This window comes from Trachurus japonicus, chromosome 4 (genome assembly GCF_045865225.1).
Source record: "Trachurus japonicus isolate A0001 chromosome 4, Traja_1.0".
In the NCBI taxonomy this organism is placed as follows: Eukaryota; Metazoa; Chordata; class Actinopteri; order Carangiformes; family Carangidae; genus Trachurus; species Trachurus japonicus.
Genome location: NC_140910.1, coordinates 5,331,456 through 5,403,544, shown reverse-complemented (window position 1 = coordinate 5,403,544; position 72,089 = coordinate 5,331,456). Strand labels below are relative to the sequence as shown.

Genomic DNA, 72,089 nt, shown 5'->3' with positions numbered 1-72,089 from the left:
ATCTGTGGTCCAGACATTTTAGCTATCGTCAATTCTTCTCTCACTCGGGTATTATTCCATCAAATTTTAAACATCGTCCACCCTCTTTTAAAGAAGCCATCCCTTGATCCTTCTGTTTTGAGTAGACCCATCTTAAAGCTTTCTTTCTTATCCTGGATTTTAGAAAAAACAAATTATTCAGCTAATTTCTTTTCTGAACAACAATCTCTCTGAAAAATTCCAATCTGGCTCCTCTTTACACAGCACAGAGACTGCTTTGGTCAAGGTCTCTATTGACCTATTGCTCACAGCTGACTCAGGCCAGTACTTGATTTTAATTCTCTTTGACCTCAGCTCAGCTTTTGATAGTGTGGGTTATGGTATCCTGATCAGCTGTCTGAAGAACTTTGTTGGCATTAGTGATGTGGCTCTTGATTGGCTTATTTCGTTTGTCTAATAGGTACTTCTCTGTAATGATTGGCGATACCTCCTCTTCCGGTGTGCCTCTTGTTTGTGGGATCCCACAGGGGTCCATTCTGGGACCCCTTTTATTCACAGTCTACTGTATATGCTACCTCTTCGAAAAAACATCCACAAGCGTGACCGCATCACACCAATCCTTGCTGCCCTCCACTGGTTACCTGTGAGTTTTAGAATTGATTTTAAGATTTTACTGCTTGTTTTTTGGGGGGGTTTTTTGGTTTTTTTTTACATCTGCAGTATGCTTACTCCTTTTGAGCCTGACCATGATGCCTAAACCTCGCCCAGTCACTATGGTGACTAAAGGCCTGGCCAATAGTGACTTAATCACCTTTAGTTACCTTTAGTCATGACTTGGCAAGGACCTCAGTCACCACTTTTATCATCTGGCCTTTTTGAACTGATTCTGATTTCTTATCTTTGTGACTCATTTAGTATTTATATTTTATTTGTACCACCTGTTTTTATTGTTAAGCACCTTGTAACTTTGTTTTGAAAGGTGCTCTACAAATAAAATTATAATTATGATCCTATGATCATAATAAATTGTCTTCCTGTCAAGTGCACTCATTCCAGTGTGTCTCTCCCTTGGTTTTTCCACTTTCACACATGCAGTTTCTTTGGTTCTTTGGTATTCCCTGTTTTGTTTGATATTTTGGCTGGAGATGCAATTTGCTTTTTCCTTCTTGTGTCCTCTGGGATTTCTTCTTCTTGACCTTTTGTTGGATTTCTTCTCTCTGGACTGTGCCTTGTGTTTTTTGCCCTTTTTAAATTAATTATTTTACCCTGCTCACTGTGACACTGTCTGCATTTGGGTGCAGTTTTTCCAAAACCCTGACAGTAAACTTATTTTTCTGTTCTGTTTCTCTGTGGTGTTCGCACAGTGTGGAGGAGGTCGCCCTGGCTGCGGGAGAGAAGATTGGCCAGGGTTCAGTGAAATGAGCTGCTTGTATCAGTTATGGATATGGTGGAGCAGGTGGACAGGCTGGTATAGACAGGGATGACTGATGGCAGCATGTTAGAATTGGTGCTGCTGCCGCCACCAGACTTACTTTGTCTGATGTGCCCCCCCGTTCATTAGTGATGAATTTCAGACTCAAATTTCAGATGTCCAGACTCCAGTCTCCCACTCTAACGTCTCCTCTGCTGAAGCACAAAGTAATGCCTCACAGGGGGCAGAGCTACATGATCCTCAACATCTGCTCTGAGAAGTTTAATTACTACTTTCATGTGGAGGTGATATTGATGTTGCTCCACTAAGGCATCGTTTTAAGAAGAGGAATGAGGATGTAGGGCTAAGGCCAGCAGACAGACAGACAGACAGAAAGACAGGAGAGTTGAGACAGCAGTGATAGCAAACTAAAAGATGAAGGGTGTGAATGTGGATCATTACTTCCCTGACAAACAGCCGTTTTAGACCACTGCCAGACTTCAAGGGAGAAACAGGTCTGGGTTCACTGATTTAGAAGGGTTCAGGTTAAAGAAACTGGTCTTAAATGTAAAAAAAAAAAAAAAAACCTTCTCCATTAATAATGAAGGGAAAGGAACTGATTTACATTTTATAATTTCCGTGGTTTTTAGTGCTTTAATGCTCTCTTCCTCATGGACACTTTTAAAGTGGTTAGTCTTAATAAAAAGAGACCTTGAGAAGAAAGAAAGAAACAGCCAGACTCAAGCAACTGGATGTTTTATTCTTACAGCAGACACACAGGGACTGTGACAACGAGGCAGACTGATGCAGAGAGTGGGGAGGGGGGCATTTAAAGTCAGAGCACTCAGTGCAGGGGTAGGCATTCTATTCTCCAAGGTTTTCAAAGGCATTCTGGGATATCACCTCAAAAGACATGTTGGAGGTGTTAAATGAGGGCCTCATCGCTGGTTCATTGGCACTATCCAACCTCGGAACTGTCATCACTCTCCTGCATCTGTAATAGGAAAACTGCATCTGACATTAAAGGGATAGTTCACCCAAAATTCAAATTTCACTCATTATCTACTCACCCTCATGTCGACTAATCTCGCGCGATTTGCACTGACACCCAGTTCACGGCTCCACCGGTGATATTTGCACTGAACTTTGAATTTTGGGTGAACTATCCCTTTAAAAACAGTCACCCTGTGTTTTTCAAAGATCCACTTCAATCCTTTGGCCACCCATCTGATAGGACCAGACCTACTGTGTGTCCCGCAACCTTACTCAGGGCAGTTTGGATGTTTCCAGTTCATTCAGTGGATTGATCTCATAGATTGAGAGGCATACCTACTGTGGAAGTGGAAGAAATTGGGTTCAGCATGGTCTCACTGCCAAATTCCAGGTGTTGTAAAGTGACAGTCAATGTGTTTACATGCACAGCTAAGTTGAGCGCATGTATTATCCAGTTTCATTCAGATCAAGGTGTATACATGCAGAAGAAATCACACCCCACTCACATTATCTGGACATTTTAGCTGGATCTGGAGAAGTCCAGATTGCATTTATGCACTTTAGTTGTCCTGTCATAGACGGATTAAGGCCACAATAAGTTTTTTTCAAGTATGACGGATTGAGGTGAAGTTTAATGGTGGTTTGGGTGCTGCAGTGTCCAACAAGGCTGTGCACTGTGTGGGATGCTCTGCACTCTCCTTGGAACCACTTCTTCACAAAATAATGCTTGTGTGTTCGAGGTCTGTTTATACCTGCTTTTAACAGGATTAATCCGCCTGTGTTGATGAGAGCTATTTTTTTTCTCTTTTTTATAAAAAAAAGATTGCAGGATGTCAACACTGTAGTCAGTGTCAGAGAAAGGTTTTCTGCTGTGTTGGCTTTGAGGGCAAACTGTAGAAACAGTGACGCCCTTGCCATCAGTGGGTGGGTTGAAGACCATGCTGTTCTCCCTGAAAGCCTGGCCTGGCAAATAAGCCTTTGCACCTATGAAACACTGGTTAAATTGTGAGAATGTGCTGGAAAAAGCTTGTCTCGTTTGCTCGATCCACCATCAAGTGTTTTATTGTGAATCCAGCCAAGATGGTGAACTTACTCTGGGCTGAGTTACAATGGGTGCCACAGTCAGTTCTGTTTTTATCCCAGGCTGAGAGGGTCCAGGGCTTGGACCACCTGACCAGATTCAGGGGGGCAGCACCTTCTTCTGGCAATTTCATAAATACCAAACTTAACCTCGTGCCCCACTCTCTCTCTCGTAGTCTGCTTCAGAACTAAGGGTGCTATGTTGCTTTCAGCAAGTTGTTAAAGAACATAACATTTGACTAGTTAAGCAACCCACCTACTCACTCACTCAAACAGAATTTTCCTCAGCCCACACCGTCCTATCCAGCCACCAACATATCCATCTTCATGTCTGGGATGTCACTCTCTGTGGACCAAGTGCCAGTGGGAAGTGAACAACCCAATAGCTCCGCCTCATTAAAGCCAGACTGAGGTTGGAGTTCTGCTTCCACAAGGTCACTGGGATAGAGGGATTTATGGAGAGGTGTCTCTCTCTCTCTCAGGATGGTGAGTGTGTGTGAGTTTCTGTAAACCCCTTTCTGTCTCTTAATGCTGTGTTAAACTGCTGTGTATTCTATTTCTGTTAGCTTCTGTTGAGTCTGGGTATGTTTTGTTTGGACAGATTTCAGATGTGCTCCACTCTTTACGACCTCAGCACCTTGAGACTGACTTTTGCCCTCATCTCCCAGTAAAGAGGAACTGACCACCTACTGCAGTCCCTGTAAAAGCCAAACTTAAAGGCTGCTGGTCTGTTTTTTCATTTAGCCTCTCTGATGGCACATTTATGTAATGATGACTTAGCTTCAATCGGATGTCATCAGTGATTATGCTCAGTGCCTTTCTGCCCCTGATGCCCGATGGATGAGAGGGAAAGATGGTAGTAATAGAGGGTATGCGTTTACGTCACGTTGCCCTCGGCAACGCCCCGTTCGATCGGACTGAGTGGCAAAACAAGCGTTCCTCAACGTGCTGGCGGATAGCGATGGACTCATAAACTGGATAAAGTATCTTATATGAAAACAAATTGATGTCAAAAGGAATCGACAACCAGCTCCCCAAAACCGTCTGCTCCACGGACACTTCCTGTAACACACAGTGTGACCGCGGTACCTGCATAGTGACTGACAGGCTCAGTGTTACTGTGCAGAAGGACGAGATTACAGCTGTTACTGTCGTCCTGACAGTGACTCCCGACACTAAAACACGAGCTGCTTTTATTCTGAAAAACTCTGACCAGTCAAACTGTAGGATGTGTTAGAGGACTAATTTATCTGTCTAAACATCATAACTATGACACCTGAAACTGTAAACACAGCTGATCGATCGAAAAAAATGACCGCTCCAGTGAATTTACTTTCCGTCATTGAGAACAGGTTCTTGAATGTAACTCGGTCAAAGTGAGACGTATCCTCAAGATTTTTAGCAGCTCTGTTAGGTCATGCATGCTTTACATGCTGGCAAAGCTAGACATGTCAGACTTGTGTGGGCTCGGAGAAAATCGCTTCGTTACTTGCTCGTTTTTGAACTTTGGCGGCTCTGCCACTCGTCTTTTTGCCACTCAGTGGACGTTCCACAGCGAGTTCCGAGTACCGTGACGTCATGTGCATACCCTCTATAGCCTGTCCTACCATCTATGGTGATCTCCTGGCTTTACTTCCACCTTTGTACAGTCACACCTCAGAGACACTACACCTAGTTTGGTGTTTCATTCAGTGTTTCTGCTGCAAGGTCAGGAATGAAGCTAAGCATAAATTCAAACAGGAAGCAGGGCCGGTTCTAGCCTGCTATATTGGGCTGGTTGAGATAACAGGTGGGCAACTTATGTAGGCTACATGTACAAGCCCAATAGTGGCCTGAAGGCAGCCAAGGTTTATTTACTCTTTAAAATACAATCAAAATAGTTTTAAAAATCCTTAATGCATGGGCTTGGCCTATGTCTTTTCATTCTATGAGCTTAAAAAATATAAAATAAAACAAGAAAGACTTCTCACTGAGGCCATTATCAAGGCAGTCTCTTGGTTGTAATTATAGCCTATTTTCATTTTCATATTTCAAACCAAAGGAAATCTTATTCAAATTCAATCTGAAAAATGACACATGACGAAAAAACAACAACAGATCTTTTTTTAATCCATCTAAACCCCTGAATTTAAGACTCAAACTTCAGTAGAACTATGTACATCTAAAGCAACCATCACAAAATCAGAACATTCGAGGAAATCTTTCTTGTAATTTTTTTTGGGGATATCAGCAGACCACATTGCTCTTTCCTTATTTCGTTTATCTCACAACTATCTGCTCAGCCCTGAACCCCATTTTACATGTATGATGGCATCACAATGAGGTTATCAAAGATTTTCACTCATTCTCTTTTGTTTTCCCCATGCCAAAAGACAAAAAAACACCACTCCCAGTGGGTTTATTTAAGTCAAAAGAAATTAGTTTTGAGTAATTTAAAGTTTTAGGTTTCTACAAACTGGAAGGTAAATGGAGTAAAGGTAGAACAGAGGATTATTTTTCCTCCTCCTGACTGCTATAAACAGCCCACCTGAGTTCCATCATCTCATCAGCCCAGCAGTATTTCCACCTGGGTTTCACACTCACTCTTCAGCAGATTATTTAGGTCACTTGAGTGGTGGTTGGTTGTGTGTGTTTACTTCCCTGTGATTGATTTAGAATTTCAGACTACCCCCCGCTCTGCCTCCAGCACCACTGCCATCCTGTCTGTCCTCCAGTGACCCAGCTGAACCACTTGTCCCCAGCCTGTAGCTTAGCAGTCTCCACTCCTGAACCTCTGCTCCTCCATCCTTCACCTGCCAGCCCCACAGCCTCCTTCCACACCTATACCAAGCTAACAGTTTTGCAATAAATTCAATTTATCGTGGGTCCTAGAACTTTTCTTTCATTATCACGGTACAAGCAGGAAGTAAACAGAAAAGAAGAAGGTCAGAGGAGTGAATAAAGATGGAGGAAAATTGGTCAAAAGGTTTTCTTCTTGTCTGCAATATCTGATTGTCTCATCTTCTCTTTTTCTGTTGGTGGCTTTAAAATAGCTTCACTAAATGGAGCCGGAGACATCTTCTTTATATGAGTTGATGTAAATGAGAAATTGTCCAGGAAATACAGAGTGACAGGTCAGGTGCAAGAGACAGGACGGGGGAGTAATGATGGTAGAAGTGATATTGTTTAGAGACAGCTCTGAGGGTGTCATGTTCCAGATTTCATCTATTTTGCAGTAATTTCAGTGCAGGACTCACAATATAAATACACACCCATACACCATACACACAGATGTGGTGATGAGGACGGGTTCTGTACATGGATTTGATTTGGTAACTGAGAGTAACTGGAATGAAATGGAATCAATTCAAAGCTGAGAGCTCTGAGCAGTGGAGTCAGTGATTGTTGCTGCTGTTGAACCTTCAGGCTCCAGGATCAGAGTGTTTGTGCACAGAGGGGGGGCAGCACTGCTGTGGTCAGAGGGCTAAAGAGTCCACTTTAGAATAACCATGGGGTACATTTAAACATGCTGATGGTAATGTACCATCATCTATAATATAATTACTATCTTAAATCTTTAGTTGGAAAATTCAAAGACCACATGTGGAGAAGAAGCAGGAGACAGGACGCAGGGAAGGTCAAAGGTATTATGGGTACATTTAGAACTGGTGGGGGGTCTCCTGTTTTATATGAGTGCTTAAAGGATATTAGTGGTTCCCTATACATATTATACCAGAGTCTTAGTCTGTCTCTTTCATGGTCTATCTATGGCACGGTCTTTAGGGTGTGGAAAAGTAAGCTTTCTATTTACACGTAAACAAGGTAAATGCAAATGCAAGTGATGACTGAATTTGTCTGAAACTATAGAATTAGGGTCTGTTTGTGCCAAGAGGTCAGGGTAATGATCAGGGTATTACTGAGACATTGTGTCCGTGAGAATATCGGACTGATAGACGGATACCCTGAAAACCATTTTGCTCCACTGACTGCTGCCAGTACTATTGTATTTAATCAGCATGATAAGACACATCATAATAAGAGATGGAGTAAAGTTATCACTTTGTGGACTCTTTTACAGGTTCACATTATCACTGAGTCAAAGTATAGCATGAAGCTGCTAAATCCATGTTTATTAATTTAAAAGGGATGGATGTACAGAAAGGAAAAGACGTTTTCGCTACTCTTCCAACTGGATTCAGCATAAGTTTGATATACCAACTTGCTGATTGGATGAATGGGGTTGTCTGTCAACGCTACTACTCCCGCCCACCTCTCACCCACCACAAACCCTTACAGGGGGAATGAGGCCAGACTCTCCCTGTGAAATGAAATGAAATGCATTTCCGGGAGAGGCTGGTTTACGAGGCTATGTTTCCTTTGCCTTTATTCCTAAACTCATGCATATTTGTAGAATGCTCTTCATTTCAGTTTTATCACATTCTCGTGGGCATCATATCTCAGTAGTGCCTTGATGGAATTTCTTCAAACACAATTCATTTTCAAATAGAATATTGCCTGGGATGGGGGGCAACCCAATACACAGGGTTTGACTGAGCAGTTTGATTCTAGGTTGATTGTTGAAGTGTTGTAGGCTACAACTATTATTTTTTAGGGTTTGGCCTACATGTACAGGAGAATACACATCATATTGTCTGTAGGTTTTTGCTGGTTTTCCTTGGCTCTGACTGGCACCCCTAGATATTTTTGTTTTTTTTTGTCAGACAATCAGCTGCAAGAGTCACTGTTTTCCATTGGTTACCTCCTCATCCTTTGCACAGATGAGCAACATACATACTCACTCGACCTACTGACCCTCAACCCAACCCCTTGTTGTCTCACATATTAAAATGTCTAACTTTACAGCAGACACCAACACTTTTACAGCCTTTTACAAAAGACAGTTTTGGTTTCCACAGCTAATTCCCTCCTTCATGATGACTGTATGAGGTGAATTTCCTATGACTGTTTACACTTTTATTATGGCTTAAGGTTTTGCATAACTGAGGGCGTGGCTTCTTTGAGTGACAGGAGGGAGACGGTATCCTTATCACACACCAACATGCACCAGAGTCTCAGCTCCACTCATGCCCCTCCTCTTTTTTTTCACTCTGAGCTTCAAATCTGCTCTTCAGAAATCTGTGGGTAGAACGAGCAAACTGTTCTGTTCTGAGTCTGCCACTTGAATGACAGGAACAGACTTCATATAAACATATAAAAAGACTAACATGAAAAAAACAAACAAATTAACAACAAAGACTGAAGATAATGTAGGCCTACTAAAAACAAGATGGTCAATCCTGGTTTTCATGTTGAGCCTGAACTGTGCTGTTGAGTGACCATGGGTAACCAGGATAAAGTTGTAGCACTCCTGTTACATATTGAAGAGTGTTGAACAGATGCGTTAGACTAATATCTGTAGGCCTACTCTTGTTTTTCACTTGCACAACCATCTGTTTTCCATTAAGGGAGCAACCAGTAGCCAGTTGTGCTCCGAGTCCTTCCTATAAGCAGCACAACCCACAACACTGTGCAGCTCACAGAGAAGTGAACTGATGAGGCTGTTGCCGACCAATCACACGGAAACTTTATCATAAAGGCCACATGCATATTTTTAAAGTCACTGCCAAATATCAGATCTTATAATGTTGTTAAATCAAAAATAGTCAAGCTGTTTTATTTGAGACTACTGAGCACAGATAGTTTGAGACAGACAGACTAATAGGCCTGTTCCTGTAACATAAAACTCTGGGGACTGAAGGACACTGATTGTGATATAGAACATCTTTCATTTTTCTACTGAAAAGAATATAAAACTCTATGAAAATTTGCATTGTCAGTAGAATGCATCTTTCTCAATAATAACAGTGAATGGCGTGACTATTTGCTCTGACACAGCTGAACACTTTAAGAATATTTCCACAACTGTGCAGTTTTTCCGTGTCCACAAACAGAATGCATCAATTTTCCAGAGACTCATCGCTGTCCCAGATATTTGATTTGAAATAAAAAACAAGGATTAAAAGGGTTTATTTTAAATCCTTGAATGATGTTGAACATTTAGCATACTGTAGGCTACACTGTACTCACACTGACCACATGCGCGGAGGAAGAAAGATGATGATGAGGACGTCCAGGACGGGTCTTGCCCTCAGGGACTGGTGGGAGCAGGGCAGCAGGCTGCACCATCAGAGTTTTTTTTTTTTTTTTTTTTTTTTAAGTATATTTTTTGGCTTTTCATGCCTTTATTTGATAGGACAGTTGAGAGTGTGACAGGAAATGGGAGGCAGAGAGAGGGGGAATGACATGCAGGATAGGGCCGTCCGACACGGGACTCGAACCGGGGCCGCCCGCAGCGAGGACCATAGCCTCAACACATGGGGCGGGTGCTCCACCAACTGAGCCAAACACCACCCCACCATCAGAGTTGTAATTTACCCACAGAGACAGTTTAAGCCATTAAATAAATGAATGGAGTTGTGACTAGATGAGCAGACGGCAGACTAGTAGTGAACGTCAGTCAGGATGAAACATGGCTAACGCACAAAATTGAAATACACTAGAAAAGTGTTAATGGGGTAGTTATGAAGTATCTCCTGCAGTGGCACAGCATCACATTCATTACATGGCTCATATATTAATTAAAACTACAATATCACATCCTTGTTGTTTCCTAGTTACAGCCTTGAAGAATGGACAGAGTTGTTAATGCAGACAACGTGAACCCACAGGGAAACTGACCTTTGATCTTAAAGTCTGAAGTACAACAGCAGACTGCAGTGTGTGCATGCTAACACACAGGGACCAAACTCATCTGGCACAATTTAATCATTTTATTTAATGTGCAGAATACTGCTTTTTATTGCGTTTTTTCTATTTTCTCTGAGGGAAGCCACTGAAGTGATTCTGATCTTGATTATACAGACATTTAAAGGTCCAGTGTGTAAAAAAAGGGGGAAAACCATGATATCTAGTGTTCAGATTGCAGCGGTCAGTCGTTAGCTCACACTCACCCCTCCTGTCGGCAAAGTGACGGTGGCTTTTGAGGACAAAAAAAGACTTGTTTACCACGACTGGAGTGATGAGGTGAAGAGCTAAACCATATTCACTCTCTCTGCTGTTTCCTCCTCCTTCTTATTTCTTTCCTCCTACTTCTTTACAAGGGGGTCCTACACAGAAAACATCAAGACATAACACAACACAGCACAATACAATGAAAGGAAACAATACAATACAATACAATACAATACAATACAATACAATACAATACAATACAATACAATACAATACAATACACACAATAAAATAAAAAGCAGACAAGACAGACATATACAAAAAATCACTTAGACGGAATTGCAACCAGAGTTTGAACAAATATTAGATGAAGTATGGTGACAGAGTTAATGAAAGCATGAGCAAGATGTTTCAAAATGGGAGGATAGGACTTGATTAAAACAGATTAGTGATTGCGATGATCTAATACCCACAGGTAAATGGTTCCAGTCGTTTGGTCCTTTGAACATAAATGCTTTTGTACTTATATTGATTTCCTATTGTGCGGCAGTGCGGCACTGAAAAGTAGGGATAAGTAGATTGCCTGGTTTGATAGTTGGATGAAAGTTGCACAAAATACTGTTTTAGATAAGGCGGGTAATCAAGGTAAATACATTTAAATATGAATTGGAACCAGTGTATCTGTCGTCGAGTATGAAGAGAAGAGAAGTGAAGAGACTGGTACATTGAACAATGGTGAGTATGATAAGGACAATCAAGAATAAATCTGCAGATTCTATTATACACTTTGTTAAGAGGAGCTAAAACACGTTTAGAAGAAGAAATGTACACAACATCACAATAATCAAATATCGGTAGGATAAGTTGCACAACAAGTCTCTTTCTGACACACTTAGTAAAACATTTTCTGGACCTGTATAACATATTAATTTGACAATTCACTTTACGTACAATACTTTCAACATGTGTATTGAAAGACAAGGTGTGATCCAACCATACACCAAGATATTTAAATTTATTGACCTTCTGCAGTCATCATAGTTCATCAAACAATATGCATTTGAAAATGATTCAGTTCAGGAACCTGCAACACAGAATCACAAAGTGATCATCTATGGCTGACATTATTAGGCTGTCCTTTGTATTGTTTATTCAGTTCCCCACTCAATTTCTGTGCATCTGGATAATGTTTGATTAAACCAGACAGGTGTCCAGTATACCAGGTGGCTGTGGAGATAGAGTGGGTCGTCCACAGAGGTAGACAAAATACACAGTTTCATCACTTGAGTCAGTCAGAAGAGACTCCTGGTCAAATATCACTTCGCATAAAAATATTTTGCACATTTTTAAGTCAACATGTATTTGTTCTATTGTTCCACAGCACTAACTTGCTTGTAAAACTCATAGGATATAAAGGCTGAACCAGCTGTAGCACTATTCCTGGAGTTGTCATTTCAGTGGTGACTGAAACATGGGTTTACAGATGTTTGTTCACATGTGCTGCATTATTGTGTGTTCCTCACTTTGATCAGCGCTGATAGCGATGGTGATGTGACAGGCCAACCGAGGCTTAGGAACGCTGCTGCTGTCATTGTCATCATTGTGAAGACAACAGAAGACGATGGCAGGAGACACATTTACAAATGTATGAGTGTCTTTGTGGCAGTGATAGTGTGGCATAATGGGAATTGTGAGACTTGCACAACAATTTCTCACTGATAATAGCTGAAAACAATACGGTGTGTGTAGCCGACTCTGACTTCCATTGAGGCAACTGTTGTTTATATCCCATCACAGACCTGCAGTCAAGGTTGAATCTGTCCATTCTGTTGCCACTCATTAGGGAAACAGAGTAATAGATTCCATGAGAAAAAGGATCATTTTTCATAGCTTTCTATACAATATTCCTCTTCAGCCCTCCTGCTGATCGCTGGATAGAACGCAGGTTTAAAGCACCTCTACATTGGCTTCACTTCACAGTCCTGGAGACTACTGCCATTCTCATACACAGGCTGAAGCTCACACACATCCTGCCCTCCGGCCTGGATTGGTGTGCACAGACCATGTCAGCTTGTGTAAACGCCCCCTGCTGAGATCAGAGTTAACATGTGCAGATATTGAACAAACTGGGACACTGGACATGAAATTTCATGCTATTGCTTTCACCTGGGGCGGCACAGTGTTGCGGTGGTTATTCCTCTCGTATCCCAGCAAGAAAGTACTGGGTTTGATTCCTGGCCCCGGGGCCTTTCTGGGTGAAGTGTGCATGTTCTCACCATGACTGCGTGGGTTCTCTCCAGGTTCTCCGGCCTCCTCCCACTGTCCGAAAACATGCACATTAGGTCCACTGTTGGCTCTAAATTGCCTGCAGTGTGTGAATGATTGTGAGTGCGTGTGCATTGTTTGTCTCTGCTGGCCTTGTCATAGATTGGTGACCTGTCCTGAGTGTGTCCTCACCCCGTGGTTAGCTGGGATTGGCTCCATCCAGATCCAAATCTCACGCCACAGAAAATGTTTTTTCCCACTGCCACTGGCCTCATAAAAACAGCCAGAACCCCCCACTTACTCTGCCCCCCTCCAGTAACCCTGTTACTCAACTGGACAATTCCTTAGACTCCCTTATTTGAACATAGCTTGCACAGTTCTTCACACACTGCTCAGATCTATATGTACATACTGTGTATAGCCTTTTTTGCTATTTTTTTTTTAATCTATATTTTGTTGTTAGCCTATTGTAGTTTTGTTTTTGGATGTATTGATTATTGTGTTTTGCACTGTCACCAAGGCAAATTCCTGTAGGTGTTAAGACTATTGGCAATAAAAGTGATTCTGATTTTGATTCTATATCTGACACTGACATGAGAGGGCTGAAAGCAAAACAGTTCTGCATAACACTACTGCCACTCGGGCCTGTGGCCAAACAAATAGTGGAATGATGGAGCTCCATCTAGTGGAAAAGTAAAACAACAAGAATGAAGCCAGGACCTCAAAGAGCAGCAAAATAGGCCTGATTTACTAGGATCCAAAATAAAATACAGATAATAAAAGTAAATAATAATAATAATAATAATAATTGTTTATAAACATCAGTATTTTAAAGGGACAATGAGGAGTTTGCTTTTGGTTATAAAAAAGTCTCATATTACTGTAATGTGGATGAATCTACATTACCCACACGTGTTAATAGGTCCATTTTCGATAAATAGATCGTTTTGTCTTTATCGTTATTTTGTTATTATTATTAGTGGTCGACTCGCCAGGCATTTCCTACTTTCGGTTTCCCGGACGCTGCCCGGCGGGTCATGGGAATAGCACCGTTGTATCGCCGTTTATGGTTGGAACTACGACGGTATCTGATCGTCTTCGAACCTCTGACTTTCATTCTTGATGAATGAAAACATTCTTGGCAAATGTTTTCGCTTTCGTCCGTCTTGCGCCGGTCCAAGAATGTCACCGTGCGCACGGAGGCTCATGGGAAATGTAGTGTGAAAACACTTTGCTTTCCAAAACTCCTCGTTGTCCCTTTAATGTTTTAATGAATTTTGATCCAATGAAGATGAGTTATAGTGAAGGAGGTAAATCAGCATATTATGTAGCCACAGCAAAAAATTAAATGCTTCATGGGAAAGTGGTAATATTTGAAATATCACAGTGCAATGAAATACAGCAGACATAGACCAGATTACAAAATGCTATACTAGAAATACAATAAAATAGAGTATTTTGTAGTAATACAGTACCCCCAGTCTCTAGTCTTACCTTTGATCTTTTCTAAAGTTTCCCTATACCTTCCCTAAACCCACACTGATGGCTCGCCAGCTTCTCTGCCTTTTCAATCTAAAATGATAAGCTCCCGAGCTTTAGATGGATCTTAGGCAGGCCAGGTTTTCTTATTGGAATCTTGACTGCTTCTCTGCAGGTACTTGTCGGTCCTCCCTCCTCCCTAATTGTTATACCAACAGCTGAAGAAACTTCTACGTAGGATGCCTCTTCCCCTCAATGATTCAGCCTAACATGGTCTCTCCTCTGAGAGGTGAGTCTTGACATGTGGCTCTCTTCATCTCAGCCATGCACCGGTTGAATCGTCAATTTCTTCCCTCCTTTTTAACACACCTGGATACTGATGGTAGTTTCCCTTTTTCTTCTCCCTAATTCTGACAGGTTTTCTGCCCTTTGTTTCTGTATAAATGCTTTAGCTCTCTGCCTTGTCCCAATAGAGATTCTTACCATTCTCTTTATCTCTGCCTCTATACCTCTCTCTTAGGTGTTATTCTCCCTGCCTTCTTAAAATATCCTCCAGCTTTCCATAGCCTGACAAAGCGTCCTTGCCTGTGCTCTTTAAGACTAGATAAGATGCTGCATGTTATGAGATCTTTAGAGGTCTTTTTTCTGTGTTTAATTGCCTGGCCACACTCTTCTATTCATAATGGTTCCAGCTCTTATCTTGTTTTTGCTTCTGGGAATAGCTCAGTCTGCTTGTCCTAATTATTGCTGAGGTCACCTGGTTGTTTATTTCAACTGTATGCCCAGAGGTATGAATCATCAATCATTATCTCCTTGTGTAATCTCTGGATTTTATCCCAACTTCCCCTTTTTTAGAAAAAACAATCCACTTAGAAATCCTACCATCTAGCTTCACTTTCACTATTACAAGCCTCATGATCACTGCCCACTGGTGTTGTTCAGTCATCCCAGTCTGACTCTTGTTCTTCTACCAGCATTCAAACAAACCTTTCATCCATCAAATCTTCACCCCTAAATATGCGTCGATATAGACTCATGCAACAAAAAAATTCTGCGTTCTGGTTCTTCACCTGAACTTTTTGAACATGGTTTTCCCCAGTTCATTGAAGTGTAAGAGAAGAATTTCAAAGCTAAGAATTAGATGACCCTTTCTGAGATATACTGCTAGTTATCCGCCCCAAATTCTCTCCCAGGAACATCCCAAGGCCATGTTCCTTCCTTTTGCGTCTTAAATCTCACTCTTTGGTGGTTTCCAGACACAGCTAGGTGATAACGCTTTGTGTGTGAGAGAGAAACTATTGTTGCTCTCCCATCATCTTTATCTTACGTAAAGCAGAAGTAAGCGATCCGGTCGTTTCTCGTCAGCCGATGGAGTTAGCATCGTTAGTTAGTTCGCCCTCGTCATGGATCTATTGGTCCTCGTCCCTACGTCACCACATTCACGCGCATCCCTTGGCTGCACACACAGCCCTTCATGCCGTTCTCTCTCCTCATTGGATAAAGCTTGTAGGATACAAGGAAGTATACAAGAAGTTTTATCCTCGGCATAGGCTACAGCAGAGCAGAGTGACTGACAGACCCGTGTTTCGGACCAAACACTCTATGTAAGTGATTGCTGTCAGAAGATATAACTACTTAAGACTTATATTAACACAAATATTCCGCTTACTTCTGCTTTAAAAGGGATATTTCAAAATTTTGGCAAATTCGCCTATTGCCATAATCCCTATGGTTTTAGGAGTAGGTGTCGGTGCAAGCTGTTTTTAGATCTGCGGGGCAGAGACGCGAGCTGCTCAGCTAACGCAACGGAGGCGCACGGTATTCCCACGTTTCCCTCATCAAACTACAGTAAATACACAATCCAATATAACTCCAAAACGCTCTCGTGGACAAGTTGTGACCTACACATTCGCCTCGCTATGAAATAATAATGTATATCAGGGGGCGGGTCTAGAGTTTTTTCTGGTGGTAAAAAGTAAAAGTAACAAAAACTAAGGCTGCCATTGATTGCTCTCTTGAATATTCATATTGTACAGTTACACGGTGTTTACAGGATGTCCTCATCTTGCTTTTATTGGTCACATTGAATCTTTCACCTTATAAGGAAGATGCCTATGACCTTTTCATTTTCCACTTGTCAATATCAAAATTATAATCAACCAATAATCAACTCTATCTTGTAAATAAGAAGTCTTAGCAGAATTACCAACACAATAAACTCTCACAGTGAAGAGCACTATCTTATACTCTTACCCAGTAGTTAGGGAGCTCTTCTTCCTGCAATCACCTCAGAATTTCTCCCTAACACAGAGGGCAATGAAACAGAAAGTGAAATTCAGGTCACTTATAGGCTACGCTGCTCTAGTTCAGGCACACCATTATACCTGCCTACTTCAATTTTGAAAGTGTGACAGTGTGAGGCGCATCTCCTCATACAGACTACTGGGAGGTATAGGGTACAGTGTGAGAAAAAACTGACAAAAAACCTTGTAAACAACATGATCACCCCTAATGTAACCTCTCTCCACTTCAAGGGCGCTGCAGGGCATCGTCAGGCCTGTGCTATGTGTCGAGTTCAATGTTGCAAAATTAACTTTTGGTCAGCTGGTGTAACTCAACACTGTCTGTTGTGACTACTAGGAAGGCGGTTATCAGCTGGCTGGCTCAGTTTTATAGTGAGACATCTAATGAGGAATTCAGTAGGGAACTTTCCTCCAAAGCCATGCAGTTGGCTCTTCGCTTTATTATGTCAAGCTTTTCCTCCCAGTCTCTTATTGTGACTGAAATAAAGGCAAAGCGCATTTGATAAAATAAAATAATAGAATCGTAAAAATAATACCTAAACATCGCAGCGATGAGACAAGAAGGAAAATATTCACGGGATAGCAGCAGCAGGCGCCGTGGTGCTGCAATCCTCCTCCTCGCCACAGGCGTCGCTGTGGGGAAGTCACACACTTACTTTTCGTGGCGCTGTTTCTGTGGACTAGTTCTTCCGGTGTAAGCAACAGTGGCAATGCAAGTGTTTTGTGTCAATTTAATAAATCATTTGGTGGAATACATGACGATTCGGCTAATTTCTGGACTGCGTATTTAGTTTCAGCGGGGTCTCTGCGCCTCTAAACAAACATGGATATCCCCACTCCCCCTGAAGGTGAGCAGTGCGGTGCAGCGAGCCGCGGTTTTCATTGAGCGTTAGCTAGCACACATGCTACAGGGAGCTAACTGCTGTGCAACACAACCTGTATAATATGCTGCTGTATTTAGCATTTCGGCTAAGGCTAGTAACGTCAGTCGCTAAATGTTTATCTAACAGTTTTCTGTGTACACCTTTGCTCCAAACGGTCTGAGTGATAAACTGTGGACAGCACGGTAACAGCCGGCGGACTGGTGGCTGGTTTCTTTAAGTTATCAAACTTTAAAGTTAGTTAGCGACATTTTTCTGGTGCACTTTGCCTTAGCATGTGTTGGTAACATCAAATTCCCGAATGGAAACAGCATCAGTCGAGCTGTCAGTATCGAAGTCAGTCGTTTGTATTGATTGACACCGGTGACCATCACCGTGTACAGTCAGTATTGTCAAATAAGTTAACACATTGAGTGATGTAATGTATGTGTGTACCGGTATGTGTTAATGCGTACTATATGTATCCATGTGGTCACTGATACTATTACTACCTGAGTCTTTCGTTTGTTTCAGGCCTAGATTTGTTAATTCACTCACAGTTTTCAGATAATCTATTTCGCTTCTGACAATTATTGTCATTTTTAAATCGGGTTGGCAAAATAAGCTTTGGCTTTAGCCTACACATTTTTCAGTGCTGTTTTCTTGAAAATGCCTCAACTGCATGTTTACTCATGTTTTATTAACAAGGACTGAAATAAACCAACTATGACTACCAGTGCAGAAACGGTGGATGCTGCGTAACCATTATCTGTGTATGAAAAGAAACTCAGATCCCGTTAAAATAATGTTACACATGTGATTGAGTATCTTTAGAAACACCAATGTCTGTAAGATTAAAAGCATGGAATTAAATACAGAGATTTTTATTTTTTGTTGACAGCAGAGATCAGAATTAGCAATTGTCTGTGCAGGTCACTGTAACCCTCTGTCTTTCTTTTCTTCCCTGCTTCAGATCAAGAACTGAGGAATGTGATCGACAAACTGGCCCAGTTTGTTGCTCGAAATGGGCCGGAGTTTGAGAAGATGACGATGGAGAAGCAGAAGGACAACCCAAAGTTCTCCTTCCTCTTTGGGGGAGATTACTTCGGCTACTACAAGTGCAAGCTCGCTATGGAGCAACAGCAGCGTATGTAGTTAAAGGGGCAGTCCACCATAATATTATATTTGTATAATGGTGGAATGCTCATCTCTTTTAACATTTAAGACCAGTAGGACTGGGGGTGAGGTGCTGGTTTTTATTGGCTTAGTCTAAACAAATTAATGAAGCAGGCCAACACACACACATGGACAAGTTTGTCAGGAAGACAAACAACCACATAGGATACAAAGTTACACTGTTAAAGACCAGCAGCTCAATTGCTTTGACCAGTGTGCAAATATGCACCCCTGGTGCAAACATCTGGGCTACTGCTTAGTTGAATGGAGATTGGAAAAATCAGGAAAAATATCCAGGTGGGGCACTGTACTGTCCAAAAATCCAATTACTTTTTTTTCTTTACTGGTCCAGAGTGGTTTTTTACTGTCCCTCTTTTAGGTTGCATATTACAGCATTGTGTGATTTACTGACCAATCCCAACCTAGTCCTGGACATGGACCTCATTGTGCTTGAAACAAGTTGTGACAGATCATAGGACAGAGTGAGGAACCTTGATATGTTCTGATCAAAGCTTGAAAGCATTACCAGTACCTACAGTTACAACTCCAGTCGGTATCTATGAACTGATACATAGTATCTGTCTCATGCACTTGGTTAAAGTTCCATATTGCCGATATGTTTTGTTTTGGTGTCCTATGGTCTGTTGGCACATTGAAGAGTGTGGGTGGCAGGGCTACACTACGCAGCACACAGTGCTTATCTGAGCCACAGACACGGGATTCACCACGGTTGATTGGTGTAATGGTGACTGGAAACATTAATTCTGATCAACCAATCATGTACATTTAGGGCCCTATAAAGTCTGTTTTTATTTTTTCCCAAATTTTGTTTTATTTTTTGGAAATAAAAAGTTCAGCTGACACATAGAAGTCAACCAGGATTTGCTTCCCTCTGCAATTTTCCCCAGACATATGTTCCTTTCATCATAGGGCCCTAACATTTAGTGATGGCCAATATTTTTTACAATTTGCCCATTCTGTTTTTTATTAGAAAGAAGTACATTTATGTATCAATTTGATAAAGTACTTTGCCAGGTGTTAAAAGTGTGGACTGGATAGAAACAGACCTGGTGAGAGGGGCTAAGGCCCTTGAAAGTTGACTGGGTGGCTCCTCTTTGTTAGCTGTGGTGGAAAATATCTCAGTTTTAAGCTCTTCTGGTCTTTTTGTATTAGTGTACAGGGTGATAAGTATTCTATTTCCTATCATGCATTCTTGAGTGTTAAAGATTTACTGGAAGTGAGGACTGAACCTGTGCAGTTAAAAAGGAATTGCTTAAAGTTCAAAAGCAGAAATAGCAGTTGATGTTAAAAGGAGAAAGGAGTCTGTGCAACATCTGCATGCAGCACTGGGTTAGAGAGCTCATACCTGTGTTCAGCCAGTCAGTAATGCCAGAGAAACAATGTGTAGCGTAGACACTTGAGGACAGTCACGTGCAACATCTATTCATTGTTGTATTGTATCCATAATGTTATATAATTGCAAATCATATTGTGGATTGGAGGATATGGATTGTAGGCTTTTTGGATTTTCCTGTTGTTCTCTGGGTGCTGGTTGAGATGCTGGTGAAGGTTTGTGAGTTTGCTGTGTGATGTTATTAGTTAAATTAGTTTACACAGGGTATTTCAGCTCAATCCTGCTGGGCGTGGATCCAAACTCTAGGTTGCATGATTTCACTTGTTTCTTCAACACCAGCACCATGTCAACCTACTAGGTGACATATGTGTATGTACACCTATTCTCCACACCGGAAAATCTGTCCACTGCAGAATCCTCACTGTTGAAATACTGATCAGTCATCTTGATTATGTGGCATGGAGTGAAAAAGGATTGCTTTTCTAAAGTTTAATTAAATCAGAAACAAACAAACAGCACAAGTGTAATTAAGCAATTTGAGCAATTTGATGAATTGTGCAGCACTAGTTTCAGCTGGCATGTTGTCCCTGTGGCTGTGTGGGTTCTCCCCAGGTACTCCGGCTTGATTGTTGATTTTGGACACAGTTTGCATATTTAAAGCCCTAATTAACCATAAGTGCACTTCTTTTCATTGCTTTTCTAATCTCCACTGACACAAAACAATGAAAAAACCCTAAAACCCAACAGCACAGTGCTTGTGTGAGTGGTGTGGGCGTTGTTTTATTAATGATGTGGTTGGGCAGCACATCTGACAAAATAGTTCTGACTGACAGTCCTATATACTGGCCCAGTGTGTAAGAACTGACACCCTGTGAATGGTGGGTTGGATTGAGAGCCACTGGTCTCAGCTGGTTCCTACTTTAGGTACCAGGAGGAGACATGATGGACCCTCTGGGGTTGTAGGCTGAAGTTGAAACTCCTCTGCAGAGGCTCAGTCCTTTAACAGCCTCAGATACATCATCATCAGGGTCTGTTGCTTCTCCAGGATGAAGCCTCTTGATCTCCTCCCTAACCTCCTCCACTGTAAACCAGAGACTAGAGAGAGGAAGAGCTGTTGTGTGAAGCCACAGGATGAGCTGCACCTGAAGCAGTGGGAGACAAACCTGTAGTAGAAAAGGTTGAAGGTTGACCTCATGTTAGCTGGCCATTGTCTTTATTTCCATCTGGTCCTCACCTCCTTCCACACCTCTCTGGTGCTGCTTTTATAGTCCTCCTTCACTTGGTTTAATCTCACTACTTGAGCTTCCCCCTGTCTCCATCCCCGAAGGCCTCCTTTTTCTGCCTGAGGAGGATCTTGGTGTCACTGGGGATCCAGATGTTTTTGTTTGGAGTACAGTCCTTGCTGGTAACACAGTGCCCATACAGAGTAGGGCTGTCAGAACCAACTTCGCTATTTGAACAGAATTCAAATTCATTAAAAAAATGAGAACATTGGAAGGTGGAAACTGACGTTCAAACATGTTCCTTCTGCAACAACACAAATGAACACTGTGTCACGACATTCGGGGGTAGTAAACATGTTGATAAAACAAACAATTTTGTTGTTGTGCACGACGTGGAGCTGCAGCTTCAATGTTTATGACCTGAGTGTTTTATAATTGCCTGTTTATTCGGCCTGGGCGGTGCACCTACCTTTTTTTTAATTATTATTGATTGGTCCACGAACCACTTGCGTGCCGATCATGGATCGACTGTGATCCGTTGCACCACTACTTATAATATTTAGATTTCCCTTCTTGAAGTTTTATATTGAGTTGGTAAAACTTAATGGGCTCTATGCACAGCTCCACTACTTCCTGAACTTAATGCTGCTCCTTTATTTCCTGTCTTACATTATTGGACAACCTGATTAATCCAGGTGTGTCTGATCATTGTGACTACTCAGACACACCTGGATTAATCAGTTTGTCCAATAATGTAAGACAGGAAACAAAGGAGCAGCATTAAGTTCAGGAAGTAGTGGAGCTGTGTATATTGCAAATGTTGCATAACAGATTTGGTTGGAATTTAATGATAAGATGGTATAGGTGACAACATTTTTTTTTCTTAAACCATTAAAAATTTGAATATTTAACATAAGAAGCATTAGAAACTTGAATGTGATTTGGGGGGAGGATTGACAGCACTAACACAGAGGTTAATGTAGTATGTGGTGCAGTAGTGTTCCTGCTGTTTTCCTGGGTCCAGCAGCATGTTCCAGTCTACAGAGACTCTCTGGGCTCCAGTTCCTGGATGAGCAGGTAGTTACCTGCTCATCCAGGAACTAGGAAGGCTGAAGAAAAACCGGATTATCATTTGATCTAATATGTGGTAGTGGTAGAGTGAAAGCAGTGAAGACCTCCTTGACATTTGCGTGCACCAGATCAAGGGTCTTATTTTCATAGTGGCACAGTCAGTATTACTGAGTGACAGTGACATGGTTACAATTCCCAGATAAATGCAGTGAATGCACCGGGCTTCGCTCGTGGTTGAATGTAACCACATGTATGATGTGAGAAAAATCCTTCAGTACAGAGAAAGGTCTGAGACTGACCTTCAACAGGTCGACATCTTCTCCTTCACTCTGATCGCTCCACCTGTTGTTCAGAAGCAGAACCAGTCCTCCATCGTTCTTCTTTCCTCTGGTCCTGGGTCTGTCCACTTGTACTGCAGTGAAGCTGTGTAAACAGTCTGCAGTGGGACACATGAGACCACACTCCTCATAATGCTGCTGGTTCTTCACAAATGCCTCCACTTCATCACACTTATTAGCCAGGGAGATGACATTTCCCATGATGATCAATGGTAACAACTGTGTGTAATATTTATACTGAAATATGTTTCCATTTTAACCTTTATCAGTGTCTCAGAGCAGTACAGTAGCTTCCTACAGGACCAGCGGACACATTAATGGATGATTCAACATAGCTCATACTAACAAAGCTGTGAAATGATTTAAGTTTAGTACAACATCTCTACAACCTTCTTGATTATCTTCTCAGACCTGCCTCCACTGCCTCCGTTCAAGCAGCACGACACACTTTTTATCGTAAAAAGGCCAATACTCAGAAAGGAAAGGAAAGGAAAGATATAGAATGTTGTTGAGGTGAAAAGAGACAATTAATGCATTACACATATTAGGAAGAAGATATGGAAAGATGATACAGGACAGTGAGAAGGTGAGGAAACAAGAAAATGGATGCACACCATATAGATTTACAGTAGAAAGGAACAGATACTATTTCCCTGTATTTCCTCTGTATTTTTGGTGAGGGTTAATACCTCATGTTACTTTTGTAAAGGTCCCCAGAGCTTCTTACTCCCTCCACAGGCAGGTTGTGATCACCGGATCACGGTCATGTGATCGACAGCCTGGTTTCAAAGCACAGTGATGTGCAGGTTTGCATGGAGTTCTTGTAACATGTAATTTCACTAAAATGCATTAAAGTTTGCTTTTCTCCACTTAGATCCCTCTACCCACGATGGGGAGGAATATAAATCTGAAGGTATTTATTTGGAGCCGGATCTGTCAGATTAATTGAAAATATCAGTTGGAACGTCACATTTTGTTTTTTGCACATTTGCCTGAAAGCTTTTCAGTTGCATTTTTCATGTTGGTACTGTATGTTTGTTGTTTTTTTGAGTTTATGCTGTACTGTTGTTTGACTGAAGATATCTCAAGCATATCTTCCTGATGGTGCTCAGTCCTCCACACGAGGAACCAGGCGGAGGAAGAGCCCGTTGTAGTCGTAGTTTAAAGATGTCGAACGCGGTCGAAGAGGCTGCATGACACCAGTATCTGCATCACTATCTCACTTCTTAGAAAGTTAATGTCCTGATCCAGTTTTCATTGCACCATCTCAGGCCTAGTGTCACAGTGATAGGCTGGCAACAGAGGGTGATGGTGTCTTTGTAGGCGGGGTTCTCCCGTCACGCTGCCGGGCTGCTGTGTCCACCTTGATTTGGATGTTTTGCGAATATCCTGCTGTCTGGAGAGCCCCTGGTACAGATGCACAGTCAGAATAACACACTGACCCAGTGAGGTAGCACGCCACGCAGTCACCACCCGTGGCCACGCCCCAAGCTGCAATCAACTCCACCCACCCTCCAACCTTGCAGGATTAGGTTCTGGTTTATGGTTTATGGTATGATAAAGTAGTCGGTCAATCTGAAGAGATGCTCAGAGCTGCCTCTCTTCTAATTGGCTGACTGATCTGTTGTTAAAGGGATAGTTCAACATTTTGCATATTGCAAATTGGCATATTGCCATAATCTCTATAGTTTTAGGAGTAGGTTCATTACCTTTAATTGTTGGTGCAAGCTGTTTTTAGATCAGTGGGGCAGAGCTGAAAGCTGCACGGTACTTTCACATTTCCCTTATCAAACTAAATACACAATCCAACAACTCCGAAACACTCTGTTGTGACCTGCACATTCGCCACACTATGAAATAATAATGTATAGTTATGTAACATTACGACACATAAAGCAAATACTTGGAACTACTTGCGTTTCTGAAATCACTCGGCCCACCAGCCGTGTCTGGAATGTAGTTCCAGCTACGCATTTTCCTCGAAAACAACTCTGTCTCGTAGTGTTACGTTATTATCTCATAGCGTGGTGAATGTGCAGGTCACAACTTGTCCACCAGGAGTTGGAGTTGTTGGATTGTGTATTTGATCATGAGTTTAATGAGGGACAGGTGAAAATACCGCACGCCATGCAGAGCTCACGTCTCTGCTCCGCCGATCTAAAAACAGCTTGCACCGACAATTAAAGGTAATGAACCTACTCCTAAAACAATAGGGATTATGGCAATAGGTGAATTTTCCAAAATATGTTGAACTATCCCTTTAAGATGTTAAACTAAGTTGAGGTTTTTAATTTTGTTCGGAAACAAATATATCTTCTTACAAATCAACACTTCAAATGAAACATAGAAGAGGAAACATGGGACCTTCTAAATACTGAGTGACAGGTTTATATGACTGATACTATTCAGAATCAGAATACCCTGATCAGGTGATTTTTATGAACTCAGGACAATCCTATTTAAGGATATGTTTGAATATTAGTGAACAGCTAAATATGGAAATGGTGATTTCATGCTCGCTTGCAGACTGGCTGAAACTGAGTGACCTGATACCTCTGCTCCTCAGAGCCTTGTGCCTGTGAGCGTTGGTTCATGGAGACACCAAACTGTTTCCTCTCAGCAGCAGATGTTTCTGCTGTAGTCGCAGGGCTAGCGGTCAGGACAGTGGTGATGTTCATGCTGGTTGCATGTCTTTGAAATTCCGTTCACTCTTTTGCTTTGTTTAGAGCATTTCATCTGCTTGCCGTATGAAAACGATTACATCTTATTTGACCTTTCAAGGGCACTTTGTTCGGAACAGTCCAGTGTAAACAAACAACACAGCATTTGGCTTGTATATGGTTTGTGGAACACGTTTTCCCTCAGCATCAGCCAAAGCTTTACTTTAAACTTTAAATGTTTCCTGCTGTTTTTCCTGCTGCTGTTTCCACAGATTTGTACAACCCGGGTGCCAAAGACTTGGTCGATATCCCTCCTCCGCCGATGCCGATGATCGCTCCGCCTTCCATCGCTCCGCCTGCTGCGCCCTCCATCGACGAGCTCGTCACACAGAGCCAGTGGAACCTGCAGCAGCAGGAGCAGCACATGCACACACTCAGACAGGTACAGAAAAAAAGAGATTTGCCCGCTTTTTGAATTTTTTACTACAAGTCAAATGTTTTTAATGGATTAAATTTGAGAGAAGTGAGCCAGATAAATGTTGTAGCGGAAATAATGAAAGTAATGGCAAACAAACACTGCATATCTAGCCTACTAATTTTAATGCAACAATTGCCGATGAGAACCGGTGTCAAAAAATAAAAAATAAAATCTGTCACGGACTTCATGATCGATTACCATGGAAACGAACGAAGCTTCGAAGATTCTAATTTTTTGGGTCAGCCCTAATAACAGCACATTCCTGCATTTATAACACAGGTTACCAGACCTCTACACTGCACCTATTGTATATCCTTTGAGCCTAGACAGTCTTGTAGGTATGAGATGTGCCAAGTTGATTACATTTCAGTCCAGGTGATTATCTCCATCAATGGCTGCCACAAACATTTGTAAACATAGCATCATGAAGAACAGGGGCAGGCAGGAAGCTTTGATGAGCCGTTCTGATGCTCTAGTCTCTGTCCCTCTGTAGGAGCAGGTGAGTGCAGCCATCGCTCTGGCCATGGAGCAGCAAACACAGAAGCTGCTGCTGGAAACTCAGTTGGACATCACAGAGTTTGACAACCTGTTGCAGCCCATCATCGACACCTGCACCAAAGATGCCATCTCTGTGAGCCCATCTCATAACACAGTGTTTTTTAAAATCTTATAGTAGATGTGCATCCCACAAACAAACAGTCTTACCACCTGTCCTTGTGTTTCTGTCAGGCCGGTAAGAACTGGATGTTCAACAACGCCAAGGCCCCGCAGCACTGCGAGCTGATGACAGCACATCTTCGTAACCGCATCACGGCTGATGCAGCGCACTTTGAGCTCCGCCTACATCTCATCTATTTAACGAATGACGTTCTCCATCACTGGTACACAAATCTGAACACACACACATAAAAACACACTGGTCATAATATCTCAAAGCAATTTTAAGTCGTAGCAACTGGACTTGGTTATTTGTCTAGGAAGACGTTTCACCTCTCATCCAAGAGGCTTCATCAGTTCATGCTCGCAAAGGCTTACTGGTCATAATGTTATCAGCCTGCAAGGCATTGTGTAAAGCCTTTATTCCACCTACAAGAACACAGACCTACACTGGTATAAACACCAGTCACAATATTAGTGCAACCTGTATACATTTATTAATAAAAAATGTTTCAGTCAACTCATTTTTAAAATCAGATATGAGTTGCTGTGTTTCTTTGTTTTATGTGATTGTGAATTGAATGTCTTTGGACTCTTGAATGACAGTTGAAGTCATTAGAATCATGTTATTGACCAAATTATCAATTGATAGTTAGAATTTGTCTTTGTTGCAGCCTGGGTCTGATTATGAAACGATCATTTTGTGGGAGGATTTACTGAGAAGCCTGATGTGTTTGTTTGAATGTCTCCTTCCAGCCAGCGGAAACAGCAGAAGGATCTGTTGGCGGCGTTGCAGAAAGTGGTGGTTCCCATCTACTGCACCAGCTTCCTGGCTGTGGAGGAGGAGAAGCAGCAGAAGATCACGAGGGTAAACACCTTCTGATGTTTCAATCATTACCAACCAGGACCTGAGCTCTTTACAATGGAACAGGATATAAGGTTATTGAGGAAACTTCAGATTTAACTCTGGGGTTTCACTCGGTCTTGGCTAGATGGCGTACATGAGCTGCAGGAAGTGACACATAGAATCTTGCCAAAACTCGTCGAGAACGTCTGACTGGTTAAGTTTAGTAAAACTGACATGTACAGGTGTAAAATAGTGGGGGAAAAGCAAAAAGTAAGTGACGCCATTGGTTGGGTTTAGGCACAAATAAATAAAGATTGCATGTTTTCTAGGACGTCACTTCCTGCAGCTCATGTACGCCATCTAGCAACAACCGTTTCACTCCTGTGACTCTGGTTCTGCTGCAGTTAGGGAGTTCCCCATCACCATGGTAACTTGTGCTGAACAACAGATCAGATCAAAACTGTCAACAGCCCAACTACTGACCAATCAGATCCCTGTTAAAATTCAGATATTATAGATCAGAGTCAATCATCTGTACATCAGTAGAATATTAGCTTCAGACTAATATCCATGCTTATATTTCATCTACTTCCTTCTTCGCAGTTGTTGCAGCTGTGGGAGAAGAACGGCTACTTTGACGATGAGACCATTCAGCAGCTCCAGAATCCAGCGCTGGGCCTCGGCCAGTACCAGGTGAGGAGAACAACACTCATGGCTCTGTGTCCTTCCAGTCCAGATGTTGCCATCAGCTTATTTTCTTCTGTGAACACCGTGACACACCCTTGTCCTCTCTTCCCGTCAGGCATCTCTGATAACAGAGTATGCTGCGGTGGTGCAGCCCATCCAGCTGGCCTTCCAGCAGCAGATCCAGGCTCTGAAGACCCAGCACGAAGAGTTTGTTTCCACCCTGAAGCAGCAGCAGCAGCAACAGCAGCAACAACAACAACAACAACAACAACAACAACAACAACAACAACCACAACCGCAGCCTGCCCCTGTAGCACAGCTACCTACTCCCGCTGAGCCTGAGAAAGCCCCGCCCATGGCCTCACAGGCCGGTGAGAAGAATTAATTCAATTCATAACCCTTTAAACTGTTGCATACAACCAGAGGTGCCTTATACTTAGGGGTTAAATGATACACTAAAATCACGGTTCGATACGACCTCGGTTTTGAGGTCATGGTTTGGTTCATTTTTGGTACAGTATGGGAACAAATGCAAAACATAAATTTGCTTGTTTATTAGGAACGTATGTAAACCAACAATTTACACGTTTTAGTCAAACGTAATCATTGTAACATTATACAAAATATGAGAATATAATAAAAAAATAGAATACTGATTTATAGTGCTGCTACGGATTAAGTTAAATAAATTATTCTCAAATGATCAAAATATATATAAAATGAGGTTTCTAATAAATAAAATATTCTCAGATAAACACAACTATATATAAAATATTATAAAAATAAGGACAATAAACACACGCAACATCGGTTCTGGGAACTCACCTGTGCACATCCCTGTACCGAACCGAACGTCCTGTACCAAAACCAAAAAGTTTTGAGTGTGTATGACTGTATGTGTGACCTGCTCTGTATTGGGCTAATACATGTACACTATATTCTGCTCTAATGTGTGTGTGTGTGTGTGTGTGTGTGTGTGTGTGTGTGCGCAGGGGATGTGAAGCCTGCCTTGTCAGGTCCTCCTCCAGGGGAGTTTGATGGAGCCTCCTCCAGACCACAGGACTCCAGCAACCCCAGTGGACCCTCAGATATTCCCACCAACAAGCCTGCGTGGTATGACCCTCAACACATTGGCCCCTGGAACCCCAACCAGCCGGTAAGGATGTGTGTGTGTGTGTCAGTGTGTGTGTGAGTGAGTCTTCTGCCTCTTAATGGGTCTGCAAGTACTATTTGAGTGGATTTATTTTGTCCCTCGTCAGCCTCCTTTTGACCCCAACCAGCCGCCCCCTCCCTGCCCTCCCTGGAACAGCCATGAGGGGATGTGGAACGAGCAGAGAGACCCGGGGAACTGGAGCGGAGGTCCCCCCAGGGAAGGAGGCCCTTGGAGTGGTCCAGGTGGATCTGAACCGGGCCCTCCATCTTGGAACTCATATGACCAGCAGCCACCGTGGGGGAACCAGCCCGAGCAGCCCCCCTGGGGTCAGAGGGAGCCTCCATTTCCTCCACGCATGCAGGTATTTGGTTTCACTTTCTCAACTTTGCTTTGATTTCTCAGCACTATTCTACCCTCTGTGTTAAAGTTACCATCCCAGGCAACTCATTTTTGGCAAAATTATAAAAATCTGAGTATATCTGGTAAGTATTAGACAGTAATCGATGACATAAGTGATTTGACATATTAATGAGGAAATGTGGTCATCTGTGTAAGGAGCAGGGGCCAAAATCTGGCCGACCAATCAAATTAGTCTCAGACAACTTTGGTTGGATGGCCCGTCTGTCAGTCAAACTGCCAAATCATGCAACATTTGTTGTCTGTTCTTGTTCTTTTTCCTTTTCCCTTTAATTCAGCAGTGCAGTGTTGTTGTTGTTTTTTAGTCGTGCTGTTTTCTTTTTTCGATGAATGAAACAAATAAAAAAACTAAACTAAACCTGAATGTTTTACAGAGACCTCCCCATTTCAGAGGGCCCTTCCCTCCCCACCAGCAGCCCCCTCCTTTCAACCAGCCCCCTCCACCGCCGCACAACTTTGGACGCTTCCCTCCACGCTTCATGCAGGACGACTTCCCCCCCAGACACCACTACGACAGGCCGCCCTACACCCCCCACCGCTTCGACTACGCTCAGGGAGAGTTCCCTGGAGGCGAGTGCAGAGGTGAGGTCGGAAACTCAACACACACACACCTGTAGCTCCCTGTGTGTTGCGCTTTTAGTCATTTTCACTTCTGTTCTTCAGACATGCCAGGTCCTCCTCCCCACCACCACCCCAATCAGAGGCTTCCTCCCCCCGGTATGGGGGCTGAACATCCTCCTTGGGGCGGGGGCCAGCACCCGGACTTCGGCCCGCCTCCGCACGGCTTCAACGGTCACTCGCCCCACATGCGTCATCGGCAGCAGCAGCAGCAGCAGCAGCAGCAGCAGCATCCGGTCCAAGACGACCCCAGCCTGGTGCCAAACGTTCCCTACTTTGACCTCCCAGCTGGACTCATGGCTCCGCTGGTCAAAGTGAGTGACCCGACCACTCAAGTTTAAATTGTTCACTTAAACTTGAGTTAAACTACTGGAGTTCTTCATTTAATTCAGTATTTAAAACTAGATTTTGTCCCACTTTTAGAGAATCTGATAAGTCTGAAACAACGGACTGACTGTGGAACCTGTAGAATAAAGAATATCCTTTTATTGTCATTGTCACATGTACAACAAAAATTTAAAATGCCAAACCAGACGGTGCAACAATAGATAAAAGAGACTGTAAAAATAGCACAAGAAAAGAGAATAGCTAGAATAAATAATGTTAATAATGAAATAAAACAAAAATGAACAAAACAAACACACAACATTTGCACCGTATTGCACAATCCCAAGAGATGGCAGGATATGATACTGTGTGGCCACAAAAACACGATTGAAACTAAAGGAGCTCATGTTTTAGGCAGTGATGTGGTTTGCTTGTGGTGAACACAGCAAATATCTAAACCTGCCTCAGTTCTGTAGGTTTCCATAAAGAGAAAAAGAAAGATGCACGTCTCACATTCCTTCCTGTGCTGTCTGTTCCTCAGCTCGAAGATTGTGATTATAAACCGCTGGACCCTAAAGACATCCGACTGCCCCCTCCCATGCCACCCAGTGACCGGCTGCTTGCTGCAGTGGAAGCTTTCTACAGCCCCCCATCACATGATCGGCCCAGGAACAGGTACACACACTTGCAACAGACAGATCACACAGAAGAAGACAGAATCTTTAGTTGCTGTTAGATGAGTGGAAGGAATGGCTGAAGAAATGTAAACACTTATAAATCATTTGGGTAAATAAAAAAGGGTCTCCAGTTTGTAGTTATAAAAATGAGGCTTTCTCCATCTGCTGTATGTGTTTTGTCATTGACGGTGCATTCCATTTACATTGGAAGTCAGAGCTCAGAACAACCAGCTGAAAAACGAACAAGGAAATCGTAAAAGTGGACGATTAATAGTGACAGTACAACATTTATTTACTTGTAGATGTTAGATTTCAATTTTAACAATTTCTAACGTTTAAAAACCCTTACACACTTACAGTAAAAACATGTAACAAGCCATTATAGCCACTGCTAGCCATCTTTAGCAACATTATTGGCTGTTTTCACACATACAGTGTAGGAAAATGTCCAGGAATAAGAACTGAACAGAGCTGGGTACACGTCTGACTTTAAAGTGAGACAATTACCATAGTAATAAAATAAACAGTAAAATTGCAGAGTGTTTACTTACTGTTTACCTGTGGAGTAGCCATCATTAAAGAGAAACTATGCAAGTCTGGTCACTTTTCCTCTGTTTTGCTAACCCTCCCCCTGGCCATGTGCATTTGTTGACAACGAAGCTGGCGAAAAATCAATACATGGAGCGGTGGATAATGTATACAACATACAATGTTACGACGTGTATGTCTGTGTAGTCTTAAGTCTCATAAACAAAAGATTAGGGGTTACGGAGCATGTTTGTGTCGCGGTGCCGCAGAGACTAGAGCTGGGACACCGGGGCGGCGGCCAGGTACTACACTTGATGTTGCAAGGTTGGTTTTCAGCCATGAGACGCCAGGTGGAAGACAGAGAGCCTCCATTCTCACTGTAACAAGTCACAAGTCATGTAGTTAACTATCACAATTACTCCTGAGCTTTTTAATTAAGGTAAAAATGTAGCAAAGCCACAGGAAAAGTCCTGATAGGTTCTCTTTAATTCTTATGCCGACTTTGCGGGTTGGAGGTCCGACTTTAGGGGGCGTTCCTGATGTAAAATTCTGACTTGGAGGTTGGAAATTGCGGCTTCCGAGTTCAACTGGAATGACAAAGCAGTTGGTTGATTTGTCTGTGGTTTGCCCCTCCCCCAGTGAAGGCTGGGAGCAGAACGGCCTCTACGAGTTCTTCAGGGCCAAGATGAGAGCCAGGAGGAAAAAGGGACAGGAGAAACGTAACAGGTGAGCCTCCCCTTCTCCAGAGGATTTTCTCATCCTGGAGGATGTTGCTGTTTTGTATTAAAGACACCTGATCCCCTTTGTCTACATCACCCCCCCCCCTCTCCCCCATGATGTCTTTCCAGTGCTCGTGGAGGAAGTCGTTCCAGGAGCCACTCCCGCAGCAGAGGGAGGTCGTCGTCTCGCTCCAGCTCTCGCTCCTCTAAGTCGTCCAGGTCACGGTCCCGCTCCTCTCGCTCCCACTCCCGCAGTCGCTCCCGCTCCTACTCACGATCCAGGTGTGCAGACACACACACACAAACACACACAACACCACTATGCTGCACCCAGTAACAAAAAGCAAAGTGAGGATGCTGCACCATGAATCATTTTTATTTATCCATTCAATTAAAAAACTGGCATCGAATCAGAATCCCTCTGTATCCCTAAATCTTCAAAGGATTTATTTAGTTTTGAGAAACATTAGTTCTTGTCAGTATCTTAATGATCTCTTGCACACAGGATGTGATCAACTATTTTTATTGTGTGGTGGAAAGTGAAGCTGTTATGGGATGAACATCAAAGAAAGAGCTGAAATATATTCCTGTGAGGTTGTTTTTATCTTGTTAAAATCAGTAGACCATCAACTTTAATATTCTTGTGAAATGGTGAGTGGCTCACAGCCGAAGCTAGAAGGCCTCTGAGATATGGTCAAACTATCCACATCAGTAAAGGTTTGTTGTCACAAGAGATTTGGAGAGTTTCAAACATCAAGATTTCAGTTAAATGATCTTTTAACAATAGAACAAAAAGGGGCCGTGTTGAGAAAGATCTGAGGTTGTTCAGGTTGGTCTTATAAAACTCCTAGGTATCACGTTACATACAGACCATTTTTAAAAGGTAAACTTAAAGGGATAGTTCAACATTTTGGCAAATTGGCCCATTGCCATAATCCCTATAGTTTTAGGAGTAGGTGCAAGCTATTTTTAGAACGGCGTAGCAGAGCCGCGAGCTGCTCAGAGCTATGCTACGGAGGCTAATGGGATTTCTCGGTTTCTCTCATCAAACTCATCAAATACACAATCCAATAACTCCAAAACGCTCTGGTGAACAAGTTGTGACCTGCACATTCACCACGTTATGAGATAATAATGGAACGTTATGAGACAGAGTTGTTTTCGAGGTAAATTCATGCAAAACCGCTAATGCGCGTTCCCGTCGGGGGCAGTTTTTTGGCAAGCAGTCTCTGCATTTGCCTCGAAAACAACTCTAAAGTCCTATTATTATCTCATAGCGTGGTGAATTGTTGGGTTGTGTATTTGATTAGTTTGATGGAGAAGAACCTGTCACCATCGACACTTATTATTTTAAATGAAGTCTCACATGTGTCCCCTGACCAGAGGAACACTTTTCAGCCTGACGTCATTTACCCTTCCTCTCATCAGGTCCAGGAGCAGGTCCAGGTCTTCTCGGAGTCACTCTCGCTCCAGATCCAGATCCCGTTCACGCTCGCCCACAAAGAGACGCCGTGGCGCCAAATCTCGCAGCTCCTCTCCTCCGTAAGTTCTCCTCACCGCTCTCACACGCCCTCATGAAAGACTTGTTGTCAGCTGTGGTAGATGAACCCTGCTGCTGCTCTCCACAGCGCCATACCAGTGCTGGGTGGTCCTCCCTCCAAACCTGCTACAGATACACGGCTCGGGGAGGAGAACAAGGGCCATCAGCTGCTGATGAAGATGGGTACGCGCTCTGCTTTTCTCTTCATGTCCTCATTTAAACTGCAAATTCAGTGTTCCAGTCACAATATGAGGAGAAACAGTGTTTTTCCATCCTGAGTTGTGAACTGTCCTGTCTGCTGCAGGCTGGAGCGGGTCAGGGGGCTTGGGGGCCAAAGAACAAGGCATCCAGGACCCCATCAAAGGAGGAGACATCAGGGATAAATGGGACCAGTACAAAGGTGTGGGCGTGTCGTTGGATGACCCGTATGAGAACTACCGCAGGAACAAGAGCTACAACTTTGTCGCCCGCATGAAGGCACGAGAGGAAGGTGCGTACACACACCTATACACACTGCCCACACTCACCTGCCACAATCAGATTAGTCTTTTTTGTTACTGTCACTTTTTTGCTACTTTTTTATTCAAATACATGTAATACAAAAATGTACCGCAATGCACCTCATCTGTTTATCTTTTTAAATTCCAACTGTTCTCCCCTTTCTTGCTTCAGTGAATCGGGAACCTCCGGAGGCTCCGCCCACTGACTGATGTCATCACCCTCCTCATCACCACCCGTAATCATGGGTCTGAGTTTCAGATCAGTTTTTCCTGATCTGTCAGACGTCCATCGTGGATTCTAGTCAGCAGTCTCAGAACTTTCCTCCCCTTCCACACAAATCAGTGACAATGCAAAGCACCACCACCTCACCTGTGAAGCTTTTAAATGTGCACTGCCTTTTTGCTCCTCGGATGAGATCACAGATTACGGCTGCAGTGTTTGCAGGAACACTGGAACAACAGTTAGATTATATTTCACTCCCAATGTTTTGAGTTTCACATCTCCTTCAATCTACGGGCCGGAAGACAGAAGTAGGCTTAGACTTAAAGGGGCAGTTGGGGTTAGTGGATGTGGGGTTATGTTGAGGTAGACATACATAGTCAGTGCAGGTTACACACCGACTGACACACCCCACCTCAACTATTCCTTTAAGATATCTGGAACAGATTCTGAGAAAACAATTAAAAACAGAAAAAAGTGAACTCTTTTTAATCAAAGGTCAGCAGTTGAATTGGGGTTTATGTTAAATTATTCACAGTTTTAATTCTTCTCAAGATGCTTAAACAGTTATTTCACCACAGAAAAATCTCATATACCCCTCATGGTGTTTCCTTTAAAATGCTTTCAGGTTTATTTACAGAGGATTTTGACAATTACAATTTTCTGTCTGTCAGTGGAAATACTGTCTTCCCACTCTGTGGGTGGTGTCATGTCAGATTTTATTCGTTGACATCTTATAGCTTCTGAAGATTGACCTTTTTCATTTGCCATTTGTAAGAGCCAGCTGTTGTCGGGGTGAGAAGGTACTGCTGGCCCCTGTTGTTGGTTTTTCACTGCTGGTTATTGTGATACTTTTTCATGTGATAACTTCTATAGAGATATGTAAGTCTGTGATTTAGTTGTAGTATTAAAACAAATCCCACAAAACAAAAAGTCATACATATGAAAGCGGTTGTATTTTTCTCTACAAGTACACAAAACCTAAATAAACACAACTCTGAGTCCTGAATGTGTCTTTGTTTTTGTTTTGTTTTTACACACATGTAAATGTAAAGTGGATGGATGGATCTGTGGAGTGTGAATCTGGTTCCACAGCTGGTGTCTTACCTGTACATTATACAGAACCTGTCAGATGCTACTTCCACATCTGGACCAAGAATCAGCCCAGATGTGGAACCAGACAGAGATACCTGTGGCTGACAAATTAAAACTTTGTCCCAATGGAGGTGATCAGTTTGTTTGGTGTGTCAATTCAGCAATTCCTCATAATGTGAATTTGGTATATTTGACATTTTTGCATCCCTAAAATTTAACATTTTCTTCTTTCATTTCAAAGCTTTGATGAATGTGTTGATGAAATCTGCAGTCATGACCTCACTCCTACTCCTGGCTCCCCGCTTTTATTCTGAAAACAGGAAGTGTAACCGTTGCCAGCGGCTCATAGGTCGAGCTTGCTTCCGGTTGAGTGTCTGACTTGCCGCGGTGGGTCTGGGTCTGTGACTGTGTCCGGTGGAAGCTGCCGGTGCCGCGTCGTGGTGTGTCAGCGCAGGACGGACAGGCTGAGGACGGAGACATGTCGGCCAGCGCAGTGTACGTGCTGGACCTGAAGGGGAAGGTAGGACTCGACCCGACACGTGACCGGGGACACCGGCTGCAGGCAGCACCGACAGGTCTACAGCGGGGGGCGGGGGGTGCAGGGGGGCGTAGTGACAGAGATGACTGACCGCTCATCTCAGAGTCTGGTGATGATGATGATGATGTTGAGGACTGTCGTGCAGGTGCTGTCAGGACTCAGGCAGGTCAGAGCCCCCCAGCCTCAGTAGGATGTTGTCATGTGACGCACTCTGCCCCAATTTTGAAAATACTTGTGCAGTGTGTGAGCAGCACACTCACTGTGTGTGTGAGTGTGACCTGACGGGACCCTGCTGTGCCCCTGTCAGCTGCACCGTCACTGTAAGCTAGGGCTCTGCTCACTAATGAAAGACTAGATTATCCTCAAGTAGGCTAATTAATAGGTATTTGGGGAACATGGGAATACAAATTAAAATAAATGTAGCCTAATATGTGCAAAAAAAACAACAAACAAAACCTATGAGTGGAACTTCAGTTGGAATTATTGTTTTTTCTTTTCTTTTTTCTTTTTACACATAATGATATTCTTTTTCATCTGATGTCACATTTACTTGTTCTCACAATTAAGATAAATACCATCACTTTCCAAAAAAAATTATCTCGGAAGCATATCGGCAGATGAGCGCCAAAGTAAAGGTAGGCTATACACACTAGAATAGAATTGGTAGGAATTTAAATGCTAGTGTCATTTGTCCTTTAAAAAAGAAATGATTAAAAATAACTTAGATGACTTGAATATTTCAAAAACTTCCCCTGGGGGATTAATAATTGGTCATATCTTAATAGATACTTAAAATATTTTGTGTAAATAATTAGTAATGTCATTATATTTTGACTATTTGATTTTACACATTAATAGTGTTGTGGAATTAATTAATACATAATAATCGTGATAATCGTAGTAGGCTACCGTGCCTATTTCTCTGACAATGGTACCAAGAAAATCTATAATCGTGACATCACTGGTTTGTTGACACATTTTACCTTTATCCCAAAAAAAAAAAAAATGCAGCTCCTGCAATTTGAGTATTGCTCTCAGCCATACTGCTGTTTCTATTTCAATGAAGGAAGCAGCTAATCCAAATGAAAGTTACTTAAATTATCCATCAAGTTTGAAGTGAAAAGAAGCCAACATGCAGTCAACAATCTATCTATCTATCTATCTATCTATCTATCTATCTGTCTGTCTGTCTGTCTGTCTGTCTGTCTGTCTGTCTGTCTGTCTGTCTGTCTGTCTGTCTGTCTGTCTGTCTGTCTGTCTGTCTGTCTGTCTGTCTGTCTGTCCGTCCATCTATCCATCCATCCGTGTGTGTTGAGCCGTCAGAGAGAAGATGAACTGATCCACAGAGAGAGAAAAGCAGAGATCACAGTTCACTGCTGCCTCTAGTGATTTTCACTTTGACATGGTTCTAACCTGATTTAGTTTTCAGCTGCTGGCAGACAAAAGATGACAGCTCAGAGTCTAGGAAACGGTGACTGATATTTTCAGATATCTTATCGCATAATTCTTTAATTAGAAATGTATTAGTAGTAACAGATCGACTAGATTAACAGAGTTTGAAACTAAGTCTTATTTACAGCCCTGAAACTGAGCAGAGTAATGATGAAAGCACTTCTATTGTTATGTACAACATTGTGTTCTACTGATTTACGCAGTCTAATTATGTTTTAATTAAACACAGCTCACTTTACCACACACTAATTAATATGTGCACAATAATAACACGATTGCATTTTGATGATATGAATCTATTGACAGGCTTCTTCACATCATCACTGTTTTATCATTAGAACTTCAGTCACATCTTTCTACAGATTTTTCAGGCTTCAGAGATGTTGAACAGAATGGGACGTGAAGAGAAGTGTGGGATGTCTTTCAGGTGCTGATCTGCAGGAACTACCGCGGAGACGTTGACATGTCGGAGATCGAGCACTTCATGCCCATCCTGATGGACAAGGAGGAGGAGGGGAACCTGTCTCCCATCCTGGCCCACGGAGGAGTGCGCTTCATGTGGATCAAACACAACAACCTGTACCGTATCCTTGACAGGTCCTCAGGGTCCTGGATCGTCCTGTTTGGAAAATCCACTCTGGAGTCACAGTGAGAAGCATGATCTGTAAGACAAGCAAACACAAACACGTCAGAAAGATTTTTGAATGAATCTAGTGCTGTGGATTTGAATGGAGGCCCTGAAGGCACGTGATTTTTTTTTTCCACAATGATTTTCTTAATTTTCTTGGCTTCACAGTCTTTTTATTTGTTGTCTGATGCATGGGCTCAGCCGTGAGCTGGAATGGGTCAGAAACATGAAACTTGGCTTAATGATTGGAAATGATGTGAATCAGCTTTCCAAGAAAAATGACCCCAATAGGCCAGATGGTGGCGCTGTTATTAGGATAAGGCTCAAAAACCCCCAAAAATAACAAAAATTGGGAAAGCCATGCCCCTCGCACAGTAAGTCCGATTGACTTGAAATTTGACACACAATTCCAGCTCAATGTGCTATGTACCATTAAAGTCTGACATGATGGATTTTTTGCTAATTAGTAACAGTAAAATTGATAAAACTTTTAAGACTTTGACTCTGTTAACACCAAATTTGGTATATGGCCATAAATCATTAACAATTTGTCCAATAATTATAAATCTTAGTAGATATATTCAGGACAGGACTAGGAATCTGCCCTCCAAAACAGTTTGAGCTTGACCCATTGGGTCTCAGGTAGAACCCTGTTGATTTTGCTGAGTGTTGAGCCAAATAGGTTAGAACCCACAAATTTCTACTTGCGGCTATAATTTTGTTCTGTTTTTAATCTTTGAAAATGACCACTAAACACACACACACAACTCTTTAACCTGAGGCTTCATTTATTTTAATTTGTTTTTTACATCACATTCAAACCTGTTGACTTGTCATCTTAACCTGTGGGTCACCAGTCGTAGCGACGAGTAAGAAGAATGCTTGTGTGTCCCTCGTTTTCTCTTTTCTCTATAAAATCATCCAGGTAAGAGTTTGTTTCTCATCATGACACGTACAGGAGCAGGACGATCAATAATCAATAATGTGCATTTGTATCTTGATGGTGGGGCCAGGGGAAACAGGAGAGGGTACAGGCTTGGAATGAATAAAAATTATTCTATGTAGTGAAATTATTATGTAACACTTTTTCTTACATTTGCGCAAAAATGTTCATATAAAATACTCTGTATAGTTTTTGATGACCCTACTGTGTCTGGCTGCTGCCCCACACTCAGAAGAACTCCATCATCTGCACATTAACACGACATGATGTGTCAGTCAGTAATTATGGTAGATGATGATGAAAATTATTTTTATCTTAACCCTAGCACACTAATGTCGGGTGATTTTCACCCATGAAATTATTGTTTCATAATTTTCATTATGTTGCTGTTGTCTGAGTTTCATGGGTCCCTGGGTAGCTTCATACTGCTCACTGACGTCATTGAAGGTCGGCATGTTTCCCTGCTCCCATCCCTAGTTTTTTCAGCAGGCACATGTTCGGGTGAATTTCACCCGACGTTAGTGTTTACTGTATGTATTAAATCTGGCGACCGTTTCTGGTGATGCTGAAAATGTTTCTTTTTTCTTTTTACTCCACCAAATAAGGCTCAAATGTCCCACAAATGGGTGGTCTGAAGGACAAAGTCCCAGCTCCATTAGTTTTTTTTTTAAGTAAGTTTTTGTTAAAAAAACAAAAAAAATCACAAATGATACCATTTTTTCATTTTGTGAAACATTGTACAGTGGAAAATTAAGGAAGTGTACTTCAATTTGCCATGTATTGTTGTATTTTAATATACTTTGATGAGAAATATTTTTTTATGGGTACTATATTATATCGGGTAAAAAATACCCGGCATTAGTGATGATGTTACTATTTTTAACGTTAGTGTTCTAGGGTTAATAGAGAATCTGTGTACTCCCTGCTGTGCTCCCTGTTGTGGATATTCATAGACAGATCATGGATCAGTCATAATTGACCTTCATGTGTAAACTCAGTGGTGTGCTGCTCTGAGAACAGATCCAGCGGCTGTAGTCATTCTGACTGTGGTTTGGGTGCCGTGGTGCACTGCAGCTGGCTGACACATGCTAACACTGTGTGTGATCCCGGCTCCTCAGGTCTTCTCTGAGTACTTCAAAGAGCTGGAGGAGGAGAGCATCAGGGACAACTTTGTCATTATCTACGAGCTGCTGGACGAGCTGATGGACTTTGGCTACCCTCAGACCACAGACAGCAAGATCCTGCAGGAGTAAGAAGAGACTGAACTGCACATCTGCTCTTTTCACCAGACATGTTATGGTCCTCTCACGTCACCGCCGTCGTCATGGCGTCTGCTTGTCGGTTATGTTTCCTAGTCCGATCATCTTACCGGCTCTCTGTCCTGCAGATACATCACACAGGAGGGCCACAAGCTGGACACCGGGGCCCCTCGCCCTCCCGCCACTGTCACCAACGCCGTGTCCTGGAGGTCAGAGGGCATCAAATACAGGAAGAACGAGGTCTTCTTAGACGTGATAGAGTCAGTCAACCTGCTGGTGAGAACCCACTACAGTGCTGTTACACGGTTGTTTACTCTGGATATAATATCACAGATAAACCTCGTCGCTTCTTGTTCTTTCCTCTGGGTTGTTAAAGGGATAGTTCAACATTTTGGCAAATTCGCCTATTGCCATAATCCCTATTGTCGTAGGAGTAGGTTCATTACCTTTAATTGTCTTTGCAAGCTGTTTTTAGATTGGCGGAGCAGAGACGCGAGTGCAACTCCAAAACGCTCTGGTGGACAAGTTGTGACCTGCGCATTCACCATGCTATGAAATAATAATATATAGTTATGTAACATTACAACACATGAAACAAATACTTGAAACTACTTGCGTTTTTGAAATACCTCCGCTCAGCAGCCGTGTCTGGAATGTAGTTCCAGCTATGCATTTGCCTCTAAAACAACTCTGTCTCGTAATGTTACATTATTATCTCATAGTGTGGTGAATGTGCAGGTCACAACTTGTCCACCAGAGCGTTTTGGAGTTGTTGGATTGTGTATTTGATGAGTTTTGAGGGACAGGGGACCTGTACCGTTCACCTCCATTGTGTTCACTGAGCAGCTCACGTCTCTGCCCCGCAGATCTCAAAACAACATGCACCGATAATTAAAGGTAATGAACCTACTGCTATGACTATAGGGATTATGGCAATAGGCGAATTTGCCAAAATATTGAACTATCCCTTTAAATTGATATCTGATCACATTCCAGTCACATCAACACTCAACACATCCTCCATGTTTCCATGTCTCCCTGATAAATGCAGGATCATATGCACATTCTATGAACATTTGCTGCATTCACTGCTCTGTTCACCGTTCACTTTGTTGTTTTCATCTGTTGATAAAATGAAACACCTTTTGTAGATATTTCACAATACAATCCCTCCACAGATAATATATACTTCAAACAACTTCAGAAAACATCTTCAGCAGAGAGATGATTGATGAGATGCTGCTGCTGCTGCATGTGACTGACTGATTCTCTTTTTGTGGATCTGCACACACATCAACCATCTATAAACGTGTTTGATCCTTTAGTCTTTGCCCCTCAGGTCAGGTAACTGTACTTTACCTTTTTTCCCCTTTTCCTTTACCTTTTTTTCTAGTAAATAACTCCACTACATCTCTATGAAGTACTTTTCCTTTATTTTGAAAATGCAATGCACCACACATTGAGCCCATTACAAGAGATAAACCAATCAGAGCAGCTCCTCCACTGTCATCATGTTTGAACCTGTCAGAATAAGTTAAAGGCGACAGACAGCCACCAGAGACGGTCTGATCTGTCTGATCTGAGGTCTGTGTTAGAAACATTTAGGGAAAAAAAACATTTGTGTCATTTGAATCACCACAACTAAACTTAAAAAAGAAATATGAAGGCAGCAGTGACTCGTTTTGCTGAGGATCTGTCTTCTGTGTGTGGACTTTGTCCTGACTACACATGAGGAAGCTGTCATCACTGCAGCTCTCCATCTTTCCTGACCCTCCTGATTAGTAGGAGCTCATAACCACAACAACACTGAAATATTTTCCAAATGCATCTCCACTGGAGGGGGGGCTGGGTCGGACCGTGTGCTGTAGACCTGCTCTCTGTCCCTGCTCCAGGTCAGCGCCAATGGAAACGTGCTGCGCAGTGAGATCGTAGGCTCCATCAAGATGAGGGTGTTCCTGTCTGGGATGCCAGAGCTCCGACTGGGGCTCAATGACAAAGTCCTGTTCGAGAACACTGGAAGTGAGTAACACAGCCACGAATCAATGAGTACACACACACACACACAGCTTTAATTAAAGCAGAAGTAAGCGATATTTTTGTGTTAATATAAGTCTTAAATAGTTATATCTTCCGACAGCAATCACTTACATAGAGTGTTTGGTCTGAAACACGGGTCTGTCAGTCACTCTGCTCTGCTGTAAGCCGAGGAGAAAACTTTTCTCGTATCCTACAAGCAGAGCCGGCCCTCCCTATAAGCGAACTAAGCAGCTGCTTAGGGCCCCGCAACCACTAGGGGGCCCCCAAACTTTGCTCAATCATTTGTCTAACCGTCTCTGACAACGGCAACGTGTAACCCTTGACCCAACTGGCAACAATGACCGTGACACGCATACGTAAACGTAACGCAGACTGTGGCCGTTGTCCGGTAACGAGCGCACCACCCCTTCCCCTTCTCTCCCCCCTGGCCCCCTCCCACCCTCACTCACTGAGATCGCGATTTGCGAGGAGGTGATTGGCTTTTGGACAGCGACGATGTCCAAAAGGATATATCCGTCAGGTGCAGAAAATAGGAAAAAGAAGAAGGCCGAGGATGAAAAAAAAACAAGGACAAGGTAAGGCTAATTAATGTTATGTTTACCAGATGTACGTTTAGCCGAAAAACATGTCGGTGCTTGTGTTAGCTCACTTAGCTGGCTAGCTGCTACATGTAGCCTGCTGTAGTTCACATGTCCTGGCTGATTTTAAGGTCTGCTTACAGTGAAAAGATAACAGCTGTTTTCCTGTGAGGGGATAAAGGATCAATCACCCATTTATTAATGGCTGATTAGACATGTCATGTTGCCACAATATGTTTATCTCTGTTGGAAAATTAAATTGTGTGTACACAAGTGGCTAAAAAAATCTACTAATCTTCTCCACAGCTCCAATGGTTACTGCTGATGATGCTGCTGACCAACCAACATCCTCTATCTTCTTCTCAACTGAAGTTTTGTTTTAAGGGTTCTAGAATTTAGCTGTACAGATAATTTAAAGAAAATAAATCTGTTCAAACTGTAATCTTTTGTAGAATCTTTTATCTTTCTGCTACATCAAAAGTAGTGATTTAATACTGCAGGTTTGGAGCCAGCTATTGCCATTCACAATATTAACATTAACATTCAGACAAAAACAAAGTAGAAGAAAAAATGACAAGTGCAATTAGACAGCTTGAAGTGTTTCAGTGGCTCTAATTAGTAATAAAATATCTGCTCGCCATCATGTTGATAGAGGTACAATAAAATATGCAAGGGTTGCATACGGTAGCTGGTTTTATGAATATTTGATCGTACATATATACACTGTGAGGCAGGGCCCCCAATTTTATCCTGCTTAGGGCCCCCAGATGTACAGGGCCGGCCCTGCCTACAAGTTTTATCCAATGAGGAGAGAGAACGGCATGCAGGGCTGTGTGTGCAGCCAAGGGATACGCCTGAATGTGGTGACGTAGGGACGAGGACTGTTATGGTGCGTTCAAGGCAACCCGTAACTCGTGTTTTTCCGACCTGTGAAGTCGTACCAGTTCGATCTGGTACGAGTTCACGGGTCGGAAGTTACGAGTGGCCGTTATAGTGACTTTCACAGGTAAAACAGGTCGGAAAAACACGAGTGGGTTGCCTGGAACGCTACAAAGTCGTAAGTTGTGACTTGAAGCTGTAATTTACGGTTTCAAAAGCCTGCCTGGAACGCAGCATTAGCCAAAACGACTGGATCGCTTACTTCTGCTTTAACTTGTGTTAGTTGTTTAATAAACCCTGTGTGTACCCTTCGTCCTCTCTCTGTCCGTCTGTGTCTCCAGGAGGAAAGAGTAAGTCAGTGGAGCTGGAGGACGTGAAGTTCCATCAGTGTGTCCGTCTGTCCCGGTTTGAAAACGACCGCACCATCTCCTTCATTCCCCCTGACGGAGAGTTTGAGCTCATGTCCTACCGCCTCAACACACATGTGAGAAGCAGCAGCACACACACACACACTTATACACTACTCACAAAAGGTTAGGGATATTTGACAAGAATATCCCTATAAACAGTTCATGCTACAGTGATAGTCTATCATGAAAGCCTTGTTTTAAGTAGAAGGATGCAATGGTCATTTCTTTATCTCAAATAAAAGCTAACAACAGTGGTGGCTATAGCACAAAGAAAATCTCGATGTCTGATCAATTTGATGTTGTCTTGGTCTCATGATGTCAGCATGTGAACATGGTGGAGAGGAGAGGGAGAGAGAAGAGGACTCTATACAACTTATCATTGAACCAGGACATTTAGTGGTTCATTGACAACTGAACCACTAAATCAGACGATGCTTGTGATGTTTGTGGTTAATCACCTTGTTAGAGAACAGCATGTTATTCAATAAGTACTGAAACATTGAACAATTGGACATGTGCATTCAAAAGTTTAGAGAAGGTTAAATTAAGTTTGTTTTAGGTGCATTCTGAAATTTAATCTAAAAGCCAAACATTCCTAACTCTTTGTGAGTAGTGTATATATCTCCACCCAGACACCCACATAACAACACTTGTAAGCCAAAATGAAAACTGCCAAATCACAATTGCTTCTCTATATAGTGAAGCGATTGTGTAGAAGATGAATGAATCCAATTAAAATCCCCACACACTGTCAGACTAGCAATAAACAATGTAATGTTTCAGTGTTCGTACTTCATCAGATAAAGGGTTCAGCTTCCTTCCATAATTAGGCTGAGTCACATCAGTGATTTCTAGAGGCTCAGTTCAGTTCAGGTTAAAAACCGTACGCACATAAGATGCTCCCAGTTTCTTTGTTTGTTTGAACAGAACTGGTTTTAATTTGATTAAATTAAATATTACCAGGACAAATTCATAGGCATCTTATCCCTGAGTGTTCTTCCTGTCAGTGCAGAGTTCTTTGAATCACTGCTTTAAACCTTCTCTGTCGTCTCTCATTTAAAGGCTCATTAAACATCAGTGGAGCTGATTTCACAGCACAGCTGCTCATTAAACAGGATTCTTGTTTATTTTGCCTTGATGGTGTCATTAGATCGTAAAGGTGATTTTCTGCAGTAATGCTGCTGGTTGACATAGTGTTCATGAATCACTGTCACATATTCTAGTTGGTTAAGAGCTGAATGTCAGGAAGAAAGAGAGAGAGGATGGACCACTGTAAAGTAGAAACAGGATTGTGCTACATGGAAACCACAAAGAGCCAGAAAGCAGGTTGTTACTTGTTAAACTCTGACTCGCCTAAACTCTGACTTGATGAATCCTGAGATTTAAACAGTAATGTTCACTATGAATTTACCATGAGCGTGAGGGGTTAAAGGTGTCATCCATGGAGCTCTGAGTCAGTTCACCATGGTAACAGGTAATAGAATATAATAGAATTCCTTAATGGCCATTGTATTCACCTTATTCTCCGGGGCAACCATGGAGTCAATGGAACGCTGTGAGATTGTGTTGGAACTTCCGGCGACGACCGGAAGTCGTATAGTACATTAGCGGTAGCTTGATTATTTGAGTCCGTTCTCAGATGTTTCTTGTTGGCAAATCCGGTTTTTTTTTCCCGTTGTCGATTGCAAAAAATGACGAGCATTATAAAGAGGAAGCTACAATCACTGGAAGAAAACGTGTGAGTTTTTATAGCAGTTGAGCATCGACCTCATCTTCTGTCCCAGTGTGTGTGGAGCTCTGTACGACCTGCACCCACCTCCATCTACTCTTGAGTCTGGTTAAAAATAATTAAATAAATCCCCGTGTCCCCGCTGATTTCAGCCAAGATGAGCAGCTTGTTTGGAGAGTAGGAGCGAATTAAAAAAAAAAAAAAAAAAAACCCTATCACAGCCCGAAGCAACATTGTTAATGCACATAAGAGGCTGCTTTTAATTTCTGACAGCTGGACATTGCGCTACTTTTAATTATGAAGCTTTATCCATTTAAACAAAATAAACTAGAGGAACAACTTTCATGTTTAAATTGTGTTTTATAGCCTACTTTTATATATTTTACTGATCGCAATTCAGGCTGGGTGTACGTATGAAAATATGCTACAGTGTTTCTCTTTTCTTTTCTCTTTTTTGGAGGGGGCGGGGGGTAGTTTAGGTGACAAAGACATTTTTAACTGTGAAAATAGAGATGTATTCAATATTTGCATTTGGGCAATACTGCTGTAGGCGAAACAAGTTTATTCATGGCCACATTTAAGTTACAGTAGTTGAGGGAGGGTTTTATTTCTAAATCCCTCCGTTTATTTCTTTTACACATTAGCGAGCAGGTTCACAGCGTGAACAGCGTGTCCCGACCCGACCAGGCTCTGGACACGGAGCAGAGACCCAGGTCCGACAGTGCAAGGCTCTCTCTGAAGCAGAGGATGAGGCCAGCTTCCCGTCAGTCTTCACAGACAGTCCAGAGTTGAACGAGTTTCTGATCATATAGTTGTCAGTTTGCTCCAGGTGACAGTCGACCCTCACAACAAACCCCCCCTCCCTCTCTCAGTAAATAGTTCTGACGTCCATGCTGCAGCTTATATCCAAGTAATATAATAGCCTATATATAAATGAGCTCCTGACGCTCAGCTCAACAGTTGGTAAACAGCAGCGGATCAGCGCGATCTCTCCCTCCGTACTGGTTCTGCCAGCTCCACTTGGATTTCAAAGTAAAAGTCACGCTGTAAATGAGTTAAATTGTGAAACAGCGGCGCTTTTATAGCCGATTTTAGGATTAAACTCTGAATATATGAGCTAAACATCTGTTACCATAAGTTTCCATGGCGATCTAGCTGGGTTGAAAGAGAGAGTACAGGAAAGCCTGGCTTTAGACTCAATAAAAAATATATAATTATAAAATATAACCCACTAAACTCGCTTCGAAGTACACCCCGCAAGTGTTGTCCATGTTGATTTGATTGTCTGTATTGTAATTGTCCCGCAATATACTGCAAATTCAGTCGATTGTTTACATCAGTTTTTACTTCCGCATTTGACCGGAAGTCGTAACACAATCGCGGCCAAACCGGAAGTGGCAAAGTGGGCGGGGCTACATAAGGTGAATAGTGAAGCACAAGAAAATCTGGATGCATCTTTATCTAATAAGTTAAAAAGATAAAAATAAAGAAAACACAATATACAAATACATTGTAAATGTAAATCCAGTCTTGTGGTTCAAGCTCGGGAATGCTCTGTAGCATTTACTGGGCGGCAGCAGGTCAAAGTGTGAATGTGGTATGAATAAATAATGGTTTGTGTCTGGGTCTGGGCTGTTTCTGAAAAGCGCTATGAAAATACATTCCATTATTTTTGGGTTAGGTCTTAGGAAATATTGTAGTATTTAGAAATTTGACTGATTTTCATGAGCTGTAAGCTATACAATACATAAAAGGCTTAGTATTTTATTCTAAGCATACTGAATTATATACTGTATAGGTTGGTCTGGTTTTTGAATTGAATTAGAACAAAAAACCTTTTCCACAATAATATTCTAATTATATGAGCTGCAGCTATAGTACATTCATCAGAACGTGACACTGATGAGCATATCAGCTCTATAAAAGTCTGTTACATTCTTGGTTTGAGGTAAATAAATCTAAACCACTGTGGATCCCAGATGGAGACTGTGAGAAGTGACAGAGACAAACTACCAATAGTCTAGTTCAGCTGGTAAACTGTGTGTATGCCTTGGTTTTTCTTTGTGGAATGGGTTCGGTAACACCTCTGGATACAAACACTGTATTTTATATGAAGACTGTGTTTCATGTCCTCAGGTCAAACCACTGATCTGGATCGAGTCAGTCATTGAGAAACACTCACACAGCAGGATCGAGTACATGATCAAGGTAAAGTTCCAGTCGTCTCCTCACAGGATCAAATAACATAACACATCTACATTCATATGTTCATCTCTCCCTCTGTCCTCTCTGCCCTCTCCTCCTCCTACAGGCCAAGAGCCAGTTCAAGAGGCGCTCCACAGCCAACAACGTAGAGATTCACATCCCCGTCCCCACTGATGCAGACTCACCTAAGTTCAAAACAACTGTGGGCAGCGTCAAGTGGATTCCAGAGAACAGTGAGATCGTCTGGTCCATCAAATCCTTCCCAGTACGTTAGCCACATTTTACTTTTCACCCACAAGCAACACAATGAATTTTATATGTGATATCAAACCATCAGATTAAGAGTTCTCCTGAATCCACCTGCTGGAGGACGACATGTGATGAGTTTATTTTTGCTGTTAGTACTGAAGCCAGTGAATGTTCTGTCTAACCTGCTGCACCATGTCCTGGTGAATTTCAGGGTGGTAAAGAATACCTGATGAGGGCCCACTTTGGCCTGCCCAGTGTGGAGGCAGAGGACAAGGAAGGCAAACCGCCCATCAGCGTTAAGTTCGAGATCCCCTACTTCACCACCTCCGGCATCCAGGTAAGAGACGGGTCCACTGAAGGGATCTTAGAGGCCGGATCCAGGGCCCAGTTGCTCAAAAGTAATCTGATTGGATTTTGGATAATGGATTGGATCAAATCTTGAAAATGGGTTTATTCAAAACTAAAAACGGTCTCTGAGATCGGATCAGGTCACGTAATCGTATCTTGGTTTTAATCTGTATCAAACCATCAGTTTGTGTTTTTCAAAACTTCTTAGTAGGATCGGGAAAACTTGTCATTTAAATTTAATTCAAACTGGTCAAATAAACAACATTTATAATGTAAGGCAAGGCAAGGCAATTTTATTTGTATAGCCCGTTTTTACAAACAGTTTGTCTCAAAGGGCTTTACATGGCATCATAACAACATCCTCTGTCCTTAGACCCTCACATCGAAAAACTCCATAGAAACCCCTTTTAACAGGGAAAAAATTGGAGAAACCTCAGGGTGAGTAACAGAGGAGGGATCCCTCACCCAGGACGGACAGACGTGCAATAGATGTTGTTACAGACAAGAAAACAGTAATGTAGTATATATACATTGATTGATTTATATCTTGCATCTAATTTTTAAACCATTACAGTGATAAAGTAAATAAAGTTAACATTTGATTATTCCACAAATTAAGAACTTTTCCCCAACTACTGTATAATTAAATGAAATTTGACATTTGAAGTTGAAATATTTACAATGTATTCGACTAATGTACTGTATATTTGCCATTTTTATTTAAACAGCCAGACCAGATAAGTCCTGGCTTTTTAAACAACATTGAAGAAACAACCAAAAGAGCACAGAAAACATTACATACACCACATTTTCAAATAATAATATCTGGATCAGACTGATGCTTTGAACAACTGGGATAAAAGTAAGAAGGATTACGTGATCCTGGATGGCAAAACAAGGGAATTCAAATCTGGATAATTTTGATCCAGATTACACCTTTGGAACAACTGGGCCCAGATGTTCAGAGGCCTAGTGGCTGCTCTGTGGTGCTGCAGGTGTGCAGTGATGGATGCAACCACAGAAGGGCGCTGTTGTAAAGGGAATAGAGACTGAGCTGCCTTCATACTGTACACTACTACTTCACCAGTGACTGAACACAGGCAGGGACACACACTGTGAGACGTGTTTATCTCAGAGAGTCAAGTCAAAGAAATGTGCAGAGTGGGAGAAAACCCAGTTGAAACATTTAAATCCAGGTTTCAATCTGCTGAGCTGTTGTATGGATCGAAATAGAGGCACATTTATTCCAACTGTCAAAAATGCATCCTGTGCAGAAATTCCTTTAGTTATGTCCAACACAGACCTTGGAACAGCTTCTGTGTCCTCAGACTGGAGGAGGAGAGAATGTCAGTGACCAGAAGTCGGTCATTTTCTACGAGAGCCAGCGTCTCTTGGCGGAGAGCAGCAGCATGCCCCTTGGCAGCGTGTCCTGGGGGCGCGTGGGCGTCCGATACAGTCAAAACAACTTTATCGTAATGAGCTGTGACAAACTGCCACAGAAACCAGCCATAATGAAGAAGTGCCCTGGAAAAACACCACAGACACTACCATGTCAACTTTTATTCTTATTAGACATTTTGCTCTCACACATACAGTAGTAGAGGAGACATTGATAACGGCAAAGATGGGTTTCCAACTAGAAAGAGTCACTGCAACTGTGGACATAGTATCAGTCATCATCATAGAGTTTTTTTGTTTTCTTTTCTTTTGGGGGGGGGGGGGGGCAGTGTATAAGAGACAGGAAGCCAGGGAGAGACACCGGGGAGTCAAACCAGCGATCCCTGCTTCAGGCTGTGCCAACATGGGATGTGCGTTAAGCACTCGGCCACTGAGCACTGAGCATTTTACGGCTCCAGCTGCTGTAACTTGCGTCCTCTGGGTCACACTTGTGCTCCATATGTTCCCATATGTAGCATGGTTTTATATTAATCCTGCTGTCCAGTCATGTGATCATTTAGATAAGAGGAAACGGTTCCTGTTGTCATGCCAATTGACACTACGAAGCCCCGACTTTCCACTCACCCACAGTGTGAAGTTCTGTTCTGTCTTGGTGCTTCTTTGTATGAACTCTGCTATGGTCAGAATAAAGAAGAGCTGCACAGCTAATTAAAATACAAATCAAAAAACAGTATGGCCGAGTGCAATATCCCAATCACAGGAGGTGTGAATAGATGTAATGAAATTCAGGTGTCCATCATCTCATTAGCAGAAATGATAATAGTCAACAAGGCAAAGCAAGTTTATTTGTATAGCCCATTTTTACAACAGTTTGTCTCAAAGGTATTTACAGAGCATCATAACAACATCCTCTGTCACACCCACTGAGGAAAAATCCAGAGTGTTGTAGATGTTGTATACAGACAAGAAAACAGTTTTATAACACAGAATGTACAAAAACGTGGAAATGTTAAGAAGAGTTGACGAAGGCAGCTTCTGGTGGGCGGAAATGCAGGGAGGGCAGGCCAGATTAATGGGAGGACTGGATGGCAACAAACAGTGATGATTCAGTGACACCATTCGTTGAATCTGAATGGTTGGTTCTTCTGTTATTCAGTTTCAAAACAGAATCAGAAAAACAAACAAATTGGGATTTTCATAGGGATGGATCAATGCACCGGCTGAACATCGGTATCGGCCGTTATTCGCCTCAGTGACCGACGCCTGCAGTGGCTGACGTTTATCTGTTGTTTGACGTATTGTGCTGACTTGGAGGAGAAGCCTGTTTTTTCTCTTTTTTGGGGGGACATGACTCTGCCGCGACGACAGAGGGCACGGCGCACACGTTCAATTTGTTAAAGTTAAGTGAGCTTTTTCAGTAACAAGTAATCAAAAAAGTTACTGTTTCCCTCATTATAATGCCAATATAATGGTGTTATCTAACTAACCAACTCACTCAGTATTCCTCCACACAGGCAGGCTCTGCAGCGTCGCGTCAGTTCCAGATAAACGGGAGGTTAGGATTATGGCTAGGGGGTTGGGGGGGGGGGGCGTGTTTGAGCATTTTATAAATAGTTACTTTTCCTGGTTATTAGTTGCATTTATAATGTAGTCATTTGGTTACAAACTCAGTTACCTTTTGGGGAAATAACTAGTAACTATAAGTGATTACTTTTTAAAAGGTGACGTGCTCAACACTGCTTTAAATAAAAGAGGAATACACAACAGAGAAAAAACCATCGGTACCAGCATCAGCCTTTGACCAAATTGTTCTTTTAAACAATCTGTGCATTCATACATTTTTGAAACAAAAAAAACTAGAAAAAAGAACTCGTTTTTTTCATTTACCATTCATTTAGATGTAGTGGTTTGTATGATGCACACTTTTTAGGAAGTTTGATCTTCAGATGTTGGGATGCTGAAGTAGAATTCACCGCTATGTCTCCACCACTCTGCTGACCAGTGGTGAATAGCGTCAGTCAGTCAGTGAGGCCTGGCACTGCTGTTGCAGTCTAGCCAAAAATGTAAACTATACAACAAGTAGTTCCGACCAAGCAATCTGATTGGTCAACAAGACATTTAGTGCTCAAATCAGCATGACAGCACGCCTGACTCATCACTAAACATATTACTCTGCCATGTCATGTTGTTGTATCGATCTCCATGGTAACCATCCATGGATTCTTAGTTTTATTCTTTTAGAAACGTTAGGTTACTCGTGAAAATAAATCACAAACTTAATCAACCTCCTGTAGAGTGCTCCTTTCAGATGCCAAACTCAAACTTTAGAACAATTAAATAACAATTTTTTTAGTGAATGCTGTAAACTGCCCCGTTTTAGCCAAGAGGCTGTTCCTTTCCGTATGTGGACAGTCAGAGAGACGCTAGTTGTAACCGCGGTGGAAATAAAATATGGCCTGGAGCTGAATATTTCGTTGGATAAAACAGAAGATAGCCTACCTCTATGTTTCTCTCTCTCTCTTTGCAACTTTTTGGCTTTTAAATAATCTGGAGTAATCAAAATGTTTGGCTGTGTCGGCGACACGGTATTGATTTCATTCGGGAAGGTCCGAGAAGCACACCCTCTAGGGTAATATTGCTTAATTTAATATCATCATCATCTTAAATCAGACCTTTATGTCAGTACAGACCATTCTGAGTGATTCTTGAAAAAGGCCGACATTATGTAAAGGAGACAAGACGGCTGAAGAGTGACACCACTCTGTCTGCTGCCAGTCCTTCCATCTGTCACAGTGTTTGTGGATCTCAGCAGTCAGCGCTGTGAGAACAATGCTGACGTGACTCACAGAAAAGTATTTGACCAGACTAAAAGAAGAACCCGGTCTTAACAAACCGGAACTCGTCACTTAATTGAAGCTCTGTGGTGGAGCTGTTTATGAGCTTGGCCCGCTGGGTTTGGTTGAGGAGCCTGGATAACAAGGCAGCCATTGTCTTTACTGTTGGTTTAGTACAAGTGTAATAATAAACTCCGCAGAGTCAGTTGTTGAGAGCTGAACCACGAACCCCAAGCTACAGACGCTGCCTTCAATTAACCCGGGCATTTTCATCCTCGTGAACCCAGATCCACTTCTAACCCGGCCGCACTCACCTCACAGGCTTCGACCTCAACTAATGGCACCTTGTAAAAGACAGAGACAAGAGCAGAGGCGGGTGCTGCACAAGCCACAGCTCTCTAAAAATAACCACGTGGACTTGGATCAGTGGAGACATCATTAGAGAGATGCTGCCATTAGCTGCTGGAAGGCCTGCTATTACTGAGAGATCACTGGTGATGAGGAGCTATTATGTGGCCTGGGGCAAGACCCCCAAGGTCCCTGCTGGTACCACACACACACACACACACACACACACACACAGAAGATGACACATGTGAGGGGAGCACTCCTGCATTCTGTTATTAAAGGGAGCACAACAAGTGTGTAAGCTAGCTGGGGTCTTCAACTGTATGTGTGTGGTGATGGGGGGGTTGATGTCTTAATTATATAGTGGTGAACATCAGTATATATCAAAGGCAGTAAAATCACACAAATTGCGCACACACACAGACAGACACACACTTACACTCTTTGACTTTACTATTTTAACAGAGCTTGTTCCTTCTGTTCCTGTCCCCGTCTCCTCCTGGGGCTCAGCAGATGTGACTGTTCCTCCGCTGCAGTGACTCTTTCTACCTCTTGAGAAGTAAAGTTAGCCAGTTTAACTAACCTGTACAACCTTCAATGTAATGTGTGTTCAGAGAGAATCTCAACTCTGTCCCCTCAGACAGGACAGCATCCCAACAACACAATGGAACTTCTTAAAATGTGTCACAAACAGTGATGGGTTATCATCGTTATCAGTGGTGCTACTTTTTTACAGTAATGAGTAATCAAAAAAGTTACTGTTTCCCCCGTTATAACGCAGTTACCGTTAATGAAATGCGCCGTTACTCAAGAAGTCCCGTCACAAAATAATGCACCAGTTCAGGTGTACAGTTATATACACTTTTTTTTCAGTCTATCAACTTGTCGGAAAAAAGCCGAGATACTGAGTGAGTTGTATTTCCTCCTGCCTGTGTGGAGGAATACTGAGTGAGTTGGTAATTTGAAATATTTGAGCATTTTATTTAAAAAAGTAGCACAATAGTGACTTTTCCTGGTAATTAGTTTTACAATGTAGCAATTCAGTTACTAACTCAGTTTATTTGGGGGGAAAGTAACTAGTCACTATAACTAATTCCTTTTTTAAAGTAACGTGCCCAACACTGGTCACAAACATTGTAGGACTCAATGATGAAGTGATGACAGATTGCAGCTCAAAGGTCAAAGGTCAAAGGTTATGGTCAGCGTGACATCACACATCACGACTCTGCAAATTTGATATGACTCTTTAAACAGCGATGTGAGCTGAAACTAGACTGAGTGGAGGAGGCAGACAACCATGAGGAGCTGATTCTAGTTTACTGGCTGTGTCCGGAATCACTCATTCATTCACTGCTACCTTACCTACTCGCTATATAGGGAATTCCAAATATAGGATTATATAGTGAGCTCATTGGTAAAATGATTTTTTTTGTAGCTACTGCTACAGCATGGCTAAAAACAGAGATCAAATTATTTTTTTCTGAATAACTTTTTCATGTGGCGGCTTCAGGACACTTGGGTCAGTACGGACGAGCAGTATGGAGGTATTTGGATGTTTCATAGTATGTGTTTTGGACGATTCCAAGTTAGCTCTATCCACTGCCATTAGATGAATATCTGTTGCCAGCCGGACCTCCCCTGGAACTCCAATAGTGTTTTGATAACTCCAAAAGTTCTCCAAACCCGTCCTTGGCATGATGGTGAGTAGAATTATCGATTTTGAGTGAAGTATCCCTTTAACAAAGTAAAGTAATTCTTATCTTTGAACTCTGACAAGAGACAGCCGAGGCTGGGTTCACTCTAACAACAGGATTACTGAGACAGCAAACAAGCAAAGATTTACAAAAACTTTACTCCCTCCTGAGTCCTGAGTAATGCAGAGTCATGTACACCACTTTGATTCCACTTAAACTGGTGTGAACACTGGCTGGTTCAACAGAAAGAACAGAACCAGGACCAGAACCAGAACCGTGTCTGTCTGAAAGGCACCGGATGATGAGACTGATGTGCTGCAGCCTGACGAGGCCCCACAGGTGGATCAGCTCATGAGAGCAGTGCCAATGCCACTGAAATTTGCCACTGTGAATGCTGGAGGCCCTTTCTATGAAAAATGTACACACACTCTGGCTTTTATCATGTGCATCAAGTCCAATGTGATATTTAAAAATATCACATGTGGTTGTAGTGAGCTCCAGCTGAGTGAGCGCGTGCGCTCTCACAGCAGAGACGTGTTCTCTGCTACATGGACTGTGCAGACGGATGTTTCCCCCCGCTGGAACCTGATTTCCCAGAGCCGAAAATCATCCGCCTCCATATGGGACAGATAAAAATATCAGTTATGTGACTTTGTGTGATTGGAGTTGTGCTGTGGGAGGACATTTATTCACTGTCACATCTCTTCTGCACTGACTTCCTGACCAACTCATTCCAGCTTTTAATCTCTGGCAAAGATTTAAGAGGCACTTCCTCTTCCTTTTCTTCCCCAGCGTCAGGCTCCTCTGTGAACATGTTGCTCGTATCTGTGTCTTCGGTGTGAGTGGTGATGTTTCTATTGTGTGTAAATCCTAACTCTATTCTCTGTATTTGGCTCTGTGTTGCCCCTCCATTGTCTCCCATTCCCTCTCTGTCACCACTTTATTCATGTTCTCCGCTTTCGTCCTTGTTGGTGTTTTCATGACATTTGCATCTGGCACAGAAGACTGGGATCATACTGAGCTTTGAATAATCACAGACGAGCTCAGGGCTGTTTACTTCAACCGTTTGTGGTTTGGTGCAGTTTGGTGTATAAAAAATCAGTTCTGCTTCATTGTGCAGTCAGGCGATGTTGTGCCCTCTGAAGATATGCCTCTTCCTGCTGGAGCCCTATTCATTTTGTTGGCTTCTTCAATAATTAGTCCTATGTGGGAAAGTATAGCAGTTTCTGTTGCCGTTGTTCGGTTGCATGACACACATTTAAATTTAAACTAAGTTCCAAACAATAACAGGTGTAATTCAGATTTATTACAACTTGACCTTATCTTCATAGATTCCATAGACCACTACTCGCAAATCAACAGCTGAGATCCAGTGACATGGTCCTCTCACTGTAGAGAGATGGTCAGACAGAGTGTTGGGAATGGAATATGAGTAGATTTTTCTGTCTTAGATGAAATATTTTGGTGGATATGATCCGTATTCATGAATCCATGTTTCCACTGATAATTTTCTGACTTCAATTACTAAATAACTGCTGTTCACACAACAACAGGATGGAGTGGAGCGTCAGGAAAGTAATAACAGAGACGTTCTATTGCCTAGAAGGACTTTGGTAATAACTATAATGTAATCATACAAGCAAAAGGCTTTATCTGTACTGTCTGTGGTGTTGAAGTGGATGTGCATTGATGTATGTATGATGCTTCTCTGATGAGAAAAACAACAAACGTATTATAAAGTAAAAAAAAGGGGGTTGCAGCCTAAAAAATGGATGTTGTTTGAATTAAAAGTAAGTGTATAATTGGTATAATTGGTTTTCGGCCAGGAGACGCAAGGTGGAAGGCATAGAGCCTCCGTTCTCCTTGTAACAAGTTATTTAAAGGGATAGTTCAACATTTTGGCAAATTGGCCCATTGCCATAATCCCTATAGTTTTAGGAGTAGGTTCATTACCTTTATTTGTCAGTGCAAGCTGTTTTTAGAACGGCGGAGCAGAGCTGCAAGCTGCTCAGAGCTACGCTATGGACGCTAATGGAATTTCTTGGTTTCCCTCATCAAACTCATCAAATACACAATCCAACAATTCCAAAACGCTCTGGTGGACAAGTTGTGACCTGCACATTCACCACGCTATGAGATAATAACGAAACATTATTAGACAGAGTTGTTTTCAAGGTAAATTCATGCAGAAGTGCTGATGTGCATTCCCATCATGGTCAGTTTTTCGGCAAGCAGTCTCAGCAGGTGAATGTGCAGGTCACAACTTGTCCACAAGAGCGTTTTGGAGTTGTTGGATTGTGTATTTGATGAGTTTGTTGATGGAAACCAAGAAATTCCATTAGCCTCCATAACGTAGCTATGAGCAGCTCGCAGCTCTGCTCCGCCGTTCTGAAAATAGCTTGCACCAACAATAAAAGGTAATGAACATACTCCTAAAACTATAGGGATTATGGCAGTGGGCAAATTTGCCGAAATGTTGTCCATTTAAACATTACATACACAACGAAGCTGTTTAATTTAGGTGCGAATCTTGCATAGTTCCCCTTTAAATGGTTTCAAATAGGAGTCAAACCCAGCTCTCTTCTGCAGTAACAGTGATTCCTTATCCTGCTCAGGATCCTGAGTGACTCTTCACTGCAAACAGACTGACTACATGTGAAATAATGTCTCTGTTCATCAGCTACAGACATTTCTTCTGACAGACGTCTCACCTTACAGTATACATTTTAATTGTACAGAGGATTCATTAACTGAATTATGAGCAAGAAAACACAGCTCACATTTCCATGTTTGCTCCTCTCCTTCTCGGCTGACATGTTTGTTCATCAGGAAAAATAAGTAACAGAGTACTGTGAATGTAACACTGTACTTGATTACACTGTGAAGATAGTTGAAAATCCTCTGTCTCCAACACCACTCTCCGTTCCACCACATCTGTCCAACACCTGCACAGTGTGGTGTAACTTTTATATCACAACACGTAATCACTTCATAAAACACAGCATTCCTCAGCCATCTTTAAGCAATTACAACGTGCTAAGATGGACCACTGACAACTCGAGCTGAGCCTCCAGAGCTTCATGTGTCTCTGAGGCTCAGAGCGGAAACATGAGGCCTGATCCTGCTCTGTGTGTCTGCCTCTGCAGGTACGCTACCTGAAGATCATCGAGAAGAGCGGCTACCAGGCCCTGCCCTGGGTCAGATACATTACTCAGAATGGAGGTAAGGTTGCAAGCACACACACACACACACACACACACACATTTTATCCATTCTGCTTCAGTGTCTTTTTTTTAAAGCTCAAATTATATGGGCAATCTTACAATCTGCTAGCCTGATGCATCAGCCGCTTATTTCATTACATTTCAAAAAGTGTCTGAACCTGAGCCATAGGGATTTGTTTGCTTCCGGGAGGCGGTTGCTTACATTTGCTTCAACTAATCGCTGCTGCTTGGTGGTCACGTGTGCTATACACCGGTTAAGCTCATAGGTTAATCTTGAGCGCTTGAGTTCAACGTCATCGCCTTCACTTACCCGTCTGTTCGCTGATTGGTCCGTCCGCTCTGGCGGACGGAGCAAACCGAAACGCATTGCTAGTGTCCTGACTACATTGTTGAGGCAAATGAAATTTGCCGGAACCAGTAGGCGGCGCTAGCCTGGCTAACAATCTGCAACATTTAAAGTCAATACTTACAGGATATTTTCTGTGCACCTTGGCCATTATAATTCAGCTCATCAAAGCATTGAACCATTGAGGAATTACAGGATATGGTTTTTAAAGGGATAGTTCAACATTTTGGCAAATTGGCCCATTGCCACGATACCTATAGTCTTAGCAGTAGGTTCGTTACCTTTCATTTTCAGTGCAATCTATTTTTAGAATGGCGAAGCAGAGCCAAGAGCTGCTCAGAGCTACGCTACGAAGGCTAATGGGATTTCTTGGTTTCCCTCATGAAACTCATCAAATACACAATCCAACAACTCCAAAACGCTCTGGTGGACAAGTTGTGACCTGCACATTCACCACGCTATGAGATAATAACAGAATGTTAAAAGATGGAGTTGTTTTTGGGGTAAATTCATGCCAAACCGCTGATGCCCATTCTCGTCATGGGCAGTTTTTCAGCAAGAAGTCTCTGTCTCGTAATGTTCCATTATTATCTCATAGCGTGGTGAATGTTCAGGTCACAACTTGTCCACCAGAGCGTTTTGGAGTTGTTGGATTGTGTATTTGATGAGTTTGATTAGGAAGGCCAAGAAATTCCATTAGTCTCCGTAGTGTAGCTCTGAGCAACTCACGGCTCTGCTCCGCCGTTCTAAAAATAGCTTGTACTGACAATTAAAGGTAACAAACCTACTCCTACAACTATAGGGATTATGGCAATGGGCCAATTTGCCAAAATGTTGAACTATCCTTCCCTTTAATATAGACACTCAGCGAGAGAGACAAACGTTTCTCACACTATGACTATAAAGGGAAACATCAAAACAGTAAGAAATTCTGTATCTTTGAGTGATCATTGAATATCACATGAAGCAGAAACCATAGTTCAGTCTTTGTTGTTCGGTGATCTGGACTTGGCGGGTTTGCTCTTTGAATTCACAACGTTGATGTCACATCGATCCAGCTGTGCAGGTTTGACAGTTTTCCCAATTAAGCTCTGGAGTGATGGTTTCAGTTTCAGCTCCAGTTTCAGAAACTTTTATTAATCCCAAAAAGAGCAATTCAGTTCCACAGTCTAATCAAGGGCTGCCAAACGTGCGGCCCGTGGGCCAAAACCAGCCCACCAGAGGGTCCAATCCAGCCCTAGGGATGAATTTGCCAAGTGTGAAAATTACATAGGAGACAGAAGAGGCATAATATTGTGGGAATTGTATATATTTAATTTCAAGTTGTTAGTGGTGTTTTGCAAAAGGATAGTTCATTAACTGTAAACCAATTCATTAAGCTAGAATAATAAACAGACACAAACAACATTCTCATCTCTTACCTCAACCAGGCTTCAGCATCAACATGTCAGGGACACAGTGTGTAAAGCAAAATCAGTGCAAACCAACAACTTAAAAAAAAGCAGCAAATGAAAACACAGTTACGTATATGAAGTATAGTAAAGTATATGAGAGACTAACTGACTATCAAACGTTTTCTCCTTCAGAGCTCAAAGTTAATTCAAAAAGTATCAGAGCCAGATCTGTGAATGTGTCCACACTGCAAGAAACCACACTTTATTTAAAACATCTAAAACTACTCTCTCAGTCAGGAGTGTAGTGCAGATGTTGGGTGCAGGAAAATAAACTAACTTGTCAACTAAAACCTGAACAAGAGGTGAAAACTTAATACATAGTATAACCAAACACAATCAAGTTGAATATCTGTCTTCCAGAAGGGCTCGGCGTGAGCACAGCCATCTTGGAATCTCCCAGCTTAAATAGTCTCCACTCAGGTGGAGTCAGTCATCCAATCAGGAAATACCTGAAACAAAACAGAGGGAATAGAAGGAGCAGGCCAAACCACACAAGGTCATATGTCCAGGGCCGTCCCACAGAGTTATTCAGTTTAACATGCCCCAGAAAAAAACAGAGACAATTTGATATGTCTAAAGCTGGAATGAAGAGTTCAGCCGTCATTGGAAGTGGCAGCTTCGTCCCATGTTTTACATCCCTGAAGAGCTCACCTTGTTGGGTCAGGTCCTGGATCCTCCACATGCTGAAACAGTTAATGAGTGATGCTGCATGTCCAGACACTGATACAATCTGTAGGAAGAGTGCAGGAGAAAAACCTTTGTAGAAAAGTATAACACAGGAAGGGGAAAAGGTCTCAGGGTCTGCAGGGACTTGAGACAGACAGAGATGTTGAAGCAACAGAGGTGGAAAGAAAAAAAAAGAGAAAAAGCCAAACTTGACCTTCAAATATTATCAGGTACAAGGAGTTTTTTGTTCAGTAATGACAGGACAAAGCCATTCCTTCCTGACATTCTGCAAAACAATTAATGTTTGGGTATGTGTTTTCAGACCAGATATTTTCAGATGTATGATACTGCAGTGTCTAAGAAGATGAAATACAACACTTGTTAAAATAGAAACTGTAGACTGGTCCTTCCCTGCCTTTCTAATTCACCACACCTCTGAAACTGTACCAATAGAGAGTCTGAATACAGTAACACGCTTTCAGAGGACTTTTTAAGTTCAATTCTCTTTTTTTATTTGTATGGGAGAGATCACTTCACCATCTGCAGTTTCTACCATAGATACCATTTTTTAATGTGCTTTCCCCTGTTAGCAACTCAGGACAACCTCCAGCTCAAAGGTCAAGTAATGACATAGTGGAAATGCCATCCATTCATATTGAAACCACAAAGCTACCTATTATAATGACTCGTGTCCTGCCAGCTCCTCTTGATCTTCAGTAGAACACGGCTGTCACAGAGCATGTTACACAGACAACAAAGAAGGAATGAGGATATAGTTTTTAGCATGAAGTGAGAGAACGGTTCAGCTGCTCTGAATTTCAAATAGTGTCATGCAAAAGTTTCATCATATTAAAGGTATAATGTGTAGGAATTACCCCCATCTAGCGGTGCAGTTGCATATCGGAACGTATTCTTAAAGTTGCATTCATGTGAAATCAGGCAGACCACAGACAGACAACAGACGCTGCATGTAACAGGATAAACAAGCGTCTATGTAAACAAGTGGTCCGCCAGCACGAGGCAAAACAATACAGGCGTGACAATATGTTGTCATGGTGATGTGGTATTGTTTACCTGACCCACGTTTTACCGGCTTTCTCTCGTGGAGTAAAATGACATCTGGTTGGTTTGCCGACGGCCGTCTGCCTGACTGCACCTGAATGCAACATCAGTGCCTCCGTCCTTCCTCACACTATACAGTGGTGACAGTTTTAACAGGCCGAGCCGACAGCTCCGCTGAGTTTCCGTGGTTACCTACGGTCACGCTGCCACTCAACGTAAAAAATGACGATGCAACATGGCAGCCAAGGTTCGGCGTCGCCCACTAATGTATTTGTAACGACTTGTAACAACTCATTCTAAGGTACGAGAAAGCTTTCATTTGTATGCGGGTGTGATTCGACTTCAGTGAAATACGTATTTATGAAAGCAATATTTGATTTTTGCTAATAAAAAGCCAAATAAGTTACATACTGGGGCTTTAAAGTCTGATTTCAGTTCACATCATTTTAACATTATCGTGGAGAGCTGTTTCCCTCTAGTAAAGTACTGAGGGAACCACTACTGCACTGTTTCAACTAGGATTTTACCCTGCAGACGTCCTCTAGCTGCTGGAGCAGCACCGTCACATTCATGTAGACGCCTCTGATCCTGGTGTGGTCAGTCTGCGTGATTGGCCATGCTGCTGCTGCCGATGGCACGTGGGAGATGTGTGTGTGTGTGTGTGTGTGTGACGCCATGGTGACGCCAGCCTAATAAACCCGTGGTTTCACCCCTGAACCGTCAGTGCTTTCTGCACCTCACAGAGCACAGAGTTGTGTGTCTGTGTCTGCGCACAGGAGAAAGTGCCTCGGTGTGTGTGGCTTTGAGACAATAGTCAAGCCAGAACACAAAGTCAACAAAGGGCAGAAATATGAAGAATGTGGAACTACACTTGCACATGCACTGCATATGTGTATGTGTGTGTGTGTGCAGAACACACACAAGAAAAATACAAAACCTCCTGACTTGCAGCGAGGGGGAGAGGGGCGTATTTAGTTGCCTAAATTAAAGACCTCCCGTGAGGTTTTTCAGTTGAAGGACCCCTCTTTAAACACCAAGCTACCAATTACCAGCAGCCTCCAGCCCTACCCATCTATTACCACATCCAGAGGAGAAGTGGGGACCTCAGCTGTCGTCCTCTCCTCCCTTTCATGTTCTCTCGCTCCAAAGCCTTGTAGGAAACCAGTGGCAGTGTTTGATGGTCACAGGACAGGCACTTAAAGCCACGCTCAGGGGGGAGGGGGCGAGCTGCTCTCCATTTATTGTCTGGCTTGGCTCACCGCTACGCTGCAATTAGAAATACACTAACAGACTCTAGGCTGCCGCTAGACCAGTGTGGCTCAGCACACACACAGCAGGTACATCAAGCAGCTTAAAGCAGTGGTTTGTATATGTCACGCCATTTTCCTCTAGGGGCCTCTGGGAAAGACACGTACCAAAGAGTTGACCGACTTATGACATTCAGACCTAAACTGGAGCTTTTGAGCAATAATCCAGATTTGCCACAGCTTGGTTTAACCTGTTTAAGCAGATGTTCAAAGTACTGAGGGCAAATACATTTAAAAAATCATTCAAATTTCAGTAAAAGTCAATGTCGCAAACATGATGAGATTACATGAAATTTAAATCTGCATCTGACTCATTGAGATAAGAGTTGGAGTTTAAAATATAGATGTGAATTTGACATTAGCAGTTGTTGACTCACTAGTTTTGCCAAGAGCTTCACTTCGCCTTTATGACCAATTCAGTAGAAGATGAGAAACGAGGAATTAGAGAGATGGACAGTTAAAGGGTTAGTTCAACATTTTGTCAAATTGGTCCACCATAATCCCTGTCATAGCAGTAGGTTTGTTACCTTCAATTGTCGGTGCAAGCTATTTTTAGAACAGTGGAGCAGAGCTGCGAGCCGCTCAGAGCTACGCTACGGAGGCTAATGGGATTTCTTGGTTTCCCTCATCAAACTCATCAAATACACAATCCAACTACTCCAAAATGCTCTGGTGGACAAGTTGTGACCTGCACATTCACCACGCTATGAGATAATAACAGAACGTTACGAGACTGAGTTGTTTTTGAGGCAAATGCATGAATTTGATTAGTTACTGTAGATGAGGGAAACCAAGAAATTCCATTAGCCTCCGTAGCGTAGCTTTGAGCGGCTCGCAGCTCTGCTCCGCTGTTCTAAAAATAGCTTGCACCGACAATTGAAGGTAACAAACCTACTGCTATGACTATAGTGATTATGGCAATGGGCCAATTTGCCAAAATGTTGAACTATCCCTTTAAATTGAGGAGGGAGAGAAGGGATGATGCTGTGCAAAGGGCCCAGGTCACTGCAGGAGCTGAGCCTATATATGATGTGCGTGAATCATGAGTGCACACACACTGTAATTTAACACTATAACTTACAGTGTTAAATTCAGTCAACTGTTACTGGAGGAATGCTTCATCTGGACAAGAGTAACAAACCGAACAGAACCTAAAACAACAGGGAGATACTCAACTTTCTAATGATGAATACAGCATGTTTTATGAAACTGATTTTGATGTTGATTACTAATATTAACATTACCTAATCAAAAACAGAGGGAGAAGACATAGTTTTGGGAGGCAGCAGGTCAGGATCAGGCTCAAGAAGCGGGATTAAGTAAAGAAAATGTAAAAGTTAGTGCACGTGACTGAATGTTCTTTAGTCAGTGGAAGGCCCCCATAAGTATAGAAGCAGTATGTGTGTGTGTGCGCAACAACATATGGCATCTGGCATGAAACAACCCACAGTTAACAGAATTTGGCAGGTAATTTCTGTAAACTCACTTTTGCATGTTAGCTGAATTAGAGATATGCCAGCACATTTTACTATAAAGCTGTTCTATTGTTTCCAGAGTGCCCCTGGTTACCACTAGCAACGGCGAGAAACACGGAGCTGCCACGGGCTCTGGCTCTAATTGCTCTTAAAGCAGATCTGATTTAAGGCAAATGAAATCCAGATACGCTGGGCTCACAGAGCAGCGAGTTTCACCACTCCCCTGCCTAACCTTAAGCACACAGAGCTGGGTTTCCATAACAAAACCCATGTGTGTTAGTGTGACTGCGTGTGTTATTGTTATCATTACAGAAATCATAGTTTGTGTTCTTTAGGCGGCTGAGTGCAGCTTTGGAACTGTTTCCATGAACACGGCAAACTGATCTCCAGCCTGTATGTACACCTGTGTGTGTGTATGCGTATGTGTGCGCGTTTGTGTGTGTGTGTGTGTGAGCACGCACAAGGAAGCAAGGAAGTGTGGATGTGGAGCCAGACCTTAATCTAAATTCAGAGATTCCTCCAAAGATAAGCAGGCAGTCAGATGTTGCTCAGGGCAAGAAGCCACTAAACTCAACCCTGCTCTGTGTTGGTACACTGTACATACCATGCACACATGCATGTGCGTGTGTCTGTGCACACACATGCCTGTGAATGCATGTGTTTCCTGTTGTGCTCTTATTGTCAATTTTAAATATTTATATTTGCCAGTTGCAGAGCCAAGCATAGCATCAGGCTAACTCAGCTGCAGACAGGAGAAACCCACAGGCTGCTGTCAAAGTACAGAATGCGCTGTGTGAAGCCACTTCAATACATCAATAGATTCAGATCCCAGTCCATAGTTTTTATTGTACTGGCAGCTTTTTAAAGGAGAGTCCAGTAATATTCCCAATGTCATGCCTCCTTTGTGTCACCATCATCAGAAACTGTCACTTCAGATTACATTGTTTTTGTTGTTGGATATAGTTGGATATAGTCATTTATTAGATGAGGTACAGTAGGTACATGAGGTTATAGATACGAACATGTGGCAGTTTGAAAAATCCCGTCACCCACTTAAAATTTTAAAATGCTGTCAACAAGTATGGCTGCCATTTCTACTTAAGATACACATATTTTCCCACATACAAAATCTGTGTGAACTTCAAATTTGGGGCTTTTTTTTTTTTTTTTTGCAAAAAAAGAGCAATTATGAAAATAGTCTTCTTGGGTTTTTCAGTTGCATGTATTTTGTTCAAAGAGTGATGTCCACAGAGGACTTGTGCTTGAACCCACATTTGAAAATTTCCCTTGAAATATGAGGAATATACAGAAATTTGCTGTTGCAATAGCTACCAAAGAAGCAAACACTGGCACATTCTTGACTGAAACCAGCTTCCATTTATGCACTTTTATCTTGTTGGTACGTACAACATACCTACATACATCTCATTGGCAACATGACATTTTTAGCCGGCACCTCCCCATTGTTTCCACAGTGACATAAACTGAGGTGCAAGTGAAATATGAACACAATTAAGGGAACTGAAGTGGAACATGCAGGAATTTGCAGGATTTTGTGGGTTGTGACGGATCATAGTTAACTGTTAAATATCTTGGTCTCACTCACATAATCATTAAAATGTGTTCCCTCCTGACTGTGGAGACAGAAATAAGAATAATCTGGTTATTAGCGGTGGTCTCCCTGCTCAGTACAGTCAAACAAGGAACAGCTTTAAAGGTCCTTATGGTATAAAGTTAGAGGTTCATGTGTGATTCTCACGACTCTTAGCCGTTCTCAGAACTGTTAATGCATTTCTCCTAACACTAAATCACCTGTGAAAAAACCTCTAAAGCAATCAAAACCTGATTCAGGTTTTGATGCGTTCATTAAAACCTGACATCGGAAAAAGAGAGCTGCAGAAAATATCTGTGTTTGAACATATCAAAGATAAACTGCTCTGAGAACTGCATCAAGAGTTGTCGGACTGATGAAATGTCAAGGTTTATTTATTGTCATTCTCAAACATGCTCTCACGTGAAGAGAATGACATTTTCAGGTCTTTAAAAATGAAAAAACAGAGCATTAAAGGGATAGTTCAAGATTTTGGCAAATTGACCATTGCCATAATCCCTGTAATCACAGCAGTAGGTCAATTACCTTTATTTGTCGGTGCAAGCTACTTTTAGAACGGCGGAGCAGAGCTGTGAGCTGCTCAGAGCTACGTTACGGAGGCTCATGGAATTTCTTGGTTTCCCCCAAAAAACCTCATCAAATACACAATCCAACAACTCCAAAACACTCTGGTGGACAAGTTGTGACCTGCACATTCACCACACTATGAGATACTAACGCAACGTTATGAGACAGAGTTGTTTTCGAGGCAAATGCAGTGACTGCTTGCCGAAAAACTTTCCCTGACGGGAACGCGCATCAGCGGTTTTGCATGAATTTACCTCAAAAAACAACTCTATCTCGTAACGTTTTGTTATTATCTCATAGCGTGGTGAATGTGCAGGTCGCAACTTGTCCACAAGAGTGTTTTGGAGTTGTTGGATTGTGTATTTGATGAGTTTGATGAGGGAAACCAAGAAATTTTAGCCTCCGTAGCGTAGCTCTGAGCAGCTCACTGCTCTGCTCCGCCGTTCTAAAAATAGCTTGTGCTGACAATTAAAGGTAACGAACCTACTCCTAAAACTATTATGGATTATGGCAATGGGCCAATTTGCCAAAATCTTGAACTATCCCTTTAAAACCAGGCTTCAGGATTTCTGTAACATTGTGATGTCACAACTAAGCCATCACCGCTCTCAGCCATGCCCCAGGTAGACCACAGAGGTGAGAGTGTCCTCCTGTCCCTCTGCTAGAGATGGAGCTCCATCAGTATCAGTGGAAAAACAAACTGTTCTTCTGCCACTGTTCATCTCTGTTGATCTAATTACTCTTTTATTTCATCAAGACCTCCATCACATTACTCAAACACCTCCACATCTTAATGGCTTGTTGCAGAGTCAGTTATTGTCGAATGAAACAGCTTAAGGTTTGATATAATAACCTCCACAGCTCATCATCTCTGTAGTAACTAGTGTTGTTCACACTGGGCACACAAGTTCACAATGGACATGTGTGGTGCTGTAGCAGCATTTTCCATGAGCCCACATTCACTCATCTTTAAACATGCACTTTCTCTCTCTTCTTGTACTGGCAGGGTCTGTACATGCCATTTTTACTTTAAAACTGGAGCTCCTACATCAAAAACCTCACTAACTGTGGGTGAGTGAATGATGACAGGTGAGATGAGATGACGTGATGGTGGATATGTCTCTCAAAATCAGTCCAGGTCAGGCAGCAGAGAAACTGTGTTCGGGTCCAGGTCCAGACCAGAGTTGGTCTGTTGAGTACGTGTCCTCGAGAGGCGGCTGCTTATGAAAATACCAGGAAGTCAGCAGTTTGTGAGAGACTCAAACCACCTGTTTGGCACCAACAATCATTCCACGGTCAAAGTCACTTAAATCACATTTCTTCCTCTTTGTGATGTTTAGTCTGAACAGTGACTGAACCTCTTCACCATGTCTACATGCTTTTAAGAATTGTCATTGGCATTGGCTGAAGTTTTAAATTAACAAGAAATTGTACAGTGCAGGTGGACATTGTGGGCTACTTCACTATATAAACCTTTTGATTAAGGTCATGTTGCCAGTGTACTGTAAAAAAGCTGTAGTTGAGATAATGGATTCTAACTTCACATATAAACAGGGAGGCACATTCCAGTAGAACCCATCCACTACTGTCAGGGACCAAGCAGTAAGGCTCAAGAACACAGGGTGTGAACATCTAAAGAAATGTTCATTTATTTACAAATTCAATTCAATTTAACAAACTTATTTTTCTTAAGGGCCATGTTAACTTATGCAGAGGCTAGCCAACAGAGATAAAAGCAGGACAAAAACAAACATTTCAATCAATATTACAATTTAATAATAAGATTTCAAATAACTGTCAAACCACAAAGCAAACTTAGAGTTCTAAATTAATTCAAAATATTTAAATCTCAAAGAAAAGGCAGCCTCCCCTCTGGCATCTCCAGGTTTGCCTCCTCCACTTCCTGTCCTGCCACTGTAAGAGGCCATCTTGAATGGTGCCACTTCCTCTTTGAACTTGGGAGAGTTTGCCAGACCCATGCAGGGGGTGAGTTTTAATTCAAACAAAGACAAATGAAAATTCTAACTGCACTCAAATAAACTAACAAATCATCAACAAAGTGTGGCATATGAAAACAAAAGACCACGTGTTGATCATTTTTTGAGATAGGCTAGAAGATGACTAAACTTAAGTGGAGCCATGTGGATCCACACACACAACTACCAAGGGTCTGCTGCACAATGCAGCCATTTAAACAGACTGTGTCCTGTTCAACAAAAAAGGTTAATGTAGATTGGAGAGGTGGGTTCAAGTCACTGTCATCGAGCTAATAATGATGCTTTTATAAACAAATCTGTCCAGCGTTTCTTAATATTTTCCTGTTCCCTCTATAAACTAAATTTAACAAAAATGAAAAGGGAACTTTTATACGCAATAACGAGGGTAGGATAAAGGGGGGAAAAAACCCTAGTTATTGCATAAAAGCCCTGAATAGAACGCCTCAAAACTCCTCTCTGCTCAGAAAACACAAATCTAGCCCTCCCTGTCTCTATCAACACTATGCTTATGTTACATACAACTTAACTGAGGCTCATTAGTGAGGTGAGTTGAGGACATGCTGCCCTGTACCTGAGAGTAGGTGTGTCTGGCATGTGAGCTATGACTACGTAGGTGAAGCAGATTAATGTTCAATTAATTATGGGTCACATAATGTACACACCTACACTCAGGTGCAGGGCAGTATAGATGTCCTCAACTGCTTGATAACTAGCCGCATGCCAGAGATATATTAAGATCACATCCTCACCATCTATCCATCTGTCTGTGTATGTGTGTAAATATGTAAGCTATGACCTCAGGAATCATCTTCCCACCTCTGTTTTATTTTCAACTTATTTGCAATACACTCTTCACAAGACACAGCACGACACTGCCCCAGCTGTCTGATTGGTTAAGGGTGTGTGGCAGGACAAAGGAGGGGCAGGGTTTGAACCCCAGTCTCCCGGGTAAGAGTCATGCGTGCTGACCATTCGACCAAATTTACAGACGTCAAAGTCACATCGGGGGCTTGCACAAAGTTGAGTCAAGTCGCCGATTTTCACAAGTCAAGTCTGAAGTCGTCAAAACAGTGACTCAAGTCCAAGTGGAGTCCAAGTCGTGTGACTCGAGTGATGTACAGTACCAGTACAGATCAGGTCAGCTCTCCTCCTAGTGATGAATGGGTTCATCCTGGTGTCAAAAAAACATAAGAAACACATTTTTTATCAATTAGAATCAAATTCAATGACTTTCATTGATTAGACCTTAACACTACACTATTAAAACTCAACACTACATGTCATATTCTGCCAAACACATTCTTGTTTTGACTTCTGTCTGTGGGCCTGTACTTGTCCATCACCAGCCTTTAGACCTTTGACCATCACTGTGCTTTGTGTTTTGTTTCAGACTACCAGCTGAGGACACAGTAACGCTGCTGGACACATCGGACACCATCAAACACCATAAATGTTGATGAATGAACAACATCACCATCCGTCCGTGGAGAAGAGCTCGGATGTAAACTTGACCAATTTTCAGCAAAACAACAATCAGAGCCTGAAGTCACAGGTTTTATTCTTCACCACCGGTCTACTTTAGTAATCCAATTCAGAGCTGCTGTTTCAAACCAAAGCACCGTTCTTAATCAGGTTAAAGAAGGTCAGTTAACCTGAAACCAAACCAACTTCCTTGGAAACACAGTGCATGAATGCCTGGAGGTCTAAGTTTCTCGGGCAGAGCTTTATGAACCCCTGAGTCTCCGCTCATTTAAATCTCAGCAGTCATTACCAACGTCTTACCTGCTCCACAGAAGTGCTGACTTCATTCTGTGTATCAACAGACGGGCAGAGAAGGCCAATTTACCTCATTTACTTGAGCTGCCGTTGTAGTGTGTAGACGTGCTGTCGCTGGTCTTTTTGTCTTTTCCTTTTTACGTAGTTCTGCATCAGCAGCTTGGAAGACACTCCCCATCTGATGGTAGCGAGACAGAGAGTGAAATCTATCCTGACTTAAGTTTTGTTCTATCTCCTGACATCAGCAGTGATTTCATCTGAGGCTCATTCAGGATCGGTTAAATCAAGTCTGAGACAAGTTGAAGTGGTTTGGACCTGAGTCCAAATGGGATCTGCATCCAGACCCAGTCCTCACCCTGTCACTCACAGTGTGAGTCATACACCCTCTATATCTGTCAGTCAGTCAGTACAGTATAGAGCAGTGACTGACAGCAGAGTAGCTGCTGAAGAAGGTTGACGCAAGCTATGTTCCCATCCACATGTTTTCATGCACATTAAGTTATTTAAAATTTAAAAGGCCTCATGGAAACAGTACAATTAAATTAAATGTCATGAATTGACAAAAAGTTTGTAGCCTACTGTCGATGTCATCATATATTTTTTCTTGATCGATAAAAGGCTTATGTGATAAATGCTGATGGAAACAGTTTTTTGCCAGATAAATGTGAATTACGTCAATTCCGCTGTGTATTTCCAGGTTTCCAAAGACATGACGGGAGTGAAAAAGAAAGATGCAGGTGCCCCATATGCAGAGGCTAAAGACCTCGCTGCAGCCGGTCCCATATGGAATCACGATTCGGGTGATCCTATGCTGCGTGCCATTCCCCCTCTCTCTCTGCCTCCCCATTTCCTGTCTCTCTTCACTACGCTATCAATTAAAGGCAAAAAGCCCAACAAATATACTTAAAAAAAAAGAAAGATGCAGACATGCTTCCTGTGAAGTGTCTTCAACCAAGATCTCCCAGAACAGTTTGAAGCGCTGCCATTCCCAAACCACAGGTAGCCTCCAGTGTTGTGTAGCAATTAGCTAACGCTAGGTGTTTTTTACACTGTTGTCCTCTGGCGATAGCTTGGTATATCCCAATTAGTTGGCACATAAGTAGTGCAATATTTACCATTAGTTGGTAGATGCAATCCATGTTTGCTAAAAAGCTAACTTAACTTGGCTAGCGTTCTTATGGCTCAGTGGTTTCACCAGCTCATCACACTTGGCTTCTATGCACATTTGGTTTTATTAAAATGAATGTAAACACCTTAAAATGCAAGAAATCTATTCTATCTAATACATGAATTTAAACTCACGGTATAGCAGTGGAGGAGGGGGAGGGGCAAATTGGAAGTGAGAGAGGAGTGGTTGCGTTAGTATCGATCTCATCATGTAAGTATTAATCAAGACCGATACCAACACTGGTATCGATACTATCAATAT

The 72,089-nt window shown here is 42.3% G+C and overlaps 2 protein-coding genes across 3 annotated transcripts; both read left to right on the top strand.

Moving 5' to 3' along the window:
* The first annotated feature begins 17,179 nt into the window (after positions 1–17,179).
* cherp (calcium homeostasis endoplasmic reticulum protein) lies at positions 17,180–35,223 on the top strand. 2 transcript variants are annotated; one of them, XM_085773513.1, is made up of 20 exons: positions 17,180–17,348; positions 18,334–18,507; positions 23,397–23,435; positions 25,455–25,624; positions 26,154–26,291; positions 26,390–26,541; positions 27,074–27,185; positions 27,768–27,857; positions 27,967–28,222; positions 28,844–29,007; positions 29,111–29,365; positions 29,796–30,003; positions 30,085–30,353; positions 30,908–31,041; positions 32,211–32,297; positions 32,420–32,572; positions 33,719–33,832; positions 33,919–34,013; positions 34,135–34,320; positions 34,503–35,223. In XM_085773513.1, exons 1-20 carry the CDS (start codon positions 17,324–17,326, stop codon positions 34,538–34,540), a joined length of 2,859 nt encoding a protein of 952 aa, XP_085629639.1. In that variant the 5' UTR covers positions 17,180–17,323; the 3' UTR covers positions 34,541–35,223. The 2 variants fall into 2 exon arrangements, with proteins under 2 accessions (XP_085629639.1, XP_085629640.1); XM_085773514.1 differs by lacking the exon at positions 23,397–23,435.
* Positions 35,224–36,042: 819 nt separating this feature from the next.
* On the top strand, positions 36,043–70,737 carry LOC146988326 (AP-1 complex subunit mu-1). The gene is made up of 12 exons (XM_085773512.1): positions 36,043–36,165; positions 38,063–38,219; positions 39,121–39,188; positions 40,325–40,455; positions 40,594–40,741; positions 42,358–42,484; positions 44,301–44,443; positions 48,235–48,306; positions 48,410–48,568; positions 48,764–48,889; positions 58,321–58,396; positions 70,275–70,737. Exons 1-12 carry the CDS (start codon positions 36,124–36,126, stop codon positions 70,295–70,297), a joined length of 1,272 nt encoding a protein of 423 aa, XP_085629638.1. The 5' UTR covers positions 36,043–36,123; the 3' UTR covers positions 70,298–70,737.
* Positions 70,738–72,089: the final 1,352 nt, after the last annotated feature.

Excerpts from the sequence above, each read along its gene's own strand:
- LOC146988326 (XM_085773512.1), top strand. The coding sequence starts at position 36,124 with ATGTCGGCCAGCGCAGTGTACGTGCTGGACCTGAAGGGGAAG. Across the intron at positions 48,307-48,409 it reads GGATCGAGTACATGATCAAG|GCCAAGAGCCAGTTCAAGAG; the intron begins GTAAAGTTCCAG and ends CTCCTCCTACAG. Across the intron at positions 58,397-70,274 it reads ATACATTACTCAGAATGGAG|ACTACCAGCTGAGGACACAG; the intron begins GTAAGGTTGCAA and ends GTTTTGTTTCAG.
- cherp (XM_085773513.1), top strand. The coding sequence starts at position 17,324 with ATGGATATCCCCACTCCCCCTGAAG. Across the intron at positions 27,186-27,767 it reads AGCAGCAGAAGATCACGAGG|TTGTTGCAGCTGTGGGAGAA; the intron begins GTAAACACCTTC and ends CCTTCTTCGCAG. Across the intron at positions 30,354-30,907 it reads TCATGGCTCCGCTGGTCAAA|CTCGAAGATTGTGATTATAA; the intron begins GTGAGTGACCCG and ends TCTGTTCCTCAG.